The sequence below is a fragment of the Dermacentor albipictus genome, chromosome 2 (assembly GCF_038994185.2).
Source record: "Dermacentor albipictus isolate Rhodes 1998 colony chromosome 2, USDA_Dalb.pri_finalv2, whole genome shotgun sequence".
NCBI classification, from domain to species: domain Eukaryota; kingdom Metazoa; phylum Arthropoda; class Arachnida; order Ixodida; family Ixodidae; genus Dermacentor; species Dermacentor albipictus.
Window position 1 is genome coordinate 117,307,496 of NC_091822.1, and position 60,948 is coordinate 117,368,443.

At 47.4% G+C, this 60,948-nt stretch overlaps 1 protein-coding gene across 1 annotated transcript; it reads left to right on the top strand.

Moving 5' to 3' along the window:
• Window positions 1-21,445: 21,445 nt before the first annotated feature.
• LOC139056064 (uncharacterized) lies at window positions 21,446-56,060 on the top strand. The gene is made up of 7 exons (XM_070533895.1): window positions 21,446-21,738; window positions 27,388-27,768; window positions 31,663-31,806; window positions 34,670-34,818; window positions 45,292-45,496; window positions 51,085-52,128; window positions 55,705-56,060. The coding sequence occupies exons 2-7, from the start codon at window positions 27,510-27,512 to the stop codon at window positions 55,842-55,844; spliced, it is 1,941 nt and encodes a 646-aa protein (XP_070389996.1). The 5' UTR covers window positions 21,446-21,738; window positions 27,388-27,509; the 3' UTR covers window positions 55,845-56,060.
• The last annotated feature ends 4,888 nt before the right edge of the window (window positions 56,061-60,948 follow it).

The window sequence follows — 60,948 nt, forward strand, 5'->3', positions numbered from 1 at the left end:
GAGCTGACCCCCGCAGCGTGGCCACCGTGGTTCTCCATTGTCTTGCGTCTTGAAAGGCGCGTGGGACGGTGCCGCCAGATACATTCCCCCGGGAATTCCCTCGCTCCCGAAAGACCGGGTCGGCGGTGGCGAGTTCACTAACAAACACTGGTTCGTAGACCTCGTCTCGGCATTCCGGCGACGAAGAGGCGTTGACGGGGCACCGCGTAGTTCCTACGAAACGAGTCACCGCAGCGGGTGTTGAAGGCTTCCATGGTCTCTTCGGGGAAACTCGCCACACTCGCAGCTGCAGCGGGCTGAGAAATTTTTGCATGTCGGCACCTCTGCAGGCCGTTCCTAACAGTTGGCACACAGATGACATTTCTGGCACTTTTAACCTCTATTTCGGCTGCTGGATACCGTACAACCTCATGGAAAGAAGCTATCGTAGTCCCGGTCTTGAAGCAGGGCAAAGTCCCATCCGACGTTTCAAGTACCGTACAATAGCCCTCACGTGTTGCTTATGCAAAATCTTCCAGACAATGCTAAATCGTCGTCTTTTACATTTCCTTCAACCGAAGAAAATGCCTGACCCTTATCACTGCGGCTTCAGAGAGGGTCGGTCGACTATACTGACCATCTCGTGTGCATTGAGGCAAACATTCACGACGCCTTTATGCATAAGCAGTTCTTTCTGTTTTCTTAGACATGGAAAAGGCATGTGACACAACTTGGAGATATGGGATTTGGCGAGACATATCGGAAATGGGTACTCGAGGCAATGTGCTTAACGTAATTGAAAGTTACTTATCACACTGTACATTTCGTGTTATAGCTGACAATAGTCTATCCAGGCCATTTACATAAGAAATTGGGGTGTCACAAGGAGGAGTATTAGGCTGTACCATTTTTATCGTCAGAATGCATTCCTTGCGCTCATCTTTACCGCAGATTATGTTTTATTCGGTATACGTACGTAACGTGCAATTAGGTTTAAGTCATGCAACCTTGCTATTTGCGAGACATGTCCAGCTTGGCTTGAAAAAACTGTGTAAATGGGCAGAAGAAAATGGCTTTAAAGTCAATCATCTTTAAAGCTCCTGTGTCCTTTTTAAACGAAAAAGAGGCCTATTTACATAGCCCAATGCATAACTACATAGACAGTACATACCAGATGCCACACAACATAAATTTTTCGATGTCATATTGGACTTGAAACTAACCTTCATTCCACACTTAAAGCTCCTCAAAGAGAAATGCCTAAAATATTGAACCGTAAATTTTTATCAGATAAAACATGGGGCAGCGACAGGAAGTGTCCTGCCCCTGTGAACGTGTACAACAGTCTCATACGTACACGCTTAGACTATGTGGCCATAGTGTATCAATCCGCAAGTCCAAGCACCTTGAAGATGCTTGACCCAGTTCACCCTGTATGTATGCGCTTGGCGACTGGTGCCTTCAGGACAAGTCCTGTATAGAGTCTCCACGCTGAAGGAATGGGTGGTCGCTTCATCTTCATAGGTCGTACTCCTGTTTCATGTACTTTCTGAAACTGAACGCAAACCGCGACCATCCCTCTTATGTAACCATAGAAAACGTCAGATATGTAACGCTGTTTAATGAACGACAAGCAGCTAAAAAACCATTCTCTCTGCGCGTAAGAATGCTTTCTGAGGAAATGGGAGCTCCGATTCTCGAGCATAACCTGACGTTCCCAGCGAAGCCATTGCCGCCGTGGCAGTGAGAGCTCGTAGAATGCGATACATCATTCGTAGAGGTGACAATTAACACGCCCTAGAGGCACATATCCGAATGTATCTCCTGAAACTTCAGTCGAAGTACTCGTGCATAGAGCTTTACACTTACACTTCTAACTTACATACTGGCGTGCATACATACATACTTCTTTTACATACAGCTGTAAAACATATAAGGGAATTAAAACATCAAAAAAATTACATTTACGGACTCACTAAGTGTCTCGAAAGTTTTAATATCACTGCGTAAACGCAGGAACTCTGTACTTACCGAGCTCTATTCCTTTCTTGCAGAATCCCATAAACTGAATCCTACTAAAACCTCCTGACTCCTTCTCACGCAAAAATAGGCTTATTTGTAGAGCCTAATGTAAAAAAGTATGGGGTTTTACGTGCCAAAACTACTTTCTGATTATGAGGCACGCCGTAGTGGAGGACTCCGGAAATTTCGACCACCTAGGGTTCTTTAACGTGCACCTAAATCTAAGTACACGGGTGTTTTCGCATTTCGCCCCCATCGAAATGCAGCCGCCGTGGCCGGGATTCGATCCCGCGACCTCGTGTTCAGCAGCCTAAGACCATAGCCACTGAGCAACCACGGCGGGTGGGCCTAATGTAGAACTACAAAGATGGCACATACTAGATGGCATACAACAGAAATGTTTAAGTGTCATATTATGCGTGTGCCCCCCTGAACAATTATTGTAGGTTCTGAAGTTTCTTACATGAAACATTTTGTCATGCGCCTGTTTGATATGTATGCGAATGTTTAATCATTGTCTAGCTTATTGTGAGTCACTGCTGCCTCCACGCCCTACGAGACGATGGCCCAGTGAGGAGCCTAGTTTACCCTTCACTCCTGGCTCATGGGCCATACGACTATATTGCCTGAAACAATAGACTTGCAAGTTCAAAAATGTCTGTGTTTTTCAGCAACAGTGAAGTGTACATAACTGTGATGAATTCATCCAAATATATCGCATCCCTCACAACAAAGGTTATTTGCACTAGCAATCCTGTGAACACCGGCGAAAGTGAATGGTAAATCACCAAAACATGCTGCGCAAACAAGACTGCTGATTGATTACGAGTTGTGGGAGATTTTCGACGCAAACAGCTACGAGTCTGCTGTATCCACTGCTTCCGCAGAACAAGACACTTTGGTTGCACGCTAGGTTAATCAGCTTATCCTGCAGTGGCACTCTTGCTACCTCCGGTGGGTAATACTGTTTAGCGACAAAATGCTTTAAAGATTCCGGTGAGAGAAAACGCCTGCGTTGCGCGTATTCACGTGGAAGATGTGAGAAAGGAAGATAGATACTGAGTGGCAGACGACACAAACGGAGGCACTGGGAAGCGCTGGGAGCGCATCGTATGTCATCGTCCAGCAACAGCGGTTCAATGATACTACTGTTACGTTGGGTGCATAATGCGTAGAACAACTTGGCAACGAGGCGGGTATGTATGTATAGGCTGCGTGCACATGTGGTCAATTTTAGTTGTATAGGAGACAAAAGAATGGTAGGTGCAAAGGCTTTAAAACTCAAAGCGAACACATGTATCAAAGTGTTCAGTTTTCATACGTTCGGAAGACGAGCTTCCGTTGAAACAGGTGATCAATAAGATAACGCGCGTACAGCGCGAACAAGCAAATTTATTTTAAGAACATCGAGTTTACTGGTTTCTCCTGCATGCCTGGCTCTCGCAGGTGGCTGCACAGAAACTCTCGGCCCGCATGACTACCGGCCGAATAAGAAGATGACTGCCAGCCATCAGCTCTAGAAGCTGTTTCCTACCTCGGAGACCTGCACGCGGGCTACGTACAAAGACATGGAGGGAAGCCAGGGGCGTCAGCAGCAACGACAGTCTCAACAGCTGCGCGAGCGGAAAGGGCGGCCGGCGCCGGCTGAACCTGACGATCCGCGATCCTGGCTGGTGGCTGGCGCCTGCGGGTGGAACCTGCTCTGGAGTAGCCTCTTTCGTCGCTCCACGGGAGTCACCTACGTGACCCTTGTCCACGCATTCGGCGCCACACGCGAACAAAGCAGCTGGGTGCTCAGCGTAGGCAGCAGCATCGCCTGGCTGATCGGCAAGTCATCTCTTTGCGAAGACTACAGCTGCTAAGTGTATACTTCACGCAGTGTTCGCGCCGTCTGTCACAAGTGCATCATAGTCACGGTTGTCATCACCATGTTTTCTTTCCAGAGGAAGCCACTATAAAAAAATCTGTGCAGAAATAATCGACAGTTACTGTCAATGTAATTGAATTACCAGAACGAACTAAAGAACAAGAGAGCGAACAAGCGAACAAACGGGCAAATGAACCAACGAATAAGATAGCGTTTTCCTTTCCGAGTCCGGCCACCAGCCATCGACCAGCCTTCACCGACCAACCACAAAAACGGGGGAAAGCAGCAAAGAAAGCGATCTTCGCTTTAAAAATGCCGCCATTTGTCCCCACTTAGGATTGAATCCCGCGAGTCCACGGCGTTGTTGTTGTCGCAATGCCAACGTCGCCGCCATCGTGCCTTTGTTGACGGTCATTGTTACTTCGCTTATTATTGTCACCCGTCGCTGCCATCGTCGTGCCGTTGTATGCCCATCGTTGCATTCGCTCTAGTTGTCATCTATAATTTTTTTTTCATGGCTCAGAAAGGGGGTTGGCATATTTCTGAAGTTCATACTGCCAGATCAAACCAACTTGAAGTACTACCGCTTCAACCCATTTCCCTCTGGTGAACTTGTCTTGAAGAAAAACCTAAAACTTGCCTCGGATCGATAGTATAAACACATCCAAATGATCGTAAGAAAAGTAAAGTGACTGGCGAAGCCTTTGTCGTGATTGTCGCGATCACATCCATGGTCCATATAGGGGAACGACGGATAATAATAGCCGCAGCCAAGCGAGGACGCCAGAGCAGATTCGACGGTGGTGAACGTGTCATACGGGGCTCACTACCTGATTGGAGTAGCGTTTATCATGACAGTCGGGACCTCGGTGCAAGATATATACTATGTATCTTACACCGTGTTTCGAGGCGTAGGAAAACGACGAGCAGTTGCGGGGCGGCATGCTTATGTCAAAGCAGAAGATATACATATATATATATATAACTTTATTATGTCCTTGAAGGGGTCCAGGGGTGGTGGGGGTCGGTAGACTAACCGCCAGTGCCCCCCTTCCTCAGGCGGCGGCCAGTCCTTGCTTTCTGGCGGCGTCTTCGGCCATCCGGACGGCCCAGAGCTGCTCCTCTGGGTCCAAGCTGAGCAGCAAAGTGTTCCACTGCTCGGCCGTAGTTCTGCGTGTGTTAGTGTGGTAGGTGTTGGTGGGTGAGGCTTTCGGGCATTGCCAGATAATATGATCGAGGTCAGCGCGGGCCTAGCGCGCTTTGCAGAGTGGGGAGTATGCATCGGGGTAAATGCGGGTGTAAAGCACGGGGTTCGAGAAAGTTCGCATCTGAAGGAGTCGCGAAGTGGTGGATTGATATTTATTCAGTGTTTTGTGTGCTGGTGGGTAGCGTAACCGCTCTCTGCGGTAGTGGAGGAGAATTTCTCTGAACGTGACCACTCGCTCCCGCGCGTGACCGCGATGCAGTGCAGAGGGCTGGTTGAGATCGGAAGACTCAGCAGAAGGAAGATGCGCCCGGTGTGCGAGAGCTCGGGCGACATCATCGGCGGCTTCGTTTCCAGCGAGACCCGAGTGACCAGGGGCCCAGATGATCTGGACGCGGCGTTGCCTTGAGGGAGGAGTGCCAGAGAGTATCTTCTGCGCTTGGGGTGCTGTCAGTCCTCTTGTGTAGTTGCGAATGGGCGTTTTTGAGTAGCTGATGCTGAAGTGTGCATTGGTAGCCGCGTAGGCCAAAGCGATGGCCATTGCAAAACATGCAAACATGCTTTGAGCCATTGCAAAACATGCAATGGCTCAAAGCCCCGTAGGTCTCAAGTCGTTTGTGAACAGAACATGGACTCACGAGCAGGAGGCGTTGCTATATGCGCAAAGGACAAAATGTATGTGTATTTGTCCTCTAAACTCGTAAGAGGAAAATGTCAGCGACTGTGCGGGTGGATGTCTGTGCCATACAAACAAAAGACGGAATTGTAACATCCACTGTCCACGTATCATCCAGGCACACCCAAATGTGATATCGAGAAGTCCATGACCATACATTTTGCGTAGATTAGCCATGATGACCTGCAATCATTGTTGGAGACTTCAATGTGAACGTTTCAAAACCAGACAAGAAATGGGTCACCCAATTTGTGCTAGAAAAGTTTGGTTTGAAGTGCCACACCAATCTAAGCCACTCAACTACTCAACAACGGTCGTGTATAGATTTAACTTTGATGAAGATTCTGTTGTAACCTCAACAATCAGCGTATATCAGAAAGCTATCGTCACTGCCGTGCAAATGATGAAAATAAATACATTTACCCTTGTCTGTCCCTGTATGATATGCTACAGCTTCGTTGGTCATCCACACTCACATAGTGGAATGGCCCCTGAATTTTTGGTTCCGAAAGTTTATACGACTTGCACGGAGAGTTTGCGTAAATTTCCCCAATTACGGTGAGCCTGCTGAAACTAAAAGCTTGAATGTTAATTAGTTTTTGTTAATTGGCAACTAATTGCCACGCATCACCCTTCGTCCCCTGGCCGGCGCCGCGGACGCATACTGCTCGTCTCCATAGGAGCCATCCTTTTATTTCAGAAAGACTATGTTTAAATATTACTTAAATTCTTTGTAGAAACGTCCGGTACATAAAGGCGACCGAAATTTTGGATGCTGCACGGTGTGTCGCTCGATTTTTCGGACGGCATGTCGCAAACATGCCTGCCGAGAACAAAGTTGCCGCAATTCTGGCAGTTGTTCGCGCCGTCATTTTCACAGCTGAGGCGGTGTCTCGGCTTCACGAGTGCCGTACGGCCTCCGTGAATAGAAAGTTTTTTCGATTCGGCTCCAAACCGCAACTTTGTTCGTCGAATTTAGATGAAGCAGCGGTGGTTATAGGCCGAGATGGCGGGGGTTGCGAACGGTAATTCGTCGTGAACATCTCGCCCTTGACATCTTCTTACCTGTACCCCAGGGGCATAGCCAGGGGGGGGGGGGGGGGGGCTTATGGGGCTTCAGCTCTACACCCCCCCCCCCCCGAAATCTTTTCGTGCTGTGATGCACCGCCGACCAAAACATCCCACGGCGCCGGAAATCATTCTGGATTTTCTCTAGAATGTGTTTTTCCCACCCGAAAGGACATTTCGGTGCGAAGATTGTGAACTCGGACTGAATTTCGTGGCAACGCCCATGCACCTGGAGTCACATAACGCAAAGATCCAAATCCGAGCACAATGTTTCAAGGGCACTTTGATGGCGAGCGGGGTCGTCGCGGCATCTCACAGAGGCTCACAGAGAATCTACGGAGCGCATGGATTTCAATTCCGAAATTTTATGGGTATAAAGATCACATCAAGTTTTGATGCGGAAGCTGCGCTGACTTTCCAAAGTCGTGCTTTACATTTTCCAATTCCGGATCTTTGTGGGTTAAATGTTCTTATAAACATTGGACGCCAAAGCTGCATTGACTTTTCTGAAGTCGTACATCGGACCATACAACGAGACAAGCCAAATCAATACACTATTAGACAAGTTGACAAAGCACGCAGCGAGGTCCGATGAGTCTAAACGTTGTGATGGTTCATTTGTGCCGTCATATCACAGAAAAGAATATCGACGTCATTTTCACCTGCGCCAAAGCATCCATGTCAAGGCACTAACGCCAGCAAAGGTAAATGCGTTCCTATTTTATGTTTTCTACCTTGAATTTTTTTTTCGCGAGGGCACATTGAGCCTCTTCAATTTTTTCTTTTTTTTTTTCTCGCTACCCGCGGGCTATCAGAGCCAGCCAGAGGTCATGCGTTTTCCACGTGTTGCCCTGACAACTGCGTGGCGCACTGCGGTGCGCGTTCGTTTTTCTCTGGCCGAGTAGATATGGCCTCAGAGAGTTTCGGACGCTTTCTGGCTAGCAGATGAGAAAAAGAAGCAATGGTCGCTCCACCACCACTGTGGGGACTTGACGGATTGCAACGCATTCGTTGGAGGGCATCACCATCGTTTCGATGTTGTCGCAACGTCTACGGAAAGTCTTTTATCTCGCCAGTGTAGGATAACGAGCAGCATGCATACGGTTCACTGTGGACCAAGCGCCTCACGTTTTCTTGGATATTTCTTAGATAGCTACTTTAGGTGTCCCAAGTAGGCATTTGGTTGCCACCAACATGCTTTCCTTTGCGTTTATTCATTTCGGTGCTCCTGCCTCCCCTCCTCCCTTCCACACACACACACACACAAAAGACATTATTGCGGCGCAGCGTTGTCGCATGCTGAAAGTTCGATTTTGTTACTACTTTTGCGAAAAGTAATGGGCCACTGGATTCTTCACCTGCCGGATACTCTTAATATTATTGTGATAGCAATTAGATGGACACTCAAGGTGCATTCCCGTCGTCGCCGTCATGTTCCGTATAAAGTCCATGGGTGCTAACATCGTCAGCGCGCGCCGCACGCAGTGTGTGCGAGTGAAAGCGTAGCTGGGGGGGGGGGGGGGGTGTTAGCCGACGATGGTGGGGCAGTCTTGTGTGCGCAACGGAGAAAAGCGGGACGGAAGCGCGCAGCCTACCGTCGCGCGCGATGCCTCGGGGGAATGGGAATGGAAGAAGGGAGGGGGGGGGGGGGGGCCTTTAGGGTTCTGTGAATCTGTGAATCTGTGATTGTGCAACATGTTTATTTGCCTTATTTGGCGCATTATACCGGGTGTTTTAGCTAACTTTAGCCAGTGTTTGAAAATATGCCGATGCAATCTAAGACGACGTGACCAAACGCATTGCGTCACGCTATGTTTGTATTTTGTTTAATTAGATAGTTAGTCGAGATTAATTAACTAACTTCTGATGCAACGAAGTTCAGAAAAAAAATCCAATCAGACAGTTGCAGAGCGGTTTGCGAAATGCCCGAGTAAACAGTTTGTCTTTCTATCTATTAGGTAATCGTGCTTTTCAGCTCACTGCGGATTCCCGCAAAATACAAAAAACACAACGTGACATGCCCGCTTGTACGTCGTAATTGCACTGCTCCCAAGCTGTCCGCGCACAGACAGCATTAGGTGCGCTGCCGCTTAAGAAACGACAAGGCAACGATGCAAGCGTTGGATGTTTGATTTAAGCTATAACCGTTATCTCCTGCGCTGCGTAAAACGACTGACGGACGTGGTGGTGGTGGTAGGCGGTAATTCCAGACAGCGATAAACAGACTATCGTGCACCGGCTGTTAAAGCGCCAGCAATTTCTTGATGCCTTTTTTCCAACAAGGAAAAAGCAGACATGATCCTTGCCCTAGGAGCTGCAGGCGGACAAAGACAGCAGGCTGCAAGAATATTTCGAAGCTGGTACCCGAATACGCGGCCGAGCCCGATGACAATGTTCAACACCTACGAGTCGCTGAAGCAAACCGGCAGCTCCACAAGAAAGAGGCAGAGAGCTTCAGTCATAAATAATGAGGTTCGCTCCAACGTTTTGTCTTTCATGGCAGCCAATCCACACCCTAGCACGCGCAGCGTGAGCGCACAGCTCGGTGTGTCCCAATCAGATGCCTGGATGATTTTGAAAACAGCTCGACTGCACTCTTGTCATCTGAAGTTGCATCAATGCATGGAGTCAAGGGATCTTCAAAAGATTCGACTTTGCGAATTGAATTTTGATTCAGGAGGAGCAGGATTCGGACTTTCTCACCAAGGTATCAGGACTGACGAGGTGAACTTTTCGCGAAATTGCCAAGTGAATATCCACAACGCCCACTATAGCAGTGAGCAAAATCCCCACTGGCTGGGAAGACCCCGCCACCAATATCAGTGGACTTTTAACGTTTGGTGCAGAATATACGACAGCACATCCATTGGCCCTGTGTTTTTTTAATAACACTCCGACCGGCAAGAGGTATGTGAGTTCCTCAAAGGGCCGGTTGAAGACTTCTGCTGCAACATGCCACTAGCCCAGCTTGACGCAATGTGGTGTCGGCACGACGGGGCCCCAGCCTACAGCTGCAGTCAAGCACGAGCAAGCCTTGATGTTAAATTCCGAGGGCAATGGATAGGGAGAAATGGGCCTGTGCTGTGACCGGCAATGTCACCCGACTTCAACCCTCTTGACTTTTTCTTCTAGGGCTATATTAAGGATCACGTACACACGACCGAAGCGACGACTCCAGAAGCCTTGCAGGAGAATACAACTTAGGTCTGCCACAGCATTTCACCGACGGTGCTCAAGGCAGCGACAGCAAGCGTTCTCAGAAGGTCCCAGTGTTGTATCGCTGCAGAAGGTGACCTCTTCGAGTGCTTGCTGTGAAAGCGCATGAAAAATAAACGTAAATTCAGTGAAAGACTGCGTCTGGCCATTAATGATACTCTTATTCCACCATTTCCAGCCTCCTGAAAACTGAGATTTTCATTTAGGGATGTTCGATTGGCTTACAGCTATCGCGAAGTGATGGACCTGTTGCTTCCGGCAGCACAAGCGATAACCGCTGCGTCTGCTTATCGCTATAACGAACTTTCGCGAGGGGAGCGCATCGCTGGCGTAATATGGCACAGTGAACGCCTACGTCGCTGCCCTGTCGCATTTTAAGCGGCAACGCGCCTATGGCGGTTTGCGCGTGGAACGCTTGGAAGCCGTGCAATCACGACGCGCAAGTGGGCATGTCACTTGTTTTGTATTTCGCTGGCAAAAACACTGTGCTACTTAACCTAAATAGAAATCAAATGTTTACTACAATTTATATGGCAATAAAACAATTATACTTACTTCACAGTTGCTTAATACTTTCCCATCGTCATTAGGGCTTTGCCACTTTGGATGAAACGGCCACATTTTAGGTAACAGTGACTAATACCACCAGTTGAAACAAGAATCCAGGATACAACAACAACATACATACCTACCACACATAGTTACACATTATTTGTGTGTCTAAACAAAGAAAAGTCCTTCCTATAACAAGGAACATGAGAAGACGTTTGCTTTCTCCATGTACATGAAGATGCCGCCTTTCACAACTAACAGTAGTATTTACAAAAAAATAAATTTACCAAGTAAGTAATGTAACAGTCGGTAATAAGAACTAACTTGAATAGCAGTCCACATGTCTTTCAGCTGTCTTCAGGTTTGAGTAGTCTAAGCACCACAGTTTCATACAGGCCTACTGAAATTAGTGCAGAGTAGCAGGCCAGAGCAAGCTACCACTCAGAACGATCTCTCCGCTTTTCTCTAAATAAGTATCTCTCTCCGTCTGCTATAGAATCATAACACGCTCTTTAGCAATGTTTCATCAACATCTTCATCAACATCATCATCATCATCAGCCTGGTTACGCTCACTGCAGGGCAAAGATCTCTCCAATACTTCTCCAACTACCCCGGTCATGTACTAATTGTGGTCATGTCGTTCCTGCAAGCTTCTTAATTTCATCCGCCTACCTAACTTTCTGCCGCCCCCTGCTACGCTTCCCTTCCCTTGGAATCCAGCCGTAACCCTTAATGACCATCGGTTACCTTCCCTCCTCATTGCATGTCCTGCCCATGCTCATTTCTTTTTCTTGATTTCAACTAAGATGTCATTAACTCGCGTATGTTCCCTAACCCAATCTGCTCATTTCTTATCCCTTAACATTACATCCATCATTCTTCTTTCCATATCTTGTTGCGTCGTCCCCAATTTAAGTAGAACATGTTTCGTAAGCCTCCAGGTATCTGCCCCGTACGTGAATACTGTTAAGACACAGCTGTTATACACTTTTCTCTTGAGGGATAATGGCAACCTGCTGTTCATGATCTGAGAATGTCTGCCAAACGCACCCCAGCCCATTCTTATTCTTCTGATTATTTCAGCCTCATGATACGGATCCGCAGCCACTACCTGTCCTAAGTAGATCTATTCCCTTACCATTTCCAGTGACCCGCTACCTATCGTAAACTACTGTTCTCTTCCGAGACTGTTAAACACTACTTTAGTTTTTTGCAGATTAATGTTTAGACCCACCCTTCTGCTTTGCCTCTCCAGGTCAGTTACTAAGCAACACAATATCATCAGCGCATCACAAGTTACTAAGGTATTCTCCATTAACTCTTATCCCTATTTCTTCCCAATCCAGGTCTCTGAATACCTCCTGTAAACACGCTGTGAATAGCATTGGAGAGATCATAACTCCCTGCCTGACGCCTTTCTTTATTGGGATTTTGTTCCTTTCTTTATGGAGGACTACAGTGGCCGTGGAGCCGCTGCAGATAACTTTCAGTATTTTTACATGCGGCTCGTCTACACCCTGATTCCGTAATGCCTCCATGACTGCTGAAGTTTCGACCGAATCAAACGCTTTCTCGTAATCAATGAAAGCTATATATAAGGTTTGGTTATATTCCGCACATTTCTCTATCACCTGATTGATAGTGTGAATATGGTCTATTGTTGAGTAGGCTTTACAGAATCCTGCCTGGTCCTTTGGTTGACGGAAATCTAAGGTGTTCCTGATTCTGTTTGCAATTACCTTAGTAAATACTTTGTAGGCAACGGACAGTAACCTGATCGGTCTATAATTTTTCAAGTCTTTGGCGTCCCCTTTCTTATGGATTAGGATAATGTTAGCGTTCTTCCAAGATTCCGGTACGCTCGAAGTCATGAGGCATTGCGCATACAGAGTGGCCAGTTTTTCTAGACCAATCTGCCCACCATCCTTCAACAAATCTGCTATTACCTGATCCTCCCCAGCTGCCTTCCCCCTTTGCATAGCTCCCAAAGCTTTATTTATTTCTTCCGGCGTTACTTGTGGGATTTCAAATTCATCTAGACTATACTCCCTTTCATTATCATCGTGGGTGCCACTGGTACTGTATAAATCTCTATAAAACTCCTCAGCGACTTCAACTATCTCATCCATATTATTAATGATGTTGCCGGTTTTGTCTCTTAACGCATACATCTGATTCTTGCCTATTCATAGTTCCTTCTTCACTGCTTTTAGGCTTCCTCCGTTCCTGAGAGCATGTTGAATTCTATCCATATTCCTTATGTCAGCTGTCTTACGCTTGTTGATTAACTAGTCTTGCCATTCGGGCTTCTCCACGTCCACTTTCGGCTACCCCGCTTGCGGAAGAGGCATTCATTATCCGCATATTATTCTGTTCTGCAAACTCTAGTAATAACTCTCCCGTGCTATTCCTAGAGCGTATGCCATATTCCCCCGCTGACTCGTCTCGAGACTGCTTCTTGCCTACCCTGGCGCTGAAGTCGCCCATGAGTATGGTGTATATTGTTTTGACTAGACCCATCGCCGATTCCACGTCTTCATCAAAGTTTCGACTTCCTGGTCATCATGACTGGATGTAGGGGCGTAGACCTGTACGACCTTCAATTCGTACCGCTTATTAAATTTCACAACAAGACCTGCCCCCTCTCGTTAATCCTATAGAATTCCTGTATGTTATCAGCTATATCCTTATTAATCAGGAATCCGACTCCTAGTTCTCGTCTCTCCGCTAAGCCCCGGTAGCACAGAACGTGCCCGCTTTTTGGCGCTGTATATGCTTCTTTAGTCCACTTAACTTCATTGAGCCCTATTATATACTATTTACTGCCCTCTAATTTCTCCAAAGCACTGCTTGAGTCGCAGCACTAGATAATGTTATAGCGTTAAACGTTGCCAGGTTCAGATTCCAATGGCGGCCTGTCCGGAACCAGGGATTCTTAGCACCCTCTGCAGCGTCGCAGGTCTGACCGCCGCCGTGGTCAATTGCTTCGGAGCTGTCAGGGACTGAGGGCCGGGGTTTGGTTGTTGTATTCATATAGGAGGTTGTGGCCGAGTACTGCACCAGGGTGGCCAATCCTGCTCTGGTGAGGTAGTGCATTACCGGTTCTGGTCACCGGGATCAGGCCGCACTGAAAGCCTGTTTATGAAATTTTATCAACACGCTGATTTTTTTTTCATGCGGTGGGAAATTGCGTGGCACCGGGATTCGAACCATGGTCCTCTTGCACGCGAGGAGGATGCTCTACCTCTACACCACCGCTGCCGTAATGTACGCAGTCGTAATATGGCATCCTCTCCCTAAGTGTAATATTAGTGAACCAGAAGGTGTGCAAGAGAAAGCCTTGCCATTTATCTACAACTCTTACGGTCGGAAGTCAGTCACTGAGCTGTTGACAAGTGGCCTACAATCTATTGTGGGGAGAAACCGCATTGGTCGCATAAAATTGTTGTTCCAGTTCTTGAATGGACATCTAAATTATAACACCTCAACTATTCTTGCGTATTCTTCGCGTTACGCTTCTCGCAAGCGACACAGTAAAATGAAAACACCTTTACCTTCACGGGATAATTGTTATACTTTTTTCCTGGGACTCTCCTTGGATGGAATAATCTTTTTAATGATGTCGTATCACATAGCATACGGTCATTTTTCGAAAACAGCGTGACTTGACCCTCGCTAATGATTGCGTTGCATAATACATTATATTGTGATTATTGTATATAATATTATTGTACTGTCAGATTTTTTATGGTATTTTGCATTTTCCCAGCCCTGGCGCCGTGTAGACTTCAATTACGCTGCATGCTTTACCAATGGTGGGTGAATATTCAGGCAAAGTATTGTAACATAGACTGGAGGTGGAGTCTTGCAAAATAGACGCTTCTCTTTAATGGCGGGCCAGAACAAGAGCGTGCAGCTTACGCACTTCCTCGTCTTTCGTGGCACCGACCTTTGCGCGCGCCGTCCTGTGGTGCGGGAACCCCATATCTTTGTGTCGATTGCCTCCCATGCGAAAAGTGACCGTCTCGGTCGCGTCAAAAAGTTCTTTCAGCAACATATGAAATGGTGCATCTCGGTGTCCACGTACGCGCATAGTATGGTTTCATGCGCACTACATGGACAACTTCAGCGCGAGGAAGACGACGGAGTGAACCAGGGTCAGAACTGCAAGGGACGACTTCGTAGGTCACGCCACTAAGGCGGCGTGTGACCTTGTAGGGACCAAAATACCGGCGGATCAACTTTTCCGAGAGTCCACGACGACGGACGGGCGTCCAGACCCACACGCAGGCGCCGGTAATGTAATGGACATCGCGTCGGGCCCTGGTTGTACCGAACGGTGTCGGTATGCCATTGGGTCCGGATACGATGCGGAGCAAGCTGGCATGCCTCTTCGGCTCTTTGTACGAACTCTTCCACGTGTTCGCTGGTCGGGCTATTATCAGCCAGAGGTAGCATGGCGTCAAGTGTTGACGTGACGTGGCGCCCGTATACAAGTTCGAACAGCGTAAACTGTGTAGTCTACTGTACAGCAGTGTTATACGCGAAAGTCACAAAGGGTAAAATCTTGTCCCACTTCTTGTGCTCTACGTCTACATACATGGAGATCATATCAGCCAGCCTGTTCAGACGTTCCGTTAGTCCATTGGTTTGAAGATGATACGCAGTGCTCTTGCGGTGACAGCAATGCGTCAGCTGGAGAACGTCCTGTATTCCGCTGTAAATGCTGTACCGCGGTCGGTGCGTCATGTCGTAGGACGATGTGGCGTACACAGAACGTGGCCACTTCATACGAATTTGCTTGCGGAATAGCTTCGGTTTCGGCGTACCGGGTGAAGTAGTCGGTAGCAACGACTATCTATCTGTTGCGCGAAGAGGTCACTGGGAATGGCCCAAACAGATCCATTCTTATTTGTTGGAACGGTGCTTGAGGAGGGTCCACAGGATGGAGAAAGCCAGCCGGTTTAACTGGTGGTTTCTTGCGGCACTGCGGCAGGTCTTCACGTACCGTCGCATAGAAGAATAAAGCCGGGGCCAGTAATACTTTTGTCGTATCTTTGCTAATGTCTTAGTGAATCCCAGGTGTCCTGCGCATGGCTCATCATGGCAGGCTTGCAAAATGTCTTGGCGTAGCGCCGACGGCACGACAAGGAAGTACGTATTGGGACAGCTTCCGCAGTTTTTCCTGTAAAGGACGTTGTTGTGCGAGTAGTATGATGAAAAGCCGCGCACGAGCGAGCGGGGTAAAACACCTGCAACTCCTTGGAGGTGCTCGATCAGCGGCAGCAACTCAGCGTCAGCGCTCTTGTGCTCAGCCATCTTTATGGCGTCGGTAACGCCAACAAATGGCAAGTGATGGTCAGGGTCCGACGACGTCGTAGGGTGTGGTGCGCGTGACATAGAGTTAGCGTCACTGTGATTCCTTCCAGATGGGTAGACAACTGTAATATCGTACTCTTGTAAGCGCAGGCTCCAACGGGCTAGTCTGCCTGAAGGATCCTTGAAGTTGGCAAGCCAGCACAGGGCGTGGTGATCGCTGACAGCCTTAAAGAGTCTACCGTACAAGTAGGGTCGGAATTTGCCAATTGCCCACACAACCACTAAGCATTCTTTTTCAGTGGTTGAGTAGTTTTCTCAGCCTTGGTGAGACTGCGGCTTGCATAAGCAATGGTGCGTTCCGCACCAGCTTGCCACAGCACAAGAACTGCGCCGAGACCCACATTGCTGGCGTCAGTATAAATTTCATTATCAGCGTCTTCGTCGAAATGACCTAGTATTGGGGCCTCTTCCAAACGCTTGCGCAATTCATTGAACGACTGTTGCTGCTGCTCGTCCGCCCAAATTAAAGGCACATCGTCACGTGTAAGCCGTGTCAGAGGCTCAGCGATTCTCGAGAATTCCTCGACGAAGTGCCTATAATATGCGCCCAAACCAAGGAAGCGTTGGACAGCCTTCTTGTCTGTGGGTGGCGAAAACTCGGCGATCGCAGCTAACTTGTCAGGGTCTGATCGGATGCCTTTAGGACCAACGACATGGCCATGAAATGTGAGTTCTTGGAACACGAAGTAGCATTTTTCAGGCTTGATGGTGAGGCCGGCAGTATGGATCGCAGCGAGGACACTCTTGAGTCGTGCGAGATGTTCGTCAAACGTGCTCGAGAACACGATGACGTCGTCCAAGTATACGAGGCAGGTTTGCCATTTGAGTTCAGCAAGCACGGTATCCATCATCCGCTGAAAGGTGGCAGGTGCGAAACAGAGACCGAAGGGGAGAACTTTGAACTCATAAAGCCCATCAGGTGTCACAAACGCTGTTTTTTCACGATCCTGTTCATCAACTTCGATTTGCCAATACCCTGATTTAAGATCCAACAAAGAAAAAAACTTGGCATGTTGTAGACGACCCAATGCGTCGTCGATGCATGGCAATGTATAAACATCGCGCTTGGTGACACGGTTCAACTTTCTGTAATCTACACAGAAGCGTTGTGTGTTCTCTTTCCTTCTAACACTATAGGGGAGGCCCACGGGCTAGTGGACGGCTGGATCACGTCGTCTTGGAGCATCTCTTTCACCTGATGCTTGATCTCTTCCCTTTCCACTGGAGACACTCTGTTAGGATGCTGACGAACAGGACGTGTGGACTCATCCGTAATAATGCGGTGTTTTGTGATGGACGTGCGCCGCACTTTGGATGACGTTGAAAAACAGTCTGCATATTCATTCACCAGACTCAGTAGACGGCCTTTCTGATGGTCAGGCAGAGCGGCGTTAACGTGAAACCTTTCTTTTAGGCAGGGTAACTCAGAATGCTGAGACGATGCGGTTTCCAATGTGGCAATGCCAGTAACGTTAGTGATTTCGCGAAGAAATGCGATTGTCGTTCCTCGCGGTACATGCCGATACTCTTTGCTAAAGTTTGTTACCAAAACGACTGAACATTTGTTTCGTACCTGAAGAAGCCCTCTGGCTATACAAATGGGGCACTCAAGAAGCAGGGGCATGTTTGCCTGAGCAATTCCGTTGGCGTTGTCCTCCATGTCGCATCGGACAAGGGTAAGCACACTGATCTTGGGTGGCAACGTGACGTGATCATCAGCTACGCGAAGCCCGATGTCACGGTCATTGTCATTACTGTTCGCTATGGCTTGCGTAGTAGCGAAGCTGACTCTAGACTCTTGCAGGTCGATGATGGCACCGTTCGCCTGAAGGAAATCCATGCCGAGTATAAGGTCTTTTGAACATTCAGGAAGAATGACGAAGTCGCCGATGTACGTGAAGCCGCGAATGTTGACTCGTGCCGTGCACCGGCCGATTGGAGTGTTGAGATGCCCTCCGGCAGTACGAATCTGAGTTCCGGTCCACCGCGTCGAAACTTTGTTCAGTATACGCGAGAGATTCTGGCTCATAACAGACGTGTCCGCACCCATGTCGATTAACGCCATTACTTCGTGGTCATCTATGGTAACTGGTACGTCGCAGGATACTGGCACGGAACTACACTGCTTTCTCTGCGTCTCAATTACGTCATATCGCGGTGGTCATAGTGGAGGATCTTCAGCGTTCGCAACGTCAGCGACCTCACCTCCGCAGGTCGCTGGACTCGGTTTTTCCGAGAGGCTGGGCTAGGTGAGTGACGCCTCGTTGCTCTCGGCGTAAATATGGGGCTGGAAGACCTGTTTCAGGCGGGTGACGGCGACCGGGGTTCACGGAATCGTGAGGCAAACGAGGTCCTGGCGTCCGCGAGGTATGCTTCAACCTCCAGGGGGCGTTCATCATTGCGCGGGCACGGCGCATTCAGTGAAAATCCATGGAGCCCAGCTCGGCGGTGAGCACACTTCCTGTAGAGGTGATGGGCTTCACCGCAATGAAAACACAACGGCCTCCGGTCTGCGGTGAGCCATACGTCGCTCTTATGGGATGGTCGTGTTTCAGCCATGAATGGCGTGCGGCGAGGCCTGAAGTCGCCAGTTGCTTGTTCAACGGCGCGCACACCATGAAAGTCCGGGACGTCGCTCACATCGCGAAAAATAGGGGACAACGAACTTCGCGCAGCTTCCGCATACGACATGCGAGGTCGTGGCTGCCGTACCTCGTACTGTGGTTTCTCGCTGCGCTCCGGGATTTGTACTGCCTGCCTGATTTCTTCCCGGACGACTTCAGCCAGAGCGAGTCGCTGTACCTATGCTGGAGTCACCTGAAGCGTTTGGAGCCCTTCTCGAGTGATAAGCCTAATGAGCTCGCGCAAGGCGTCGGTATTGTCCAGGGGTATAGCGAGACAGTCACGCGATAGGGTCGACACATCGCGGTTGTACTGCCTTGTTCATTGCTGCAGTACCTTTTCCATTGATACGGCTTCCGCGAGAAACTGCAACGGTCTTTGGTGGGTTCCGTATTAGGGCACCGAATAACTCTTGCTTGACACCACGCATCAAGTTCCTGAGCTTCTTTTCTTCCGGCATGGACGAATCCGCGCGTCGGAAAAGTTGGCACATATTTTTGACAAACATTGCGACGCTTTCGTTCGGCCTCTGTACTCTCGCCTGAATTGTAGATTCAGCTTACTCCTTGCGATTGAGGCTGGCGTATGTGCCTGTGCCGATAAGCTGCCGTCGGAATTCGTCCCATGTCGATAGCGCCACCTCATGGTTCTCAAACCATGTCCCCGCATAGTCCTCGAGGGCAAAGTAGGCGTTGCGTAGCTTGCGCTCTGGAGTCCAGCCGTTGAATTCTGCGACACGCTCAAAGTGATCAAGCCCGTCCTCTACATCCTCGAACGTGTCCCCATGGAAGGACGTGGGGATTCGCGGCTGGTTGAGGACGACTTCGGTCGGCGCAGTCGAGGAAGAAGATGGAACCGATGTACTCATCCTTCTGACTTGATTGGGTAGAGGCTCGTGCTCAGGCGGCGGTCCTTGAAGCCGGCGGCTTGTCCGTACGTGCACAGCAGTCAGCTCGACCGGACTTTGTACTTGGCTTGTTGACGATGTTCGATCTGAGAGTGGTAGCACGTACCCCGCACCTCCACCAGAAAAATGTAACGTAGATTAAAGACGGAGTCTCACAAAATAGATGTTTCTCTTTAATGGCGGGCCAGAAGAAGAGCGTGCAGCTTGCGCGCTTCATCGTCTTTCGTGGCGCCGACCTTCGCGCGTGCCGTCCTGCGGTGCGAGAGCCCTACATCTTTCTCTCAATATGTTTCTTCGTTAACAATGTCACCTCACAAAACCCAGACACCCTCCATCTTACTCCAAGAAAGGAAGACCAACTTGTTGATCTTTATTTATGGCCTCCAAGATTACATACTTAAAAAGAAGAAAAAGAAAGAAATTTCATTTGAGATATGATAACCTATTTGTCACTAGCTGAACTAGGCATTTACGACGGAGAACTCGATTCAGTGCGTGAAAAACACTATTATTTGTTTCCTTCAGTTAAGAAATTTGAGGTGTATGAACTCAGCTTAGAAAAGACGATACGTTGAGTTTTGTGAGAAAGCGAACATAAATGGATGATGCTCGATATCACAGAGAGAAAGGCGTATACGGGGGAAGGTTTCACAGTGCACCGTCGCGTCTCAGTCATATCTGCAATGACCCTCACTTTATAGTGAGCTTATCTTTCGGAATGAACGCGCTGAAGCACGCCCGGTGACGACGACACCAACAGCACATGAATGTACGAAGCTAAAAGTTTTGTGACGGTGCTATGGAGCAAGCGACTGGCTATATATGCGTCTCTGCTACAAGCTATTACAAAGTATAAAATATCTACGTTTCAAGCCTTAATTATGTGCGGTAAGAACAAATCTGCCACAACTTATCGCATCCGTGAGCGATATTAGCAAGAAAATAAACTATCAGTGACCGCACCAAGGAACGTTACTGAGTCAGAACACGACAAGTTGCTGCTTCGAACTGATTGCCAAATAAAAAACCAAGAACAAAAGACACTATAATCCTGATTTAAGTCAGAAGTGGCACGTTTGAGGCAGCTTGGAGTACATTTCTACCCCCACTTCTAGTACAAACACTGTATGCGCTACACGCACCGTTTGGACAAGTTGTAATGACCCTAGAAAGCGGTTGCGTGTCCTCAAAAGCTGCGGTCAAAGCTTCGTGTATTCCACCCACTCACCGTCCCCGATATGCACCCAAAAAAGAGGTTTGCTGAGCCGCACCGGCGTAATGCACTTCCATTGTAAACATGGCGACAGCGAAGACAACTGAGCCAACTAATGGGCAAGGTACCACGTGATCAAACATGGCGGCTCCTGTGGGAACGCCGTGAAAATGGTCTCATGGCCGCGCGCTCTGTCGCACTTCGCGGAAACAAGCTGATGGGCGCGGACATGCTAACGGCAGCTATCATGCTCATGGTGATAACGAAAATTTGCATCATAAACTGCTGTGGAAGGTACGCCAACAATCGGGATGGTTATTAGGCTAATAAAAAGATAAATATACGAAAAAAATATCAAGAATAAGATCATGTATGCGCAATATACCAGTCAGCTTCGCAGAAAGAAATGAAGATAAGCTAACACATAATTAAGAGAATTACGCTTCCTCGTGCGTAATTCTTGCGCTTTCCTGAATGAAATGATGAGGGACATGAGATATCACTGCCGCCCCAAGTCAGACGCCGTGTTTGCACTTGTCCAGATTTACGATGGGGAGGAAAAAAAGAAAACAACCATATACATGGGAGATTGCCCTAGGTTTGATCCTGAACGAACAAGCAGCGCACAAAGAAGAAAACAAGAAGTATCATAAGCGCAGTGCTCAAACAAATAAAAGACTACTGACGCAGGAGAGTGCGAGCTTAAGTATATTATAGGTCTTCCGTGGCGAGGTGGCTGGTCGTGGAAACGCCGCTCTCCCTTTGTTATCTTTTCGTTTTTTTTTTCGCTCGCGTTTCACGCGCTTTCCCGACTTGTAGAAAGTCGTCACCCGAGAGCGAATGGCTTCAGGACGCCACGCTTGCCGAAGCAAGGCAGCTGGCTCGACCCCGGGCTCAAGTCGCAAGTGGCGGTGTTTTGGAGATACGTGCCATTCATCGGCGAACCGATCGTGTGCAGAAAGATCTCGCGTGTAGTGCACGAGGGCCCCATTTTTTCTTCAACCAAGAACTACGTCCTGTGGATTTTCCTGGTGAGTGTCGTCAACCAGTTGTGATAAGATATATAGCTTTGTGCAGAACAGGTGATCAGACCAAAATATGACGTTGTAAACATGGCATTGCCTGACTATCGAGTCCTCCTCACTCACGAACTCGGGTAGTGTGGAGGATATTCAGCACGAGTTCCAGTATTGTGCACCAGCACCCATATATATGCAAGGAACCGTATTAGAACATCGCGCATAAGACGGTGCAGATAAGCCCTGCTCGTTGACCTAAAATTAAACAAAGATGACTACCAAGAGACTTGCGCCGGCAAGCTTTTGGAAAGGAATAAGGATCCCGTAGAAGTTTACTCATATGTCGTACTTTCCCGAGTGCATTTAGATGTAAGAATTAATGTGTAGAATTAATGCATGCCTGAGAGGAGTGACAGCCAAACGCCTTTATAACAAAGCGCTCAGGACGTTTAAACTATTTCGTTATATGCGGGTCACTACGTTTTAAGGATCTGGTGCCGTACCGCCTCATACAGAGCATGGTATAAGCACATCCAGCAAAAATAAAACACTTATTTAACGTGACTCAAGTTAGGCTTAGTGAAAGTTGCTAATTTTCTTCTGCGCACTTCCTCCGGCTGAACGTCACGAGTACGGCCGGCCCTATGTTATGGAGGTTGACGCACGCTTCGTGTCGAAACCCAAGAGTGATGCAACGTGTGGCTGCAGAGCGTCGGATTACTATATTGCCACCGTTGTCGTTAAGCATTTCTTGTTCGTCTTCAGGCGGTTCACTACAATTGCTGTCGCCCGCAGGGGCGTCTGCGTCAGCAGGCGCTTGGTGTTTTGCGACACGACGTAGCCGAGTACGCGTATGGATCTACCATCCCCCGTCTGCCTAATCACCCTCTTAATGCTCATAACAGTATTTGGGGAGACTAGTGGACTGATTCGAGCAGTCGACTGACCGAAACCTTTCTTGTGACGCCTGGCGTGTTCCTATTTAATAGGAAGGAACCTACCTGCTATAATATTGCACCTTATTCATAGTCATCGATAGATGGAGCGCTTGGATCATCCGTACTTTTTCTACTTAGAATGCAATGTACTAGAAAATCTGTTTGGGAGTGGCCATTTCCCGGTGACTCTGAACTTACTAACACGACACGACACTCCTCCGCATGCTCCTCGCTGGAAACTTGACTCGGCTGAGTGGAAGCGTTTTAAGGAATCTATTTACTTATCACAAGATTTTTTACACGATTTCAGCATAGGTGACGCTGAAGCATATTGACACGTCTACCTGTTTATCTTTCTTGGCTGACTACTTTTTTCCGTCTAACAAATTTTATCGCTAAGAACAGTGAGCGCCCGCATGTATCGGAAGCCTCGGAAGTTTCTGGAATGTTATCGATGGTTCTATTCGCAGTCTGTTGTCACTCACCCTTGTGTAATTGATCATGTGTGCGACATGAATTGTGCAGTGCTTTCTCGAAGACACGCGGGCACCAACGATTACTCTGGAATGTTCGATGACTCACGTATAAAAGCCGACGCGCTTGACCCACTGATCATATTTTAGACGATGAGCGACTGTGTTCACTGCTATCGTTGTGCATTGAGTGTAGCCTGTTTTTTCTGGGCACAGGTTCACACAATAAAGAGTTAGTTTCATCATGCACAGTTTTGCCACTGTGTTCTTGACCGTCACTACCATGTGGCAATAATTTAACGCTTATATTATTGATGCAGCCGTAAAGTTCACTCCACAAACAAACAGCCAGTCATGTAAGAGACCTGTTTCTTGGTGGAATGAAGCCAGCAGAGAGGCACGAGAGAGACAAAATAAGGCATGGAGTACACTGCGCCAATATCCAATGCATGTCGGAAAATCTCACTGAATTTAAACATATGAAGTCACAAGGGCGGCGCTCAAGGTGGCAGGCTAGAAGAGCAAGCTGGCAGAGGTTACTCTCAGGCATCAATTTCTATACCCATGAGGGCAAAGTATGGACTGAGCTGAGAAGGTTAAAAGGGCAGCAAATCAGCCCATTACCTTTGATCGATGACCAATAACATACCTTGGAAAACCAGACCGACGCCCTTGGCACACATCTCGCGCGTGTATCAAGCTTCATAAACTACTCGGAATCAATCCTTAAATACAGGCAAGTAGCAGAACTTAAGCAAAATGAAACTAAGTGCCCTTCCACTCTGTGAAGAAGGATGATCAGCGAAGCTGTGTATGTGGGCCTCATAATGACGAAATTCCCCTCCACCGCCAGTCAGCCCGGCATTGCGCTATCTTCGGGAACGGCTCACGTATGGGGAGTGCTTAACGGCTGCTCACCTCCGCCGCGGGTCAGCCCGGTATTACACTATCTTCAGGATCGGCCCACGTAAGGGAAGTTTTGTGTCTACACATGGACACGCTCCTGGGGGAACTAGCCGTTAACAGCTTCGCTGTAAAATTCGTTACGTCATCGTTTTTCTAATTTATTTATTTATTTATTTACTTACTTGGGCTGCTGGATACCATCAAACCTCATCGAAAGAAGCTATCATAGTCTCGGTCGTGAAACAGGGCAAAGACCAATCCGACGCTTCAATTACCGTCCAAAAGCACTCAAGAGTTGTTTATGCAAACTCTTCGAGAAAATGCTAAATCCTCGTCATTAACATTTCCTTCAATCGAAGAAAACGCTTGACCCTTATCACTGCGGCTTCAGAGAGGGTCAGTCGACTATAGTGACCATCTAGTGTGCATTGAGGCAAACATTCACGACGCCTTTACCCATAAGCAGTTCTTTCTTTCTGTTTTCTTAGACATGAAAAAGGCATTTGACACAACTTGGAGATTGGGATCTTGCGAGCCCTTTCGGAAGTAGTATTCGAGGCAATATGCTTAATGTAATTGAAAGTTACCTATCACACCGTACATTTCATGTTATGGCTGACAATAGTCTGGCCAGGCCATTTACGTAAGAAATCGGGGTCCGCAAGGTGGGGTATTAGGCTGTACCCTTTTTATCGTCAAAATGCATTCTTTGCGCTTATCTTTACCGTACAGAATGTTTTATTCAGTATAAGTAGGGTAACGTACCATTAGGTTTGAAGTCATGTAACCTTGCTGTTTTTGAGAGCCATGTCCGGCTTGGCTTGAACAAAGTGTGTAAACGGCCAGAAGAAAACGGCTTTAAACTGAATCTTCTTAAAAGCTCCTGTGTCCTTTTCAAACGAAAAAGAGACCTATTTACATAGCCTAATGTAAAACTACATAGACAGCACGTACCACACAACACAAATTTTAGGTGTCGTATTACAGTCGAAATAACCTCCATTACACATTTAAAGCACCTTAAACAGAAATGTCTAAAAATAATGAACCTTCTGAAAATTTTATCAGATACAACATGGGGCAACTACAGGAAGCATCTGATGAACGTGTACGAAAGTCTCATACGTACGCGCTTAGACTATGGGGCCATAGTGTATGGGGTCATAGTGTATAGTGTAGTGCGCCTTGAAGATGCTTGACCCTGTTCACCACCTAGGCATCCGCTTGGCGACCGGTGCCTTCAGGACAAGGCCTGCAGAAAGACTCTACGCTCAAGGAAATGAGTGGTCGCTTCATACTCAGATGCCGTACTCCAGTTTCATGTACTCTCTGAAAGTGAAAGCAAACCGCGACCATCCCTCTTATATAGCCATAAATGACGTGATATCTGCAACACAGTTTAATGACCGACAAGCAGCTAGAAAACCATTCTCTTTGCGCGTAAGAAAGCTTTCTGAGGAAATGGGAGTTCCAATTCTCGAGCTTAACCTGACGTTCCGAGCGAAGACATTGCCGCCGTGACAGTGGCAGCTCCTGGAATGCGACACATAATTCGCAGAGATGACAAAACACGCCCTAGAGGCACATATTCGAATGTATTTCCCAAGACTTCCATCGAAGTACTCGTGCATAGAGTTTTACACTCACTCTACATCTATCTTGCTTTGGTGCAAAGTAAAACAAAAACCACGCAGACATTCCATTTGTGTCTTGTGTTATTTCTCTAAACTTCAATTCGTCATTTCAAGGAACAGAATACACATATAACAGATGTTGCCTTGAATAATTCTCGAAGTAACGTATCACCACGAGCGACGTCACACTGCGGACTCGACTACGAAGGCGTAGGGACGCAACTACGTCACTGTCCGGCTTGGAGCGTGGTCGCCGCGACAGAAAGGGAAAAACGGCGTTCGGGTTAAAATTTCAGACCTTTCCGGGGTGCGTAGCGATGTAATGCTTTAAAAACACGATCGTTAGCGCGCATTGTATACTCAGCGCTTGTCAGCTCAAGATGATTAGACATGGGGGCCATTAAATGTTACTGCGTAAACGCAGAACCCCTGTGCTTACCGAGCTTTATTCCCTTCTTGCAGAATCCTTTAACCTGAGTCCTATTAAAAGCTACTGTGTCCTTTTCACGCGAAAAAGAGGCTGACTTGCAGAGCCCAATGTATAGCTACATAGACGGCCACATATCAGGTGATACACAACCCAGATTTTTAGCAGCCATATTGTCCGTGTGTCCCACTGAACAATTATTCAATGTTCTGAATTTTTTTAAAGTGCGGCATTTTGTAATACTTCTGTTTGATATGTATGCGAATATTTATTCATTGTCTAGGTTATTGTGACTCACTGCATCCTCCACGCCCTATACGAGACGAAGGCCCAGTAAGGAGGCTAGTTTATCCTTCAGTGTTGGCTTGTGAGCCATACGATTATATTGTTTGAAATATCACACTTCGAACTTCGAAAATGCCTGTGTTCTTCAGCAACAGCGAAGTGTACAGAACTTTAATAAATAGATCCAAGTATACCGTATCCCTCAGAACAAAGATTATTCGCACTCGCAGCCCTGTGAACGCAGAAAAAAAAGTTAATGAAAAATCATCAAAACATGCTGCGCAAACAAAACCACTGATTGATTACGAGTTGTGGGAGATTGTCGCCGCAAACAGCTAGCTGCTGTATCCACTGCTTCCGCACAACAAATTACAGTGGTTGCACGTCAGTTTAATTACCCTATCCTGCAGTGGCACTCATGCTATCTCGAGTGGGGAATTCTGTTTCGCGACAAAATGCTTAAAAGATTCCGGCGAGAGATAAGGCATGCGTTGCGCGTATTCGCATGACAGACGTGAGAAAGAAAGAGCCGTACTAAGCCGCAGACGACACGCTGGGAGGCACTTGGAAGACACGAAGTTGCCAATTCATTTGAAGACAATTACGCCGACGTCTCTAGCAGTAAGAATTTGCACTTTTTGGGAAATATACGTGAGCGCATCGTATGTCATCGTCCAGCAGCGGCGCTTCTAGGATACTAATGTTACATTGGGTGCATAATGCGTGATACAAGTTGTCAGCGACACGGGTATATATGTACAGGCTGCGTGTGGCGGATATTCGTTGTATAGGAGAAAAAGTAACGGTGCGTGCAACGGCTTTAAAACTCAAAGCGAGCACATCTGTTCAGTTTTCATTCGTTCAGAAGGTGAACTTCCGTTGAGGCGGGTGACCAATAAAGATAACGCACGCTTCTCTGACCGTTACAGCGCCAGCAAGCAAATTTCCCTTAAGAACATCGAGTTTACTGGTTTCTCCTGCATGCCTGGCTCTCGCAGGTGGCTGCACAGAAACTCTCGGGCCGCATGACTACCGGCCGAATAAGAAGATGACTGCCAGCCATCAACTCTAGAAGCTGTTTCCTACCTCGAAGACCTGCACGCGGGCTACCTACAAAGACATGGAGGGAAGCCAGGGCAGTCAGCAGCTGCAACAGTGTCAACAGCAGCACGAGCGGAAAGGGCGGCCGCCGCCGGCTGAACCTGACGACTCGCGATCCTGGCTGGTGGCTGTCGCCTGTGGGTGGAACCTGCTCTGGAGTAGTCTCATTCGTCGCTCCACGGGAGTCATCTACGTCGCCCTAGTCCACGCATTCGGCGCCACACGCGAACAAAGCAGCTGGGTGCTCAGCGTCGGCACCAGCATCGCCTGGCTGATCGGTAAGTCATCTCTTTGCGAAGACTATAGCTGCTAAGTGTATACTTCACTCAGAGTTCGCGCCATCTGTCAAACTGCGCAATAGTCACGTTTGTCATCACCATGTTTTCTTTCCATAAGGAGCCACTGTAAAAAAACTGTGCAGAAATAATCGACAACTACTGTCAATGTAAGCAAATAACCGGAACGAACTGAATAACGAAAGAGCGAGCAAGCGAACGAACCAGCAAATGGACCAACGAATAAACGAGCGTTTTCCTTTCTGAGTCCGACCACCAGCCATCGACCACCGTTCACCGACCAACCAAGAAAACGGGGGAAAGCAGCACAGAAAGCTGTCTTCGCTTTAAAAATACCGCCATTTGTTCCCACTTAGGATTGAATCCCACGAGTCCGCGATGTTGTTGTTACCGCCGTGCCTTCGTCGACGCCGTCGTTGAGTTCATACAGCATTTCAAAGAGTTCATACTGCCAGATCTAACCAACTTGAAGTACCACCGCTTCAACCCGTTTCCCTGTGATGAACTTGTCTTGAAGAAAGACCTACAAAGTGCCTCAGATCGATAATATAAACACATCCAAATGATCGTTAGAAAAGTAAAGTGACTGACGAAGCATTTGGCGGGATTGTCGCGATCACATCCGTGGTTCATACAGGGGAACAACGGACTAATAATAGCCGCAGCCAAGCGAGGACGCCAGAGATGCAACGGTGGTGAAATCGTCATACGTTGCTCACTACAAGACTGGCGTCACGTTTCTCACGAAATTCGAGACTCCGGCATAAGATATATACTATGTATCTTACACCGTGTTTCGAGGCGTAGGAAAACGATGAGCAGTCCCGGGCTGGCATGCTTATGTAAAAGCAGAAGAAGAGCTGGCAAGTTTGTCAGGTAACATTCAAGTAAGCACCATCAATGCTTGTTCGTGGAAGTGACGGGAAAAGGATCTCTTTAAAGTTTGACTCAAGCTTGTTCGAGATCGTATCATCTTTCACGGCTATAGTATACTCTGGTCAGCAGCACAGTTTTGAGAGAGCTGAACAAACATTTACGCCCTTTCAACGCTATAGCGTTAAGAAAAGAAACCTTCGTGGAGTCTTCGTTGATATTTAACGAATTTCTGATAGCAAAATGCCCACCGTTACCATGCGAACAGTCTTCAAGACATGGGGAAAAGACCTAGAAGTGAAGGACTGGTGGCGGTAGCGTTCGTAGTCAAAGCAATTGCTCGCAGCTACGTCACATCTATTTTTTGTTGGTAGCGTTTACTGGCGAGCTTAACGTCAAAGATGGACTTCGTTGCATTCGAAACATACTCAACGTAGGAAGCTCCGAAAACTTATTCTCTACAACAAGGGCCGGAACACATGAAAACCATTCCAAAATTCTTGACGTACCGCGAGCTGACGCAAGAGTAATCAGGTTTTGGGCGCGAACTTTAAAAAGACATTATAATAATCGGCGCATCCCACGCATATGTGCGAATCACTGATAAGGTGATCTTTCTTTCCCATTAAGTGAAATGTCTTCACTTCTTCATGTCTTCACGGACGCCGCTACGCGCAGACGCCAAAGACACGAGGTGTTGGACGTCATCGCTGCACCTTTGGGCGATGCCTCGAACCAGCAACTGCAGCCGAGTATTTTGGACCGCATCGCGGCACCTGAGAGCCCGCGTTTCCATCACCTGCTCACCTCCGAGGAGCTTGGACATCGCCACCTTTCCCAACTGTTCAGCAACATGCGACGGCTCCTGGGCTCAAGCAACGAAGGCTGAACATTCCTCGCGTGGCATCTTCTGTTGCTCACTTATTCCTTACTTCCTGTAACCGACTTCCTCAATTTTCTGTTGCCAGCTTATTTACTTCCCTGTAGCTCAACGCAACTCGCTCAATGCACGCTATCGTCCCATTTTGCTCCCTTGCCTTCCTTCTCCGTACTCGACTGCATCTGTTGCCAAATTCATAACTTGTCTATATAGCCCACTTCTCCACTTCTCTATAGCTGACTTCATTTCCCTGTAGCTCAACGCAGCTCGCCCAGTCTATCATCTGGTCATATTTGGTTCCCTTCACTTACTTCTCCGCGCTCAGCTGCATCTGTTGCTGACTCCTTCATTTCTATGTAGCTCAACGCAACTCGCTCAATGCACTCTGTGGTCCCATTTTGCTCCCTTGCCTTCCTTCTCCGTACTCGACTGCATCTGTTGCCGAATTCATAACTTGTCTATATAGCCAACATCTCCACTTCTTAGTAGCCGACTTTATTTCCCTGTAGCTCAACGCACCTCGCCCAGTCTATCATCTGGTCATATTTGGTTCCCTTCACTTCCTTCTCCGCACTCAGCTGCATCTGTTGCTGACTCCTTCATTTCCATGTAGCTCAACGCAACTCGCTCAATGCACGCTGTGGTCCCGTTTTGCTCCTTTCACTTCCTTCTCCGCACTAGGCTACATCTGTTCCCGAATTCGTAACTTCTCTATATGGCGAACTTCTACACTTCTCTGTTTCCGACTTCATTTCCCAGTAGATCAATGCAACTCACCCTGCGCATGATCTGGTCATATTTTGTTTCCTTCGTTTCTTCCTCCACTCTCGGCTGCATCGGTTGACGAATTCATAACTTCTCTATAGCTGACTTCTTAACCTTGCTCTTGCCTACTCCTTGATTTCTCTGTAGCTTAACGTAAATCGCTCAATCCAAGATCTGGTCCTATATTGTTCCCTTTACTTCCGTGTCAGCACTAGGCTGTTTCTGTTGCCCACTTCGTAACTTCTCTATATCCGACTGCAATTTGACCTTCGCTTTTTTTCAGTAGTAATAACTGTTTTATTCACTTATATGGACACTCCAAGCGTATTTATGCCGTAGCTGTCGTGGTCACCGTGACACTCCATTGGATGTTAACGGGCGACAACACCGTCGCCGCGTGTCGTATGCTGTATGTTGCTGTATGTGCGAGTGAAAGCACGCGAGGGTAGCCTACGATCGCGGCCCAATCTGGCGCACGCTAAGAAAAGCGGAGAGCAAACGCGCCGTCTTCCGTCGCGCGAAAGGCCTTGGGGGGGGGGGGGGGGGGGGATGGGAGGAAGGGAGGGCACTCGGCTTTGTGCTGCGGCAGCAGCTGCGCAGTTCGCGACCGGACGCATGGGGTAACTACTGATCGCGGGTCAATCTCGCACGCCATTAGGAAGAAAAGCGGGGAGGCAGCGCGGGAGGTTGGGGGGGGGGGGGGGAGGCTTCGACTGCGACAACAAGTGCGTACTCTGCACGGCGGCGGCGCGGTCACGCGTGCCGTACTTCGAAAGCGATCTGCAGGCGGCTCATACTTTTGCGCTCGCTGTGTTCTCGCCGCTCTTGCGTTGAAGCGATAGACCGCACGAAAGTCAGTTCGCACCCTGCTGCTGCCGCGCTTGCTCACACCAGCGTTTTGAGAGCGTGTGTCCGTGCTCATCATGTGATGTGCTCATGTTTGCTTGTGCGCGCTAACACCATGCTAATGTTTGCAAGTTCATACGGCCGATAAAATTACTATCCTTACATCGTAAAGCTGTCCACTGATTTGCTATCGCAATCGATGCTTCGCCTTTCTTGAGAAATCGATGAACATAACGTTTTGAAAACTACTTCAAAAGTCCAAACTTATATAGTGTTTGCCTTTGATGGTCGCTTCAATACCGTGCAACAGTCGAGAAAGAGATTTCACAGAAATATGTGGATAAGCGAGGTGGTAACGCAGTAAATTATTTTCTTTTGCAGTGCATCTATTGTACTGTTTCTGCTGTGCTCTATCAAGCTCCATAAATTACTCGGTTTCATTCCTTAATTCTGAATTCCTGAAAAGATGAATGGAATTGAATGCGTGTCGCATGGTTTGCATGATTCTGCAGGTCCTCTCGTCGGCTTCCTCACGAAGCATGTACCGCTGATGGCGTTGTCTTTCACGGGAAGCCTCGTGACGGCCTTGAGCGCCATAGGCTGCGCCTTCGCCGGGGACATGACGGCCGTCTTCCTGCTGCTTGGAATCTGCAGCGGTAAGTGTTCCACTTTTCAAGGCGAGCAAGCACGGTCACCATGCATTCATCGCAACAGGGCAGAAGCGTAAAACCAACAAATCCAAAGCAGGAGCGAAGGGTTAAAAATTATTTATTGAAGGTGAAATGCCCCAAATCAGCACACGAGGGGGTCATGAAGGACTCCGCGTAATGGAAGTCTCCGGTTTAATTTTGATCGCCTGCCTCTGAATACGGGCGTTTCTATATTTTCCGTAGTCAAAACGCGGGTGGGAATCGAACCCACGACGTCGTGCTCAACAGCAGAGCGCCATACAGCTATGGAGCCAACGCCGCTGATCATGCGGCAGCGTTTCTGCAGCTGGACTTGTCCACTTCGGGGTCTCCGAGGAACCAGTTCATTTGTATTACAACAGCCGCTTGATCAAAACGCACAAGGTTGTGCATTTTGATCGAACGGCTGTCGTAATACTTACACCGAGCGTTGCATAGATGACTTGTCACCAGGTATGTCGTTGATAAGCCCTTGTCCTGTAAACGAGCTCACGGGATTTTGTCTAAGCTTATACTAGTGCAAGCGGTTTGTCATGTTTGCACCGTTACCTACGAACATACATACGTGGAGTCTCGCGTAAGTATGTTCGGTTCTACTGCCGGAACGCGTTGTCCCAGGTGTGCCGTCAATAAGTTCCTGTCCTACAGACGCGGACTTAGAACCTTGCCGACGCTAGAAAATGTACCAGCATTTTGTCAAGTGGCCTTGCCTGTATCTAGACCTAATGCTTATCTGCTATAGTAAACGTTGCGACCGAGCCACTCCATTTTTGGGGGCCTCAGTTGCTGTCTAGTGACGTAGATATATAGGTGCTAGTTTCTTTTCTTGGCTTCGTTCGAAAAACAATCCCGCTTTTTCTGAGTATACCTTGGAGTCCAAACGAAAGAGACACCTTCCAGCTTCTCTATGCAATGCTTTAACGGGATACTCTCATGACGGTTACATCTACGTCTCTCTTGCGCATCTATAAATGTCTTGAGCGGTTGTTTCCTTTGCGGAAAAAATAAAACAACGTCATCAGTGAGTTCCTGTAGTCAATCATATAATACATTGTTAAAGAGTCAAACGTAAAAGGAACGCCGGCTACAAACATTATTAACAAGACGTTTCGGTAACAGTACGGGGGCCTCGTTGACAAACTTGAAACAATGCTGCCATACGGTTGCCGAAACGTCTTGTTATCTTATTTGCTTGTGGTAGGCGTCCATTTTACCTTTGGCTATGATTAATACCTAGTAGAGGAGTTTTCCTCAAACAATCAAATCATTTTTAAAGGAGGATTGGCACGGACGACTGCGAGAAACTGCCGGCACCGCCATATGTAACCAGCGAACGGCGTTCTATTAGAAAAATAAGGTTAGTCATATCAACGAGAAAAAAATTGTTAAATATCACCCACGCGCTGTTATCTTACGCCTACTGAGAGTTCGAATGTATTTGATAATCATCCGTGAACGGCATCAGTTTTTTAATCGCATATAACTTAATAAATGAAAAGAAATATATGATCCGCACAGACACGAGATCGGTACTTACACGCTCCGTATGAGCTATAACGCCCGAGTGCGTGGCTAAGCGCTCTCGCAGGTTGGATAGTAGCCACGATTGGCGCCGTGTTTAGGATACAAAGGGAGAGGGTTCTGCTGTTCTTGTTTCGAACATCGCCCCTTCGTGCCTGATTTCGCACTCTCTCCCAAGTTATCCCAGGCTTGAGGGAATATTTGTCCCGCGAAAATGGTCGCCACAGGCGGGTGGTTCCCCTTGTGCGAGTTGTGCGTCATTTATGCTTCTGAAAGTGAGAACTCCCGTCACCTCAGGATTTAACTTTTGGTTTATCACCTCTCAATGCATCGTACGTCACACAGATTTCTGTAGTATTGCTCGATGCCTAATTTACCATTTCTCTCTTTCTAAATGGGATTGCAAAATAAACATCGCTGCGAACTCGCTCTTTCTTATCTGCGGTATTTCACCGCACAAAAAGCGGCCGCCGTCTGTCCTGACCGTCTTCATCAGACCAAGAGTTGGCACATGAAACTCTTGGAAAGGGCGAGAGAAGGGGCAATGCTCGAAGCAACAACAGCGTAACTCTATCCCATTAAGTCGGGCACACCGCGTTGATTGACGACACTATCCAACCTGGGAGCACGCTTGTCCACGCGGTAGCGCGTTGTAAATCACACTGAGCGCGACAGCACACACTGTCATTGAAGAGCAGTGAATGCACCTATGGAGGCCCTGCCCGTCATGTCTTGGGATGTCTGGGTTGCCCCAGATACAAAGAAGCCACGAAGTTGGCATTACGCCTCCTGCATTACTACAGAGAGCATGCTTCTATCCATGTCCAAGAACTATGCCGCAGGTGCCTTTATGCAACCTCCGTCTCCCAATTTCCTGATTATTCTCACTTTGCGTATTTATACCATGCGCCTCCGTAATCACTGACTGATTCATTCATTCCCTTAATAGTATTTTTAATTATGGCCCATTTCTTTCTTTGTCTTTTTTAATCTTCAACCCAAACTTCTTATCCAGATGTTCGACTGACATTTATAGAGTCTGGTCATAGTCTGGTTTATAGAGTCACATCAGTTTTAATACTGCTAAGATTCGGTTAACTATGCCGCTTAACCAACTCGCTCAACAATATTCAATTACATGGCTTCGATTTCGGCTCCCGCCCCGTTCCTTCAAACTAAATTTACAATATTTATTTCTGTAGCCTTTGTATACCGCTTTCAACACCTTTCGCGTATACGTCGTGCGTACGCCCGAATGTCTTACGTGCCAAAATCATCTTCACGGGATCTCAATCTCTCGTCGTTGCAGGTATCGGCAACGGCATCGGGATTTCTACCAACGACGTGATTATCGGCAAGTACTTCAAGCGATACCGAGGCTCGGGAAACGGCATCTACTACACGGGTGGCACATTGGCCGGGTTCGCTTTCCCACAGATCATGCACCTCCTGTTGCAGGTAAGGCATTACTCGCGAGCCGAGGCCCACTTGCGTACAGTACTTCCTCTCGATTATACGAGATCAACAGAAAGTAAAAGACAAGCTTACCTGTAAGCTCAAGGAATAGGTTGAAAGCCCGTTGTAAAACATTAAGGTCTACTGCATAAAACAAATGTCCTGTATGCTACTTAATGACGTTCCGGCCACATGCCTCAAAACATTCGTTCCTGATTCATATACTGACACGTGACGCGTGTTGGTCGTTCCTTGCATGCGTCGGACGGACTTCGTTCTAAGTTACCCTACAGCCCCTGAAGAATGCATTTCAGATGTTAACGTTTTCAAGTGCAATACGTTCCTCTGTCCCCAGCCAAAATTTGTGAAGCTTTTGAGGTTGGAGTGTGAATTGCATCGAATAAATTGTAGAAGCCTGAAGTGAACAGGGAATTTACCGGGTTTATTTGGCATAGGTCATACATGTATACGTGGCATTTCACTCTTTTCTGGAGCACCGACGAGTGACGACTGCGGGACAAGAAAAAAGGAGGGCGTGAGCAGGGGCAATCCAAAGTGGGAGCACCTCAACGACGACATTTGTGTTCTCATGATTTGCGAGGACTCCATCTCTCTCTCCTGCCATCCCCTTTCTCTGCCCGGTTTTCTGGTCCCTAACATCCGCCCACTTTCATGTTGATGGCAAGGTCCAGCTTTTCCCTCCTTTGTTCAGGCGCATCCTCATTCCTAGCGGTGCCTTTTGCCTGCTGGTACATCCCCCTGAAGAGTTGCAACATGCAGAGCGCTGTGTGACAAGGTCACCCAGATATGGTTTTAGTCCACTTTGATGAAACTTCGTTTTGTTATGGCTTTTCTGTTCTTTGCCTTATTTTTCTACGGTTTCTTTTTCCTTTTTGACATGTTTGAGTTTGTCAAACTGGACTATGAAAGGTTCTTTGCCACCGAAACGTAGCTGACTTTACGATTCTTGCCATCTTCTCGTTGTTCAATAATGTGCATACAGGGCACAGCTTTCTTTGTTTAGTGTCAAATTCAGCTGTAATGAAAGCTTCTGGTTCGCAGAGCCTTGCTGCACCTCAAATTAGCTTGTTTGATGCATGCTGCAAAACTTTCTTCTTTTTTACTTTCCCGTGATTGTTTGCTAGCCTGACAGGCTCCTTTCGAACAGTTTATTTCCGCGCCCGACTGCCTGAGAATTTAGTATCTTGCGGCATCCAGTGTTAGTGCTTTTAACTGGGATTGTTGCTTAGATGGCAACTTTTCTTTTAATTTAATTCTCCGTTTTGTTCCCTCTGAGGCTCTAGTCAACAAGTTGCGAATGCCACCCTTAATGCAGTGTGGAAATCCACCGAAGTGTGGTACTTCCACAAAATCATTCCATATTTTTCTCTTGCCAGACAAAGTTTTGTTCAAGTGTTCAAGGCGTAAAGAAGTGCAGGTTTGCATGTGGTGTAGTTCAGGGATGGATATTCCAGCATGCCTCTCTTCCTTAGCAAGTTTCACCACACGCACAGCGGCATTTCAGACATCTTTGTTTCCCTGTTGTATCCTGCTTCAAACCAATCTCACATTGCGCAATTTTTGCCATGTTTGTGGACAGCATGTAAATATTTGGGAGATCCTAATGTGCAGGGACCAGAAAAAGTGTTTGAGTTTCCTTTTGCTGTCATTACTTCTTTCCCCCTTCTCTGTGAATGCATTGACTTGCCTTCTGTTTTTGCACAGCTTCTGTATTGGCAAACATTGTGCTAGGAATTCTTTTTTAAAAGCATTTTTACGCCCCACCTGGTGAGAAATATTGCTTTCCTGTGGTTGCATGGTTTTCTGGATACTTTATATATATATATATATATATATATATATATATATATATATATATATATATATATATATATATATATATATATATATATATATATATATATATATATATATATATATGCGTGTTTTATCAATGTACATACAATAAGATTCCCGTTTTTACGCAACAGAGCAGCATTGATGTGCATACACGTGCACGTCCTCAGAGGGTTTCCGACGTATACTTTGTGTTCTTGTTTTCTAATTTATTATGTTCGCCCTTTCTTTTCCTCTCATCGTTGCGCCTGCATCGCAGTGTGTGTGTACGCATGCGAGAAAGTCCTTTTCCATTGAGTTCTCTTCGGATTCCTGTACATGTTTTCACGTCTAGTGGTTGCTCAGATTTGCTTATATGTTGTTTCGACATACCTCAAGCTTGACAGAAAGCTTTCATAATTCGTCGGAACTACTCTTGGCAGAGCCTTGTGTGGTATCAGCTCTCGCTCTCTTGCGTGCACTCTATGTGTTCTGTGTGTTGCGTCTCTCGAGATTTTTGGAAATCCACAGACGGGGAGCGGGTCTCAGCTGCATGGGTGGATCTTGTGGGCCCCAATGTTTTGCATCGTGCTGGCGCGTTCAGTTGTTCTATTTCAAGTTCGAAAACTCTTGAACATGCCTGAGTTGCGGTGAAACTTCCCTCTATGCAGCTGAAATAGTTATCTTGCAATTGAAGTCTATCGTGGCTCGAACGAGAACAGCGTCCTTGAGCTGAGCACCCATGCATGTCCACTGTTCTTTGCGTAGCGCGGTCGTAGCAAATGCCTTTCGCATTTCAGCGCGTAGTTAAACTTTCTGTAAACAGAAACACCGGTGCCGACTATGTCTCACTTAACATTTTCTGTCTACTTCAACAACCTCAAATGTCCAGGCGCAGTCCTGCTCCTCACCGTTCATCGACCTGCGTGCCGAGTCAAACTTCACACCGGTGCGAGGCACACGGTCGGTGTTTATGTCTTCTTTCTTGCGCTGGTACTTCGGTTAGCATATCACAGAATGCACTCTCGAAGAACTCGTTCCGTCTGCCTGAAGTTAGACGGCCTGCTCACAAGCACTGCGTGATGCAGCCGCCGAGACACACAGGGCAATTCGTAACCACGCTCTTTTTGTTTTTTTCATTTCGCATCCTCCCAACTTTCCGCAATTAATCCTTTAGACATCGACCTGTACGCGTCGATGTCTAGCTCGAACAAGTCATTTACAGGTATGTTCATGGGCGTGTGACAGTCCCCTGTAGTGCCTCCAATTTTCCCAGCATCCGCGGAGACGCATAGGGCAGCACGTAGACTTCAGACTTCCATACTATACGTCCCTGATTGCCATGCGACCCTCCGCCGTCTTCCTTGGGAGCGTCAGAAAGCTCCAACACTTGCGACATGAGACTAGAGAATTCTGCAAGTCACTCCGGCGAAAACAAGCCGGAGCGGCTCGCGAAACTCGGCCGGCGTTCCTTGCACGATAGAGTTTATGCACGTGGGTAAATTTGGCAGTATGGATTAGAGACCGAGTGCCGATAGACCTTTGAAGTTAAGGGGCAGCAGCAGGATTGGGCAGGTCCCATGCTGCTCATTGAAGAAAAACGGCGGGGTCTTAATAGAAATGGGCGCCACGGGAAGGTATCGATGCGCAATCGGGGATGGCAAAAAACTAGGCGGTGCGATGTGAACTTGAAGTTTGGAGAATAAGATGGAGTCGGCTGGCGTGAGAATGGCATATAATTGAAGATTGGCCGTTTAGGAGGCTGATCATCGGATAATCACGCATGCCCATGACTCTTGTAAACATTTTACTGTGTTTCTAAGGTGTTTCTAAGAAGATGTCAAATAATATTTCAAAATAGTCGTTTTGACATAAACGGACGGTCCCTTCGGAGACATGCTGCAAGTGGCGGGACCAGAGGTTAACACGTGATACATGAAAATTAGTCGCCAATTAACACTTTTAAACTCTTATTTTCAGCGCGTTCATCGTAATTGGGAAACTGAAGCGATCGCTCAGATCAAGCCATATCAACTTCTGGATCTAGAAAATTGCGATTACCCGCAGAATTGTGGCGCCGCTAAATCAGAGGGCGCGAAGCAGAAACTGGGAGGCTGCAGCGAGTAGAATCACTGGAAAATATTTCAGAGTGCCGCATTCGTTTTCCCCGCGCCGCCGACGCGTTAATTGACCCAACCGTACCATGTGACTTTGGGGTACCATATACCTTCCAAGTGCCGGGCGGGCAGGCTGAGTTAGGGCCGATTTACGCTCGAGCCGCCCATCGCCGCAAGCCGCACCGCACGCTTGCGGTCACTCGAAAAATTGCACGTATCCAGAATTTGTGCACAAATTACCGTTTACACTGTGTACACAGTGTATACCTTACACATTGTAAACCGACATTTGTGCAGAAGTGTTTGATACGTGCAATCTTTAGCGCGACCGCACGCGTGCGGTGCGGCTTGCGGCGATGGGCGGCTCGAGCGTAAATCGGCCCTTAGAGTGCAGGAAGCGCAGGTTCCCTACGTTTTTTTTTTGTGTGTGTGTGTTCCGATTGTCGCGCTCGCGTTTGACTGCAAGGAAATCATGCCTGGCTTGCCTGGCTGCTGCGCCTTCGGATGCAGCAACCGAACCGAGTCTGCAAAGACTTTTTTCTGAATTCCGACCGGGAAAAATGACCGAGAGCGTCGTTCTGCGTGGTTACACAGAATCGGCCGGGAGAATTTCGAGCCTACACAAAACACCCGCGTGTGCGACGTATAAGTACACCTTGCTTGTGCTTTTCGGCACTGTTTTAGAAGATATTTAAGCGAAGTGCACGCGGTGTTAGCGATGCTACGAAAATAGGAGTTCATTGCAGGGATCGTTCGCGTCTTGCACGCTTGACGCGGGTACACGTGTACGCGTTTGTTCCTCAACACACGCGGTTATTCAGTGATCGTGGCACGCGAAGGCACACTTGTCGCGCGAGAATTCCGCGTCCTCACGTACACCAGGTGCTCGCATTATTTCTCCGCGCACGTGAGCGCGCTCTCGCCTTGAGTTACTCAGCCCATATGGCACTTTTTTTTCGCAGACCATGACGATCGCAGTCAATAAATACATGTCGTGCGTCCACATAACGGCCGCTTTCTGTGCAGTTGCGTTGGCACTGGTAGAAAAATAGAAATGGGTTAAATGTTAGCAATCCTTGAAGCTGCGTGTTTGTGGCCACATGCGCGTTTACACCTCAACTGAGCTATTTTAAGTGTCTCACTGCGTAAACTTCTAAACCTTTATAATGTATTCTTCGACTCTTTAGTTGGGTCTTTCAACTTATTATTACAGCTACCTTCCATGTTTTTCTTCTTTCACGTGTCTGAAACAGGGCTTCATTCAAAAAGCCCTGGGAGCCTCCTTGGTAGCCCAGCGTTAGGGTGACCAGCATCACACTTTTAACCATACAACAAACATTTGCAGGACCACTTTTGTGCTGAAGACTTTGAGAACCCTAGAGTGGATGGGCATTCCACTTATCCTTTGCTCATTTATACATACGCATTTTGAGGTTGAAATCAATGGCAATGTGATATTCACAATACATGCTTCAAATTTTGAGCATGTAAGCCGAGCACATGCAATGAACTGAAGTCAGCATACATATTATGTTTTATGTTGTAATGCTGCGGTGCATACCCAAATAATGTTCTGCTTGATGCATAAGAAGAAATACAAAACAACAGAACACCCGTTAGCTTTACTTTCATTTTGTCACTATGCATGTTACATACACCGCTCTAAAAGCACAAGAATTTTATACATCACCCATTTAACTTGGAAAAAAAATGCTGCATCACCAGCGGGCGTTCCTGCCTTTTTTTCTACACAGGCAGCAAATCTTGGCAGTCTAAGAAAACAGTAATAAATAAGTTGAAAAGATTAGCCGCTCACGAACGCACTTGACAGCCGGGTTCATAAATCACAATGTAGCAAACTCTCGCTCATTATCAGTGTACAGAAGTACATATACGTTGCTGTAATCATGCAGATGGCTCGTATTGGCATTCCACAAGATTTAGTGCGCAAAATGGTCATCGATGTTGGTTTTTACACCTGCTGTGCACAGATCGTCTTACGATCACGGCCAAACACCGGTGCGCACACGGCAGTCGCAGTGTATCGTGCGTATACAGCGGACGAAGTCACCCGGCAGAGTCGAGAACGCACGGTATCCGTTTACAAACTAAATTAAATGTATCCGATTTAGCTTGTGAAATTATACAATGAACGTACAGTACGTGCCTGCGACACTGTCAGGTGTTAGTTCCGTCCTGCTTGGAAACATTCAATAGAAGCCGGCGGTGGTACACGTTGTTCATGCCCAAAAGCACAAGCTTGCCTCATTGCGGCTCGAAGTGACGAAATGTTTCCTTCGTAGCTCGCTCCGCGGAAGGGGAAAAAAACGCGTGCATAAGCTTCCGATAGCAGCGCTAAGCTGCTGCCCACAATCGTAACACAGTTCCAGCAGTAAACGCTATCGGCTTGCAAACCAACCACCGGCTGCATTACTTCGCACAAAATAACATTTTCTTTTCGTTCTTAGCAACCATTATCTCCGGGCACAAAGTATTTGTACTTCAGTAAACACTCAACCCGATGTGTCACCGAATATCAAGTTTTTCCAACACGGCGGCCTTCCCGCGACGCAGTCGGCTTGGAAGGTATATGGCGGTGGCCGCTTAGTGTTGCCAGTCAAATCATAGAGAAAGAAATTGTCAAATCCCGACCTTTGCGGTACTCTGAATTTTTTTTCCAGTGATTCTAGCAGCGAGCGCAAAGCAGCGCCCCTCCAGGCGGCGCACTGTCACGTCACCCCACAGCGGGCAGCCAGAGGGCTCCGTGCTCGCCACTGTCGCAGCGCGCTGGCTGCCCGCTTCCTCCTTCCAACCTGTATTAGCGTATAGCGGGCCACAGACAATTTCTCCTCCGGCCGTTTCCTCTGCCTACCTCACGCATCGAAATTTTCCCTTTTCTTTCTCTCTACCTCTGCGGCAACAGATGAAGAAAGAGTTTGCGTTGAGCGACGCGGTTCCCAGTGAAAATGTGTAAAACTGGGTCCTGTGGTCTGTACGTGTAGATGATCGCTAAGCAGAAAAAGCGTTCTTTACAAACACTAATCAAAGTTCCGCTTTAACCGGTTCCCACAACGCGTGGAATCCGAAGACTTTGCCGTTTTCCTGCGAAAGCAATTACATGGACGCTCCAAACGCTTTTACGCTGTCCGCGTCGCCGTGAGGCTCCCTAGTAGCCCCGAGAACGACCTAGAGGGGCGCTGCGAGCGCCGCTCGCATGACGTCAGGGCACTGACTCGTGCCTGTCGTCTGCTGCAGTTCGGGTAGTGTCCGGGCACCTTCTGCAGCGTGTCCGTTTGTTCGCTCTCGTTCCCAATGCTTGTATACTTATGACGGGCATCTCAGATATATATTTTACGGTGTCTTCGTTAGCGCAAATGTGATCAAGGAGCTTATTTCCTAGACGACAATATATTTCTCAAAGGCAACGCTCTAGTGCCACCCGAGGGAGCTCAGATCAGCCAATTTTACGGGTTTTTCATGCGCGGATCAACACTTGGAAATACAAATTATAGATCCGCGCAGTGTTAGCTCACATGAATAATAAAAGCATAGGCGCAAAAAGCGCAGCACATCAGAATCCAGTTAAGATTCCATACCCACCATGGTGCAATATGCATGTCACAATGAAACGCTGACTATATATGACTCGAACAACAATTATCTTGATTTTAACCCACTAAAACATGTTTGCTCACGACGAATATAGTTCACGGTATAATATCGAATTTTTCTATTTCTTCACGGAAACTCTCGGCACTAACACGAGGACTTAACTACCACTGCAATTTAGATTCGGCCAGCACCACTTGCGTTTTAACTGGTTCTCAAGATGAGGCCGTTTTTCAACAGTTAAATTTAAGTGGCGGTAACTTGAAGCAAAGCTGATTAAGGTTTACAGCTGTTTGCAGCACACAGAATGGAATGTACCAATATTTATTCCCTTTCCGTGCTACACGTTCAACTGACTTGAACAATTTACTGAGAAACAGGCATGACGAATCTGTTCGAAGAACTGACACAGGCTGCTCCGGTCAAATATTTGAGTGCAATATGCCCTTTGGACCAGTTCGCCGCAGCCAGCAAGAAGCCGAATCCCCATTCACTAGTAGTGTGGCACATATTGAAGATATTATTGTTGCCCAGTGGAGGTCAAGTGTTCATGTGAGACCTGTGTGTCTTCTTTATGAGGCGGGTACGCGAGGTTCTCTTTTATGCACTGACAAAGCAAATAGATTTCAATCTGTGTAATTAAACAACGCAGGATCGAGACATGGTGAGGCAGAATGTGTTTGCATTTTCCATTTCAACGCAGCCTAAGCTGTTCTGTAGTGCCTCGAGTATGCTATAAGCATTGTAATTGGAGCTGTAAAGAGCTACTTCATGGTTTCAATTCAAAGTGGTAATGACCTGCTGGGTTTCGCGAACAATGCGCGCCTCGCAATAACGACATTCGTTTGCTTCCGTTGCGGGAGGGGTGTGCTATATCGTCGATAAAAGCTACTGAGGGTCACTATGACACATTTCATCGCTTGCATTTGATTGCTTCTCTATCTTAACCACGAAATTTTCTTTCGTGTGATTGCTGTTATGGTATTCGTGAAGTATATATATACCGTCGTGTTAACAGCCAATGCGTTTCTGAGTGCCTATTTCAGGGAACGGTGAAAGTAGTACCAAACTTTTTCACACAAAATGCTCGCCTATGTCTCCCTTTTGAACCTTAATACAGTTGCCACATTTGACTAAAAAAACTCACCAGAGTAATAAGAATTATGATAAAAACTTCGCCGAGCAGTGTCCTTCTAACACGGATTTATAATGTTGACACCAAATATCAAGGTATTTCTTCCGTGTAAAATGCTGTTTCTCATACTTTTAGTAATAAGTTAATGTTATGTGTTTAGAGGAGCATCATAAATAACTTCGCGTGTTGAACTTGCAGACGTTCTTTTTAAGCAAAATTCACTACTCCGGCTGCAGTGGTGCATGAGGCGACTACGCGCGGTCACCCTGCCGTATGTTGAGAGCGGTCTGCGCTGAGGGCAAACTCTAGGTGCGTCCGCGACTCGTAGGTTTGTGCGTACTGCGTGTTCTCGGCGCTCACTTTTCGGTCAAGCTATGACAGCACGAATGTCACTTCGCTCGATGCTGCTACCGCGTTTTCTCAAGCCAGCGTTTTGACAGCGAGTTCCCGCAGTTACCGAGTCACATGTGTTCATGTTTGCTTGGGCGCAAGTGTTACCGTGTTTCTTAATTTAGATAGTGTGCCTATGTTCACAAGTTTATCCGACCGATAAAACTACTATCCTTGCTTCATACAGCTGTCCACTAATTTGCTATTTGTTAGGTATGGCCGGACGCCAAGGGCCATACGTCATCCCCTTCCCCTCTCATGGTCGGGCACCGTGGGTGCTACGTCATCCCCTTACCCTCTCATGGCCGGACCCCACGGCGCCGGAGAGGTCACTCACCCGACCCTCTCCCCGGATTCGTCGAAAAGAGGATCGACTTCTCCTTCCCGTGCTCGGTATGGCAGGAGGAGGGGCCTTCTCTCTCTGCCTGTCACGTGTCATCGATGGAAGCAAGATCCCGCCCACACGATTGTAGAGAGCTTATTTAAGGGGCTCCGAAATGTACTTGTGATATACTTCATACTTCATACATCATGCTTTTCTTATTTTCTTTCAACTACCTTTGAATAAACAGTGCAAGTTTCGCACTAGCAAATCGTCGTCTCGCCCTTGCTCGGTCGCCATGGTCTGCCGGATGCCTGCAGCTCGCCGACAACGCCACGCTACCCAATAAGGAAAGGTCCACCAAGGAAGAGTGGGACCGAGCTCTACGCAGCTCGGACCTTGAAGCACACCTCTGGGCTGTCCATCGGGCCCGCGACGCAGCGGAAGGACATGGCATCTCTGTCCCGACGAGGGAGCGGCCCGCTGCGCACTAATCGCGCGCACCGACGGACCTCAAGAAAGTTATTCATCCATCCATCCATCCATCCATCCATCCATCCATCCATCCATCCATCCATCCATCCATCCATCCATCCATCCATCCATCCATCCATCCATCCATCCATCCATCTATCCCTCCATCCATCCATCCATCCATCCATCCATCCATCACAAGACTGCCAATCACATTAAAGAAAGTTTCGCCCAAATGTCAGTTTCTTCTAAATTAACAGCTTACTACGTATCAACTCATCGTTACGGCGTCCCGCTAAGTAGTCAACGAAGGGTTTGAAGAAAATTCGTCTGGTGAGGTGTCATCGTGAATGATGAAGCTGCAGTGGTCACTAATCAAGTCAAGGTGAAAACGCAGAGAGATTACGGAGCCCGTTCAGGTTCCTTAATTACACTCTAGTGCGAGAAGTGCAGCCAAGGAATCCGTGTGGCTTCCGGAACGTCTGTGCGTCTTCACCTTGACATCGTAGGTCCCGCATAGAATAAGCGAAACAAGTCAACCTGAGCTCGTTCGACAATTTCACCTTCGTGTGGTCCCTCCCAATCCCTCGCAGGAGTACGGCTTCATGGGCGCATTCCTCATCACGGGTGGTCTTATGCTCAACGCCCTGTCAGTGTGCATCATATTCAAGACGCCACCCTGGGAGGCCTCGAAATCCGCGCGCGTCAAGGTCTCGCCCGCCACAGCTCCAGCTAACACATCCGGCGACGGAGAGCAGCGGCGAGGATCAGCAGCAAATCTGGAGCGTTCAGGCAGAGGTACACTCACGTTTTCTTTTATTTCTGTTAAAACAAATAGCTTTCTTTGACTTAACAGTGTTAAGGATCGGGCTGGTTGGCGCTCCAAGATGTAACTTCGAGCGCGTTGGTCATAGCGCGGAGTCGGAGGGCGTATTGTCATCCTCAACCGTGGGGCTGCGCTGTACTCTACGGCCGCTGCGCTAACCATCCGTTGCCAAGGGTTCCCATGTCGCGCCGTCATGGCCTCACGTGACGTGTACACGCCATGGTGGTCAGCAGTTGAATGCAACATATTTTCGCGGCGGGAAAGCTCCCCGCGGACAATCGGCCGGGTGGTCGAAGGAAGGTCAAGGCATGGGCTCGTGTCCACACTGGCAACCATCGTAACGTTTGCCAACCGGCCAAACTTTGGTGGAATCCGACGCATATTGAGCGTTTCTAAAGTTCTGCAATGCCGAATGACGCCGGATACAGAACTGAGGCTTTCCTGTCCAATTAGAAGATCGTATACATCCTCAGCCACTCCTTTCAGCAAATATCCAACTTTATCTTCTTACGACATGCGAGCACTGACCACCTTGCCCAGCCTTAATATCTTCTTCCGACATGCGAGCACTGACCATCTTGCCCAGCCTTAATACTTCTTCGATATATGTGGTGCATGTCTCAACTGGTAGCTGCGCCCGTTGCTACAGTGTCTGCACCGCACGCTTCTTTTTGGCTACTGAGTCCCCAAAACACGTCTTTAACTCATCAATAAAAAGTTCCCACGTCGTAAGCGCCGCCCGTGGTTCTCGTACCACACGAGTGTGGTACACCACATTGCTGAGCTGTGGGGTTGCATCCCACGCGTTGGACTTGCTCACTCCTTTGTAATGGACGAGCCACTCGTCGGCATCTTCCCCCACTTTGTCCCCGAAGGTGGGTGGAACTCGGTCGTATGACAGTGGACTGCTAGGCGCTGCCCTCCGAGCGGCTACTTCTGGTACGTCGAAGACGGTCACGGCTGATATCGGGAGGCCAGCAAGTCGACGGCTTCGACGAAGCTGCGGCAGTGACGGTTTTTTTTGTTGTGAGCGCTACCCCGCACCTCCACCACTTTGTTACGTGCGAAGGAGATCGTTTATCACCCTTACGGATGAAGGAGGCCGTTTACTTTAGGTCACGAAGGTGAACGCAAGAGTGGCCAGCTGGTTGATAAACTCAGCGTCGTTCTCGTCTTCTTTCCCCACTCGGAACCGCAAGCACGTTCACCGGTATTCGTTCTCCTCATGCGTATCATCATCATCATCATCATCATCATCATCATCATCCCAGCCAGGGACATTTATCGTCAAAGCCCCACACCTGAACTAGACCGCGCGGTAAGAGGGAGAGCCATCAGAGCTGTCACCGCTTGGCGTTCCTCATCATATACAACTTTCATACTTTCATACTTTCACACACTGCTGCTCCTGCATGAGAAACACAGCGGACGCCTTCACATTTACACGGATGGTTCAGTTTCTTCTGAAAGCTCAGCAGGGGCAGTGCTTATTCCCGCGAAGTCCATCACCATAAAATTCAAGACATCGCATTTTACATCATCGACGGCTGCAGAACTCGCCGCCCTCCGTGCTGCCCTATAATCCGTATTTAAAGAACCGTCACAGACATGATCAATCTTTTTCCGACTCCAAGGCCGCTCTCCGGTGCATTATGTCGCCATTTCATCATGGACCTGGTAAATCATTGGTCGCTAACATAAGACTTCATCACCACGCAATAGAGAAAAAACAAACATCTCAGTGCTCTTCCACTTTGTGAAGAAGGATGACCAGCGAAGCCGTGTATGTGGGCCCATAATGGCTAACTGCACCTCCGCCGCGGGTTGGTCCGGCATTTCACTATCTTCGGGACCGGCTCACGTATGGGGAGTGCTTAACGCCTGCTTCACCTCCGCCACGGGTCGGCCCGGCATTACTGCACTGTCTCCGCGATCGGCCCACGTATGGGCAGTTTTTTCCTTTCAACGAATGGAAAATTTCCTTGGGCGATACAGGTATACAGCTTCGCAAAGATGGGCGACGTCCCCAACCTTAAAGGGAAGCTGAAACAGTTTTCAATTTCCATGAATTGCTGGGATTGGGAAGAACAGACCTAATAATTTACGGTTCCGAATTTTTTTTCTTCATTTTGTTAATATAAGGGGCGGAAATCGCTTTTAAAATCACCCCCGCGGACACGCCCCCATCGCTTCCCGGAGCGCCGGGTGAGGTGGTTGCCAGAGGAGAGAACCGGCGAGAGTGACGTTACTGGCGGGGACCGAGCTGCCGGACCGGCGTGATGGCATGCGCTGGCATGCCTCTTTCCGTCCTACGCTTTACTGAACGACGCTACGAGAGATTTGCCGCCGCCGCCGCTCACGTTTGTTTTGCGATTTTCGCAAACTGTTCTTTCCTTCTGTGCTGCGTGAGTGCCTATACAGCCAAGGGCGCCCAACATGCCCTCGTTCTGTGCAGCATTCGGCTGCGCGAACAGACGCGGGCGAGACGATGTGGTGTTTCACAGGTTCCCGAAGGACAAGAAGCTTGCAGCGCAGTGCGGTGAGGAGAGATAAGTTCGTGCCGACGAAATCAACTGTGCTGCGCTCGGACCATTTACGCGATAGCCGGATAGCCTTACGACAAATGCGGAAACGCGTTGTTGCTAGCGTTGCTATACTCCGTTTCATACATCAGGTGCAACGCTGTGGAGGCTTGAGATACTTCTTGCAGTGGCTGCGTTCGCACTTAGAAAAAGTTCGGTGTTTCTTGACCCGATTTTTGAGAAAGCTTTTCCTATATAAGCTCAGTTCTGAATGAAAAAAAAAGAATTTACCCATAGAACCAATCCGTGTACTTATACGGCTGCTAACACGTTCTTTTAAATCAATTTTCTTTTCGGCATTCTTTAATTGGAGCCCGTCGCAGCAGCTTCACGCGCATGCTCGCGCGAGCAAACGCCGCTGGCACGCTGCGAACCATAGACGGAAACGCGCGCAGTAATAAATTTTGGTAACCGGACTTCGTGCGTAGCTTCCACAGCGTTGCACCTGAGGTATGAAATGGAGTATAGGCTTGCCTAGTGACATTTGACGTACGGTTGTAGTTATGTTTACCACACGGCGGTACGAAATCTGCCTAATATCTTTATGACAACACTAGCATGGAGCGCGCATACCGATTCTTGATCGAGCCACAATCGCAAAATCGTCGAACCATATTCTGAATATTGCACATGTAATCCCCCTGACCATCTCGATCTGGAAGTGTATGATAAGCAACTTCCATGTCTGTACCTCGCAGCACTGCATGTGCGCGCTTTGAAACGCGGCACTTATGTTCGCGATCGTGTATCAACGCTCAGAAAACCACGGGACTTTAGAGAAGCAGCGGCAAGGTGCTTGACATCGCGGAATTGCACGTACCCGTGTTTACAATCTAATGAGAATTTAGTGCTTCGGCATTCTTCCAGCAGCAAGTTCCCAGTGACACTTTAGCGCATTTTTTCTCCCGTCATTGGAACGTGCAGCTACATGAAAAAAAAGCATGCGTAACAGCTAAGATTTCCAACACGCGAGAAGGTGCAGACATCGTTCCGCTTTTGGCACGCTCAGCATCGTCGTTGCCGCCGCTGCCGCCATCGTTTTCCGTATCGGCTGTCGGTTCGAACATGTACGGCGAAAATACAAGCTGTCCGAGACAGCGAGAACGTTCCATAATGCTTACAACTCAGCTATGAAGCCAGAACAGAACAGCGTGCTACGCTCTGAAACGGCAGCGCCGACCGGAGACTGCCGCCATTGACGTCACAGCGGTTCCGACCAATCACGGGCAACAGCGGCGTTCGCGCGATACCCTGACGCGCTGGTGCGCGTTTTCATGAAAAAACAGCCGCTTGCGCTTGTTTCCGCCCGTTTTGAACGAGATATTCGTGTTCAGGGGACTCAAAACTGTAGAATGCCGCAGAGAACTCATTTTTTTCGAAAAGCGTTTCAGCTTCCCTTTAACGAGGCGGCACATTAGGCTGCGCGCGCGCTTACAGACCGCGCGGCTTCACCCGAACACTTGGAGAATAAGGACGCCCCCACTACATACCATGAAATCACTAAACACTACTACCTACAACGTAGACAGTATAGCACGCCACACCGCACGCTCACTCGAGCTCAAGCGGTTACACTCAGAATGCTACAAACAGACACATACCCGACGCAAAACAGGAGGAGGAGGAGACAAAGGAGAGGAAAGACAGGGAGGTTAGCCAGTGTAAGTACCGGCTGGCAAATTACACCATTACATGCCTGAGCTCTACGACAAGTCTTATTGCACCAATTGCAATATATCCCTTAACGTATATCATTTACTCTGGCCAGCTCGAAAGCTCACATAAACTCCGAAACGGACAAGCGCAAGTTTGAAAAAGCAATCCGGAGCGAAGAAGTCGCTCCCCAACTCTGCGCCGTCCAGCAGGTCCACGTCGCCGCCAGGAAACTCAACCTCTCGGTTCCGTCGTGGCAGACGCCCACTCCATGAGAGCCCAAAGCTCTCGTGGCCTGCAGGACCTGAATAATGTTGATTTCCTTCCTTCCTTCCTTCACTGTAAAAAGTTTATCAGTGGATACCGGGCCATTGCGGTATCTACGGAAACAACCATGTATAGGAGGCCGCCCGATATGCTCATGATGGCCTCTGCTGCGTGGCTATACCTCTATCGAGAACAGACGCAGCTACATGGCTTCGTTCGCGCGCTCGCAAACTTACACAAGCACAGTGGAAACCGACAGAATTTACCATCGCTTCTCTCCAAAACATGGATCCGAATCAACGGCTGCGTCTTCCGTCAGGACTATCAAAGCTGAGGAGATGCTTCTGTACCACCTGTGGCTCTGCGGGGCCTTCACGAATGCTTACTTATTACAGATGGGAAAGACCAACAGCCCTACATGTGATAACTGTAGCTGGGAGGAAACAATCGCTCACCTTCTCTGTCTGTGTCCCTCCTTCAGTGCGCCCAGAAAAGAAGTTTAAAGAGCGTTATATAGTCTTTACAAACGCCTTTTGTGGTAGGTGAGGGTCCTGGTACACTGGCCAAGACCGTCCTCAGCACAGAAGGCTTTGAAAGCGTTGTTGCGCTTCTTTAGGAGAGTTCGTCTTACAGACAGACTTTAAGCAGTGCCGTATTCTCCTTTCTTTTTTGTCTTTTTCTCACTTTGCTCTTCCTTCCTTTTTTGTAACATCTATTTTCTATTATCTATTTTACCCCTCGCCACCTTTCCCCAGCATAGTGTAGCCAACCGGTCTGAGAACTGGCTAACCTCCCTGTCCTTCCGTCTACTCCTGCTTCCTCCTCCTCCTCGTGGTCTGTCTAGAGCCAGCGCATGGAACATCATGACATGGCCTATCGATTGTCTGAATTGCGGCGTCGTGAACGCATGATTACTTGAAGCGCCCAAAGTGAGAAACGCGCGCAGACAGCACACATGTGCTTTGTTTGCGCGCATGTGTTACGTGTACACTTAAACGTAGATGTATGCAGCGGCAGCAGCTGAGAATTATACATGCCTCCCTTCTTTTCCGTTACAGTGGCGACGATTAATGGTACCTATAAGGCCGTCATCGAAGCCGGCACGTCCGCCAACGCCGAACACAATGGCACCAAGTCCAGGGACGTGCGACTGAAACCTTCGCTCAAGAACACGTCGATTTTGCAAAGCTGCGAGCATTTCGCCTCTTACGCGAACGGGTCTTCACCCGACAATCAAGCGGGCATCGTCGGCGTGTCTACCCGCGAAATCTCCGACCGACGTGCTCCAGCGGTCGCAAACGGCAAGACGACCACGCGCGAGTTTCCTCCCTGTCCTAAACCAATACAGTTCGGGCGCATTTCATTTGGTTTCCTCAAGAGAAAACAAAGCGGTGACGGCAACACTCCTTCGTACTCTCACTTGGACGGCGCCTACAAGATTAAAAATAGTGGAATTGGTAGCACCGGCAACCATAGCGCCGTCGCACCACCGTGGTCTGTGTCAGAGCCGGAGGTCATCATCGCCAACGGATGTCCCGAAGCCGTCGCCGTCCTTACCGCGGTCAAAGGACTCTGTCGCCAGACGTCGGCCCGTCCAGACGCTCTGGAGGCAAGCGGCGATGGCGGGGGCTCGTCGCACTGGAGCTTCCTTCGGGCGCACGTCTTCTACATGGTGGCCGTGACGTACACCTTCTCCGTCTACACGCTGCTGGTTCTGATGATCCTCGTCGACTTCGCTGTCGACAAGGGCTTCACACCCCGCGACGGCGCAGTGTTTCTCTCGGTGTCCGCCATCGGCGACGCCTGCGCCCGCCTCGTGGCCGGCGCGCTGTCGGACCGGGCCTTCTGCGACCGGCGCGTGCTGATGAGCGCCAGCGCGATGCTCACGGGCGCGCTGTGCGTCGCGATGCCCAGCATGCGACCTGACCGCTACGCGGTGACGGCGTTCATGTGCGCACTGTTCGGCTTGAGCAACGGAACTGTGATCGTGATGTTCGGGCCCGTGCTCGCCGACCAGCTGGGAGTGGAGAACTTGGGACTTTCGTCGGGCGTCACCCGGTTCGTGATGGGCCTGGCTTACCTGGCGTGCCCCAAGATAACCGGTGAGCGTGCAGCAGTATATATACGGTTGATGGGACACAAATTTTCGTCCATGCAGCTAGTGGCAACTCCAGAAGCTGTTACTTTAGCTGGCAACACTGTACAAATAAACTAAGATGGCTATGGCAGCCAAGTTCGCGGCAGATTTTTCGCTTGGTGCTGCGATCACGTTTCTCTTCTTCGGCGTGGAATCGAGGTGTCTCGTGGAAGCAGAAAGAGGCCTTGCTGCCGATCACCTAATTTTTATCGGTCTCAAGGATTTGAGCGACGATATTGCGGAAATAGTTTTGATGTGCCTGCAAACGTCCGGCCTCCAAACGAGCCGCATCCGATTATATTGAAGACAGAGCTTTTCAAACGAGCCGGAGATTAAAAAGAAAGGAAGTGTTTGTGCCTTACTGGCCTCCGAAAGGTGCAAGCACTTGTTCGAGTGGTTTCTCCACTGCTACATGTACGATACCGGACTGCTTTCGATCTTCATAGGCAACTCGGCACTGCTACTCGTGTTGCATTATATCACATATAGCATCCCCCAATATATAGGCAGCAACCTCTGTCGTGCTTTCTGAAGCTAAATACGGATATTCTGCACGGATAGAACAAAGCTAAACGCTGTAAACTTATCTGGTCAATGTGCATCGGGATAAAAACAAAAGAGAGCTCTGTTTGTGAGTCTGGGTGCACCTTCTTTTCATAGTTAGCTGATACGCAGCAGACCACCTGCCGCCTGTAGGAGTTCTGAAACCCGGTGAAACGTGAAGAACAACCATTTGAACAAAGTTGAATTTCCTCCAACAGGTTTCTGAAATTTCGCGAGGGTTTTCTTTTTGCAAAGTGAGTTATTGGTATAAATACGCGACTTAGTAATTATTTGAACCAGATGTAATGGAATTTAACTCTGTGCGCAGTGTTGGAAAGCAAACTAGCCGCGCTGTGCGCAGGTCGACCGTTTGAAAGTTGGAAGAGCGCTGTTAGCAATTGCTTCTCAATTTCTTGTGGGTAAATACTCTGGCAACTCACCGAATTGAATGAGAACAAAACACCTTCTGCTTGTACCGCTATAGACTAAAGCATAATATGAAAATGATATGTCGCTTCGTAGCATAACATGTGTCATCACCAACTTCAGACCTTCCGAGGCAGCTATGATTCCTGCTACCGTGCCTGCCGGCAAAAGTGAATTCGCGAGAATATTTCTGCTGCTCAAAGCATTAGTACCACTAAAGTCGGGGCACAAAACTATGAACGAACACAAATCAAATGAAGCATAGGCGTACATCACTATTATTTATCCAAGCGTTTGCCTAAACAAAGTACACTCTGCCGTTTCAAACGCCAGCAAGCTATCTAAATTAAACGAAAGGAAGGCAACGTTCTACTCAGCAGGAAGAAAGAAGTCAACCTGAATGAAGTGTTTCGACACCGGTATAGTGGTTTTCGAAAGTTACCGCAAGAAAACACGAGTCTTGATGAAAGGGACAACACGAAGCGGTATTGGCAACTAACGATTTAATGAAACGAACGCCAAGCTTATATATCTCACACACGCGTGCACCCTAAAAGCAATGTAAAACCAATAAAAACACACCGCGACCTTAAACAGGGGAGGGGGGTGGGGTGATAGGGAAACTAAGATAAACGCAAACAAATTGAGGCACCGAACACGTGTACATCACGTGGAAAGAAACAAAAGCAAAAGAAGCAACTGACGGCGAGCTGAGACAATCACCATCCTTAAAGCGTCGCGCGGCCACATGCCTCTGCAATCTCCCTTTCCAGCTGGCCATATTTTTCTGCCAATAATCTCACTCTTTTTTTTTATTTGAGCAGCTCAAGAAACTACGGCAATGAATAGCCAAGTTCGACCGTCCAGCAGCCCCCAGGGAACGTTCATGCTCACGCAAGCGAATGTTAACGCACCTACCGGTTTGTCCACTGTAGTATCTGCGGCACCTTAGTGGAATTTTATATATGAAATCTGTCGTGCAAGGCACATACGAATTTGTATGCTTGATTTCACAGGGGGCCGGGCCCGTGCTTTCTCTTTCCACCATGCTGCACAACTTCGAAGCTTGGCGTTCGTTTCATTAAATGATCAGTTGTCAGTACCCCTTCGTGTTGTCCCTTTCTTCAAGTCCCGTGTTTTCTTGCGGTAACTTCCCAAAATCATAAATAACCAACAGGCCTACACCCTCACTCTCCTATGTTACCACTATAGTATCAGTCACCCTATTCCAATGCGGAAGTTTCTTATCCAAATCGCTCTCCGATGAGCATCATCTGCTTTCTAGAAATGACGAAATCATACATTGCCGCCTTTCCACCGCGACGAGATGTGTAATACTACACAACAAAAGTCTTTCAACATCTGTCTTTTTTTTTTCATTTTCGGGCTCATGCGCAGCGCCATCACGACGATTTGAGAACTATGAGGCATTCAGGGCATGCTACTGTTACTGTATAGGCTCCATCCCTAAAGGGAGCCAATACGGTAACTCTAGCGCAAGACAGGACACCCTCTTTCGCCTGAAATCTGAAACTGGATCGGCTGTTTCTCTGTGTGGCCACTAGGTAGCGAGGATTTACTTGGAGTCGCCAATAGTAGCTCATGGGAATATGGTTCGTCACTATTACCAATAAGAGATCCGTGTCCCCTCTGATTAAACTCTAGGCCACAAGATAGCGCTATCAGCATTGTTTCCAACACTGTGTTGAGCTGGCGTAGACAACCTTCATGGGCGTCTGTATGAAGTTTGCTACCGTCCACCTTTCGAGTTCACTATTTGCACAATGGCCAACACGCTTACGGATGTGCTAACGCTCGCTGACTCCCGCAAGAGCGTTTTTTCGTGATAATTTCGAAGAAGTTTTTGAATGCGCCTTGCACTAAGGGCAATTTAATGCTGCTGTGTTATCGCAGATTCCCCACATTCTTTCACGCTCACGAAGTTCGCCTATTAACACGCCGAGCTGTTGTATCGGCATGACCATGGAATCGTACAATAGTGGATGCTTCTGAGCTGTATGGTTCATATCGACTAATTCCTAACAGCAGGATACAACTACAGAACTTCATCTAGGTAAACGCGACATAAGGTCAGCCCGTCGCACTGCGTTTCTTCATACAGTGATGTGCACAGCAGTTGCATTTTGCTGTTTGAACTTAGTGGATTCTCGAAATATCGTGGCTCGCACACACACCATGCATCAGAGGCATTAGATTCCCAGTTTCCTGGCTGTGTGTTATACTTTGTGTTGTGGTCCATGATCCCGTTATTATAACTATTTTGAGGTACGAAATGAAGCCAAGGAAAATTAAGATAGTCGATCTCCTATAGTAGTTCACTGTTTTTTCCTGTGAGTACAAAACTGTTGCATGAAGGCATGAAGACCAATTTTAACACATCGAGGTCAGCCTATGGCATCATCTCAGCCATAAAACATTTGTTGCGACAAATATAGAAGTGCTTCACTTATGTTTGCTTTATTAACAAGTGTTCTATTTAAGGGTGGCCGTACCGTCATCACCAGGACTGGATGCACAATTTCTTTGGACACGTTTTTCTTCTTTTCCTCAGGTTACTACAAGGACGAAGTCGGGTCATACGATGGACTATTCTACATGATCAGCATTGGCTCTTTCTTGCTGTGCTTAATGTGGACAGCGGACTTCATTTACAGACATTTCAAAAGATGCCGGATGAATAGTGCATCTTGACGCAGCATGCTTCACGTCTACATGCTTGACGTGATAATACGATAGACATTTGCTTATCACATAGCATTTGCTGTGCAGACGGTGGACTGTGCCTTGAGCAATGCAGACAGTGGATTGTGCCTTGAGCATCCCGACCTTTCTTGCTTACAATACAAAATGTCAGTGCAGGATCCTCCTCAGATGTCCTTTTTTAAATAAATGTTTAAGAAACAAATAGAGAGCGCTGGTACTTCAATTATTCACCAGCTTCCTGTTCGTGATTCGTTGCTTTTTCTCATGCGGCATGTGGCTGTGGGCCCTCTGCAATTTCAAAGCTGGCTTTGCAAACAACCGATACACGAAGCGATATTTAGTTAAGTATCTACGAATTTCAGGAAGCCAGATAGGTTTATGACATGATGAACCAAAGAAAGGGCGATAACGCATATGACAGGCACTTGGAAGCAATCATAAAGACATTATGCAATTTGCAATGCCACCTATACTATCAATACAAAAGACAAGCGTGTAAACTTTCGGACTTTAAAGTGACACCACCTCTGCTCCATAGTACACCCATGTATCGGGTGTCTGTGTGAAGTCTTTAAATAATATTTAATAGTAAAGTAATAGTAATACAGTAAAATCTCAATTGAGTGAACTTCAAGGGACCGAAGGAGATAGTTCACTTAAATGAAAGTTCACTAAACTGAATATTAACTAGACCAACATAAGACATGGCATACAGAGTCAAAAGTTTGAAGTGCAATTCATGTAGCAAAATACATGGCATCCATAGTGTTAGAAATGTGTGAAATGGAATTTGTACATATCAACAAGTACAATGTTCATAACACTTATAATGCTGCCTTTCTCACTTAGAAAAAAAATCTGTAATCTTCTTCTGCACTTGTACTTTCAAAGCACAGGGAGTAACAAAACTGTCCAAAGAGTCAATGTTTTTGTACACTTATTCTGGCACAGCTTGCTGTTGAGACACAAAATCTCCCAACTTTCCTATGTACCCTACAACCTCAGCTAGAGTTATAGGACTTGAAAGTGGCTTGGCAGTTGCCTCTTCGCCTCTTCTTCGCCTCTTCTTCAAAAGAAAGAGACGACGACCATGCCACGACTAGCCAGTCAGAAAAAACACACACCACGTGGTTTGTGATGTGACAGATCGCCGCTTTGCTCTGGTGGCGTTGTAAGCGCCAGCGATGTTACTTGTTCATGGCCTCCGAGATTACATGCTTGTTTGTTTTGTGCGGGCTATCTCGGAGGCCATGCCTCATTGCCGTTCGTTTTCCGCGCAGCCGCTTTGCCCCAGGGGCGCTGTAGCGCCAGCGACGTTACATTGCCGCTGGAGCGGCAGTTTGATGAGGGCGGGAATCGGTTCTGATCGTAAAAAATAAGCCTCGGTCCTCCTAGCGAGCTCGTTAAAGTGAAATATTGAATGTTCCGAAATTCGTTTAAGTGAAACATTTTTGCATAGAATCTATAAAAAAACTGCCGGGGATTTTTACAAAAGTTCGTTATTCTGAAATATTCGATAAACCGATGTTCGTACAACTGAGAGTTTACTGTAGTAATAGTAAATCACACCTAAATCTTCTTCCACTAGCGGGTTCATGATAGACGACAAATGTGTAAGTGATGAAACTGTCATTTGTTCTACTTTTAAACAAATTCTTTCAGTTGATATTTACCAAAGATAATGGTTGCCTTCCCAACTTTTCTATATCGCTTCCTGTTACATCTGACGTTGTCATTTCTGAGAGCGGCGTTTTTAATTTGCTAATAAACATTGATACAAAAAAGTCACCACAACCAGATAAAATACCAAACGAGTTTTTAAAGCATTATGCGGAATGGTGTGGTGAGTACCTGTATGTCGTATTCACCAGATCTTTACGCGATGGTTCCCTACCGGATGACTGGAGGATGGCCGAAATCAAACCTTTACATAAATCCGGAAAAAAAAACACACATGGACAATTACCGACCAGTATCTCTTACATCTACATCACGCAAAATTTTAGAGCGTATAATTCCTAAACATACATTAGGTTTCTCAGAAGAGCACAACGTACTTACAGACGTCCAACATGGTTTCAGGCGTAGGTTTTCTACATGTACTCAATTAGTTGAGACTGTTCACGATCTCGCACAGGCAATTAATGATGGGAAGCAAACAGATATTGTGTTCATGGATTTTCGTAAAGCATTTGACAGGGTATCACATAATTAGTTAATCCATAATTTAGGGTATTATATAAAAAATGAACAGATACTTACATGGACCAGAGCCTATCTTACTAACAGACACCAATTTGTCACCTTAAACAATACTTCTTCTGTGGCCTAGTCAAGCTGTTCTGAAAAACAGCCTTTTGTCACAGTCCTTCTTTCTGCATCATTGACAGAATGAAAATAAAGATTGATTGATTGATTGATTGATTGATTGATTGATTGATTGATTGATTGATTGATTGATTGATTGATTGATTGATTGATTGATTGATTGATTGATTGATTGATTGATTGATTGATTGATACAGAAGTTGCGTCTGGAGTGCCCCAGGGATCCGTTTTGGGACCACTTTTATTTCTATTATTTATAAATGACATAGTCGCAGAACTTTCAGTTTCCGTGAAACATTACGCAGATGACTGTATATTGTATAAAAAGATATCTTCTGCTGATGATCAGGTGCGTATAAATAATGACCTGGCAAGGGTCAATGCTTGGTGCGAACAATGGCAAATGTATATTAATTTTGAAAAAACTGTTTTAATGAGAATCACACATAAGAAAGAACCTCTTCAATTTCTATATAATGTTGACAACGTATCTCTAGCAGAGGTAAGAGAGTACAAAGATTTGGGCCTATGGATAACCAATGAGCTTTCCTGGACGAAGCACATAGATACTGTTGGAAATTCTTTGCGTAAACTGTTTTTCTTGAGGCGCTCACTGAAATCATCTACGTCTAGTGTTCGTTTACTGGCGTACAATTCCTACATTCATCCGTTGTTGGAATATGCCGTAATTAGTTGGGACCCATTCACTTTAACCAATATTAAAAAACTGTAACGTGTACAGCATAAGGTAGTTAAGTTTGTTTTTATTTCATACGGCCGTGCGTCTGTTGGTGAGCTCGTAAGACGCAGTGGATTACCCCCGGTGACTGTGCGCAACCGTATCTGTCGAATAAAGTTTCTCTTTCAACTTGTGAACGGCCATTATAAGGTTAACACTTCCAAGTTCTTTACTTACTCATCAGGTTATAACACGAGACGAAGGCATGCTTTATCAATAACCCCCATGAACGCGCGGAACAACTGTTTCAAACATTCTTTTTTTCCTACGACAGTAACAGACCGGAATAATCTTAATTCTGATATTGTTACGCAGAACTCCTTATCAATGTTTGAAAAATGCTTGCAAATGTTATGAATTCGTGTTCGTTATTTGCTTGTGTGTTTTTTTCTTGTATGTTATGTATTGTTCACCAATGTCTGAAAATGCCTGCATATGTCATGAATTTTGTATGTGTTTACATGCTTGCATATTTCTATGTATACCCACCCTGCTATGATCTGATTTCAGATCGCAGTATCTATAAATAAATAAATAAGAATTCAAATAAAAGGACGGCTCCTTCAGATACATGCCGTCAATGGTGGTAACAATGGAGTGACGGGTGGTACGTGGTAATCAGTTATTAAGAAAAGTCTATTCGATTTCCAACTTATATATTTAGTGGGCTCATGGTAATTAAGAAATTACATGCCGTATAAACTTTTGAGTTCGAAAGAATGCGGTTACTTGCGGAACTGTGGCACGACGAATCTCATCTATCAGAGTGCGTGAAAACGAAACTAGGAGGCTGCAGCGAGCGAAGCCGCGCCCCTCGAAGTGACGTTCTGCGTACGTAATCCAGCCGCGTGCATCCAGCGAGCTTTAGCTCCGTGCTCCTCGTTGTCGCAGCGCGCTGGCAGACGTAAGCAGAATGTAACTTCGAAGGGCGCGGCCCTGCGCCCGCTGCAGCCCTACAGTTTCAGTTTCGCAAGCTTTAATAGCCGAAATTCGTCGTGCCACAGTTCCGCTGTTAATCGCACGTCTTTTACCGCGAAGCTGTATATGGCCAGGTTTCCGTGTATTTTTCGATGCAAGCAAAAAATTAATTGGCTCATAGCCCCATAGGCAGAGGCCACAAGCACACAGCAAAGTGAAGCGAACAATGCTTACATTCTTTCTAATCACGCATGCAACATAGAGAACAGCATGTCGAAAACTGTCATCAATGGCTCATACTCCGCTAAGAAGGCAAAAAATGCAATAGCTCAAAGCCCCATAAGTTTCAAGTCGTTTGTGAACAGCACATGGACTCACAAGCAGGAGGCGTTGCCATATGCGCAAAGGACAAGACGTATGTATATTTGTCCTCCAAACTCAGAAGAGCAGAATGCCATCGACTGTGCGGGTGGATGTCTGTGATATATAAACGAAAGACGGAATTGTGATATCCACTGTCCACGTATCTCCAGGCACACCCAAATGTGATATCGAGAAGTTCATGACCACACATTTTGCGTAGATTAGCCGTGATGACATGCGATCATCGTCGGAGACTTCAATGTGAACGTTTCAAAACCAGACAAGAAATGGTTCACCCAGTCTGTGCTAGAAAAGTTTGGTTTGAAGTGCCACACCCATCCAAGCCACTCAACTACTCTACAAGGGCCGTGTATAGATTGAACTTTCACGAAAATTTTCTTGTAACCTAACCAATCAGAGTATATCACAAAGCTATCATCACTGTCATTAGCAAATGATGAAAATAAACACATTTACCGTTGTCTGTCCCTGTGTGATATCATACAGCTTCACTTGTCATCCACCGTCACAGAGTGGGAAGGCCCCTCAATTTTTGGTTCCAAAAGTTTATACGACTTTCACGGCGAGTTTGCTTAAATTTCCCCAATCGCTGAAACTAAAAGTTTGAACATTAGTTAGTTTTTGTTAATTGGCGACTAATTGCCACGCATCACCCTTCATCTCTTGGCCACCGCCACTGAAGTATACTGCATGCCCCCGTAGGAACGGTCCTTTTATTTCAAA

What these genes read in the sequence shown, in the direction of transcription:
- LOC139056064 (XM_070533895.1), top strand. Translation starts at nt 27,510, where the DNA reads ATGGAGGGAAGCCAGGGCAGTCAGCAGCTGCAACAGTGTCAACAGCAG. An exon ending in CAGCATCGCCTGGCTGATCG is followed by an intron (nt 27,769 to 31,662) that starts GTAAGTCATCTC and finishes ATGATTCTGCAG; the next exon opens with GTCCTCTCGTCGGCTTCCTC. An exon ending in TCATGCACCTCCTGTTGCAG is followed by an intron (nt 34,819 to 45,291) that starts GTAAGGCATTAC and finishes AATCCCTCGCAG; the next exon opens with GAGTACGGCTTCATGGGCGC.